Source organism: Nannobrachium achirus (genome assembly GCF_963921795.1).
Source record: "Nannobrachium achirus genome assembly, chromosome: 13".
Taxonomy (NCBI): domain Eukaryota; kingdom Metazoa; phylum Chordata; class Actinopteri; order Myctophiformes; family Myctophidae; genus Nannobrachium; species Nannobrachium achirus.
Window position 1 is genome coordinate 36,931,423 of NC_137833.1, and position 60,084 is coordinate 36,991,506.

A 60,084-nucleotide genomic window follows, 5' to 3' on the forward strand; every position below is an offset into this window, starting at 1 on the left:
CATGGCTCGTAAGCAGACATCAATAATGGATGCCGGGCGTCAGTTTTGTGGTTTCTTTTCATGCAATTATGCCAGTGAAAATCTTACTCTCCACTCTCTGTCGTTCTCTCGGCGGAGGATGGAGTTTGTCCAGCGACTTGTTTGTAGATTAATTATTGAATGGTAACACAGAGGGTGGGCGGGGGGTGGCGGAGTGTTTGTGAGATCAAAAGAAATATTAAGGCCATATACTGATGGCACAGATAACACGAGACGCAACCTGTATGTATCTCTGTGTGTGTTTGTGGTTTGTGAGTGTGTGTGTGTGTGTCAGTGATGTCTTTGCTTGCACAATCAGGACTCAAAAGTGTGTTAATCCTTTCTAAACAATGGTATACAAATGTTTGAAACTAAGCGCATATATAGTACGCAGCCAATAGCCTTCATAAGGTTAATCATAATCTAGTCTTCAAAAGCAACAGCCGTATCATGCTCAGCCAGATTGTCAATTTTTAGAACTTCAGAGGGATTTTAAAGTGGGCCAGTGAGCAGGGGCGTCACAAGGGGGGGGGGGGGGGGGGGGGGGGAACTGAGTTACTAGGGCCCAAGGTGGAGGGGCCCTAATGTGTGCACATTTTTGAACATACCGGTATGTATTTTTTAAGAAACTTTGTAAATGGGGGGTCCCTGGAACTAAATATTTTGAGATGGGGGTCCTTCACATGAAAAGGTTTGGGCACCACTGACATAGAAACATACCGGTAGTTAAAGCACAAAATGTGAGCGAATGCTTACCTTATTGTCCGTACCCAGGGCCCAGAATTTGGTGCGACACCCCTGCCAGTGAGAGAGAGAGAGCTTTGAAAGAGAGTTTACAACCAGCGAAAGGCTCCTAACTTGAAAGAAAGGAACAGATTTGGTCTCAAGTTATACATTTATCAATATCCTAATTACCTTGGACAATATATTAAGTCCCTGAAAGGATTTTACAAGATCTATGTGCATTGGTACCACAGCTACCACAACCAGTTTGGCTCCAAGGTTAGTCAGAGTACCAATTTGTATCAATGCCTTGGAAGAAGTAGCTGAAACATTTACAAAAAGACAAACCTCCTCACTTATAATTGGCTTTATTGAAGTCTAGGCTTCTGATTGAGCTAATTGGCTGGCTTCTGACGGAGTTAATCACCAAAAGTTGTTTCTGAAATTGAATAATGCCTGACTGCATGATAAAAAATCCTGATATACTGGTATGCCAACCAGACTGTGCAGGTCAAATGCGGCAATAGTGTTTCCGCTTCCTTCAGTGTTGGTAATGGAGTATGACAGGGGGCTACTTTCTCCAGGCCTCTTTAACGTATACTGTACATGAATGTTTTTATCAGACCAACGAAGCCTGCAAAAACTGGTTATATGAGCAGTTATCTCTTGGTAAACCATCTTAGGTAATAGGTATACCAACAATCTGGCAAGTTTCTTTCCTAGCAGTGCTGGGTTTCAACAGCTACTGAATGTATGCTCATTTTGCATTGCATTGTAATACAATGCTAGTGTTGTCATGTAGAAGAAAAGGCGATATGGGCCTCAACATTCCAGATTACTCTCAGTCAGGGCGAGTGTTATGTGTTTGTAATAAAACAAATATCTAGGGCACTACATTACACATCAACTGTCTGATGGTGACATGTATCGGCAGCATCTTATATCATTATGCTCAAGCTAATTAAATCTACTAGTCTGTGTCTAATTCTATCTGTCTAATACACATATGTCTGAGTATTTACTCAAGTACACAAAAATGTACAATATGAATCTTGCATATCACCGCATATAGCATATAAACACTAACCTGTTGGAACATTCTTCTTGTGGTCAGACCATGTTCAGATATGTCTCTTTAGAGCACATTGCACTCCTCTTTATACTGTCCCAACATATTCTCAGAATCTCATTATTATGCAACTGTCAGTATCTAGTTTTAGTTTAGTGTGATATAAGTCATCCCTGTGGTAGTTAAATCTTTGTGTACCCGTCTTTGTATTGTATGCTTCAAAGGACCAAGAATATGTAAAGTTCTCTCTCACTATATGCTGATAGAGACGGATGCAGAGACACAAGGAGATAGACACAGGTGAGAGAGAGAGAGGAGTCGGACAGGGAGAGAAATGTACATGTTTTAGTTTTCATTGTTTTGTAAACATGTTTCCCATGCCAATAAAACCCCTTTGAATTGAACTGAAAATTGAGAGACAGAGACAGTGAGGGAGAGAGAGAGAGAGAGAGAGAGAGAGAGAGAGAGAGAGAGAGAGAGAGAGAGAGAGAGAGAGAGAATGTGTGTGTGTGAGAGAGAGAGAGAGAGAGAGAGAAAGAGAGAGAAGAGAGAGAGAGAGAGAAAGAGGGAGGGAGGTAGTCCTCTCAGGTTTTAGCGTACAACCAGACAATATTCCCTCTGGGTGGAGTGGGTCCCATTCAGAGCGACCTCAATAGCCCTAAACTGAAGTACCTGGTGAATAGGTGAGAAAAGGCCCTGGCACAGAATAGAGAGCAGGAGGGGGGCGGGGGTTAGTGCAACAATGAGGGCCGGCCTCTTTTTTATTTGCCTGATGATATTGATTAAAGGACTCAAGGAGAAAGAGCACGGTATGAGGCCTTTCCATTGTGTGGAGATGAGAGAAGGCTTGGGTGGGGTTGGAGAGCTAGGCTAGCCGATATGAATATGCACCCCCAGCACACACACACGCGCACACACGCGCACACACACACACCATCATCCAAGTCCTATGAGAGCTACACTTGACCCAAAGCCCCTCAATGGGGCTGTCCCACATGTGTGAGGCATTCTTCAGTACGCATCCTGTGAGACACTGTGATGAAACTTACTGAAGCCACTCCAAGAATGATTTCTACATCTACTGCACACATTCTATCTTTTCACCATTTTTAACAAGGAGAATTTTACTGTATCTCTTCGTTTTGGTGTCAACATCTCGTCACTGTCGGGCAGAAACCTTGTATCTCCAAATTTCAAACGTACGGTAGGCCTATATGTTTTTTCGTAAAATAAAGCCCTGCTTCATCACACAAGACTGTCGCACAAAACGAGTGAAAATAGCCGATCTGCAAGCACACACCGCCTTGCACGGCGAGGCGTTGTGTGCTTGTAGAGGCGTTGTGTGCTTGTAGATCGGCTATTTTCACTAGTTTAAATCATTTTTAAAAAATGCTAAACACAAAACTAACGGTTTTGGACATACAAGGTTTGTTTTCGTCTTTTGTAAGAAAGCAAAAAGTTAAGAAAGAGTTCTGTAAATCACCACAAACAGCCATGGAACCGCTTTTGGCATTTTGTAGTGATGTTTTATAAGCTCATGGTCAATTGGGAGGCTCTTGCCGGGCACCTGATCAAACAACAGATAACCGGAGCACAAAGACAGCGTAACCTCCAGCCAGCGGGCCACCACCCTCCTCGTAACACGCCTTATCAGCCCAGACAGAGAATGGGACCATGTAGGTGAGCTTTCCATCACTACCCCCCTCCCCTAACAATTTACAACAACACTGCTCACCAGGGGTGTCGCACCAAATTCTGGGCCCCGTGTACAAGGATTGACTGCGGGCCCCCCATGAATGGGGAACGCATTATTAGGCATTATTTTGTGCTTTAACCATTGAAAAATAGCAGATATACAAGCTCACAGCGCGGCACTGCTATTTTTGAAAAATCGTGAAAATTTGTGCAGGTCTTTGAATATTTTTGACACGATTCTATATATATATATATATATATATATATATATATATATATATATATTTTTTTTTAAACTTAAGTTTCTATGTCAGTGGTGCTCAAACTTTTTCATGTGAAGGACCCCCAAAATGATATGTATTTGGCCACGGACCACCATTTCAAAATATTTTGTTCCAGGGACCCCCCCAGAAGCAAAATTGGAGTTACAAATGTTCGCTAAAAAATACATATATTCAAAGATTCTCACACATTTTCATGACTTTTCAAAAACAGCAGATCTACAAGCGCTGTGAGCTTGTATATCTGCTATTTTTCAATGGCTAAAGTATAAAATAAATCCAGGCCCCTCCACCTTGGGCCCTAGTAACTCAGTCCCACTTCCCCCCCCCCCTTGTGACGCCCCTGCTGCTCACAATGACAGTCTCTCACACACACACACACACACACACACACACACACACACACACACACACACACACACACACACACACACACACACACACACACACACACACACACACACACACACACACACACAACCCTTTCTTTCTCCCCTCCCTCTCCCTCTGTCTCTCTCGTCATCACCACCCCCATCCTGCGACCTCACCGTCAGCCCCCTCGCACCCACCCAATCACTCACTCACTCACTCACTCAGTCCCTCACTCACTCTCAGACTGCATGCACACAAACACCCACACTTCTGTGCACACACAGACACAGTCACAGACACAGAACACACTTGGCTCACACTCACACACGTGAGCCCATCATTTGCATTGCAAGTGAGCTGCTCCGCTCGGCACCTGAGGAGGTAAACAGGAAAGAAACAAGTGAAAGAAGAGGAGGAGGAGGGGTGGGAGGATAAAGAGGAAAGCGGAAGAGAGAGAGAGAGAGAGAGGAAAGAGAAGAGGAGAGAAGAGAAAGAAGAGGATTCACCGGCTGACATTCACCCAGCATTTAGCAGGGCAAGGCTCCACGTGTGTGGAGAGAGAGAGAGCGAGAGGGGGAGGACTCAGGCTCACTATCCCCTGCCCTGGGGAACCTCACACACCTGGGAGTTGGCACTGGGACAGCCCTGTAGTGTCACACCCCTCCACGGGACATGGTGAGCAACAGATACAGACGATAACAACCTGCTCCTCTCCAACATCAAATCCCTCTACTCGTCCATCCTTACTCTCCAGCGTTTAATTCAGTCTCTTGGTCCCTTTGCGCCAAAAGAGAGGGAGAGAGAGTGAAGAGAGAGAGAGAAGCTGACGGAGGTAAGGGGACGCGATACGATGTGTGTGTGCATGCATATATTGTTGCCCTTGCAGTTGAGTGCTCTTTACTGCATCTGTGTGTGTGTGTGAGTGTGTGTGTGTGTGTGTGTGTGTGTGTGTGTGTGTGTGTGTGTGTGTGTGTGTGTGTGTGTGTGTGTGTGCGTGCGTTTGTGTGTTTGTGTGTGTGTGTGTGTGTGTGTGTGTGTGTGTGTGTGTGTGTGTGTGTGTGTGTGCGTGTGTGCGTGCGTTTGTGTGTGTGTGTGTGTGTGTGTGTGTGTGTGTGTGTGTGTGTGTGTGTGTGTGTGTGTGTGTGTGTGTGTGTGTGTGTGTGTGTGTGTGTGAGTCTCGTATTTCAAATGAATTAACAAGTCAGCAACTTACTTGTCTACCTCGGTTCCTTTTCCACGGTGTCTGTCTTAAACAGCACAGAGAGAGAGACAGAGAGAGAAGGAGAGAGACAGAGAGAGAGAGAGGGAGAGGGAGACAGACAGACAGACAGACAGACAGACAGACAGACAGAGAGAGAGATTTTGAGCACTTTTTAAACAGAAATAAAGACAGAACAAATGAACAACACCTAAGTCTCTGTTCACTGTGACACTGTGACCCCTATATTTCGTACACGTCGTTCTGGAGCGGTAGTGTACAGTGTCATTGAAGCTTATTTAAAATCTTTTCACATCTGGCAATCGTTGCATCATATTACTACACCGCATTTCCTTCTGGTGACCTTTTTCATTTATTTAATTCTGTCTATCTATCCATCTGTCCCTTTCATCTTTTGAGCAGCAGAGTATCGTTGTGGAGTGCATATGTTTAGAGAGAGAGAGAAAAAGAGAGAGAGAGACAGAGACACAGACACAGAGAGAAAGAATAAGTCTTGAGTGTAATGTCAGACAGGGGACAATGGAGAAAGGTAGAAAGAGAGAGAGAGGAGAGAGGGAGGGAGGGAGGGAGGGAGGGAGATAAAAGTAAGAATGAGAAGGAGAGAGAGAGAGAAAGGGGGTTTCCCCCTTCCCCTTTCAAACAGGGGAGAATGATGGAGAGAGGGAGATGAAGAGAGATGGGATGGAGGTGATGGCAGAGTGAGAAGATGGGTTGATACAGTATGTTCATACATTATATATCTCCAAGCAACAGAACAGGCTCCCCCTCCTCTCGGCCAACACAAACCCCAACCTTATGGCATGGCCCGGGAATGGATGAATGTGGGAAGAAGACAGGGGTATGTTGGTTCCTGCAGGGACCACCCCATGCCATTTAATCTGTCCATGGCCCACAGATCAGAAGGCAGATGGTTCCCGCTGGTGCACAGGGGAGATAGAAGATATCCAGCACAATGCTCATGGACCCAGAGCACACAGCGGCGGGCTGGTCCCTCTGAAACTGAGCTTATAGCAGCTAGCAAATAAAGAGAGGGGCTATAATAATGTATAGGAGCCACATACTGCAGACAGAGATGAAAGAGTATAATTTGTGTAATTTCAGCCTAATTTATATCTTGTCATACGATTGTGTTGCTGGTTGGTGTTGTCAGTTGTTTTAAATAGACGTTTTTCAACTATCTACATTAGTTGTGTGATGAAACACAAATTAGGCGAGAGAGAGATACAAAGAGGTAGGGAATGGGTCTTTGATTAAAATAACTTAAACAGTATGGAGAATAACTCCAGTCAGTTGACAGTCTAGGATAAACACTTGGGAACGGAGAGAAGAGGCGATACATGTGCGGCAGAGTTAAATCAGAACAGGAGAGTAGCGAATGTGTGAGGGGCGACCATCAAAGTCATGAGCTCCTGCGTTTACAGAGGAGTGTGTATTTATTTATAGAGGGTGGTAGTTAAGAAGTTTTCCTTGCTCTCTCTCCTTCTCCCTCTCTCTCTGAGACCAAGCCTTTTTTCGCCATATGAAAATTCAATTGGCCGTAATTTGCTGAGGAGACATACACATATTTAATCAGCATCAGGCGCATTTGGAAGAAACAAGCCCGCCAAGCTTTTTCGTGTCCACGTCTTTGTCAAGAGTGGAATGAATGGAAAAGGGGGTTATAGGGATAGAAAAAGAGAGGAGACTGTGAGAGAGAGAGAGGGGCTGAAAGATTGCCCAGCAGAGCCTGAGCGTGGTGTCACACATTAGAACCCATTGGACACGGGTCTAAAGTAAACAGCAATCAACTTCATTTGACCGCCTGCTGTCGCTTGGCAATAAATCCATCCCCCCATTCTGACATTCTCTTTGCATCATCCCTCCCTCCTCCAATTTCTCTCATTACTCCATCACCCGTCCTCCGCCTCCTCCTCTCCCCTTCTACATCTCTCCATAACCCACACTTCCTCCCTCACTCTCTTCCATTTCAGATTTTCCTCAATTTCTCCCTCCCTCATGCTGCACATCTCCAAGCTAAAGCTTTATATCAGGGGTCTTCAACAGGGGGTCCAAGTATCGACAATTTAAGTGGTTAAATGACTGAAAAAACACATTAACACGAATCCAACATACAGTAGACTGATGACAGTACAGTCAAACAAGTCTATGAATCTATCTATGAAATCTATGAAAATCTGCAACACAATTTTATACACTATGTAGTGCGGTGGGGGTCCCTGCTTCATCTCTCTCTCTCAACTAAGGGGTCCTTGGCCTGAAAACGTTTAAGACCCCTGCTTTATATCAATGCTGTCGGGAAGACCTTGTATCTCCAATTTTCAACTTTTATGGGATGCGGGGGGTAGCGGCACTACTTTGTAGCCATGCGGCAGGTTTGGCTCTCTGCTTCTCCCTTCAGCCCCCAAAAGACTTGGATGTGTACCTTGAGCTGCCCTCCCTCCCACGCTGCACCATGATTGTCATCTGATCTGCAGGTGGCACAGCTCTGAGAAGGGAAAGGAAAAATAGACATTGTTAAAGAGGTTGGGGGCGGGGTTTGTGTGAGGCTGTGTGACTTTGAACCAGTGCGCCTTCTCTCTGGGGACCAGCGCCAGAACTGTGTGAGAGCTGCAATAAACCGCGAATTGATCTGGGAAACGACACATACTGACTGTACTGTACGCACACATGTTATTCAACAGAAGAAAGGAAGGAAATAGGAGACATAGGAGGTTTTTATACTTTACATTAGAAAATAATATGTGTGTGTGTGTGTGTGTGCGTGTGTGCGTGCGTGCGTGTGCGTGCCTGTGCGTGCATGTGAGGTGTAGAGTGGAAGTGGAGGGGCTCTAACACTATAGTCACCCTCTTGCCTGAGACACATTTGTAAACGGCGAGAAAAAGAGACACTGGGAGACAGAGAGATGCAGAAAGTGGGGGAACAGCCTGATTTATACTTTGTCGTGCACCGGGCATAGCAGATCTACAAGCTCAAAAGCATCACAGCACGTCAGGCTTTACTCAGGCTTAATCGGGAGTGAGTTCCTCCTGTGGTAGCTTGTTGTCAAGCGCGGCATCTGTGTACAGTGATTAGATTACAGGCTGCGCTGGGGCACCTCCAGGTGTTGTTTGTGTGCATCTCCACATTAAGCTGGCATCACTTTCCCCTGATAACAAGGCTGCTAACGCCTGTGATAAAGGACCACTCGCTTTGTGGGAAACAACATCCCATTTGAACTTGCATTGCTATAAATAGAAATTTCCGCTGTCTGACAGAAACCCATGTATGCTTGATCCTTTAATCTAATGATTACTTTTCATCGAATGCCCTATTTTGTACTTTGTATGACAGAGTACAAAATAGTAGAAATTGTGACGCATTATGAGTGATTTTTGAAAGATTTTGAAGATTTGTCAAAGTGGTTGAAAGTGGTTAAGTCTATCTGTGAATTGTATGATTATTATCTAACCAATGAAAGGTTTTAAGAAGAGCTTGTGACTAAATAATAACTAAATCCATTTGGAACACCACATTTTCCATTTCCTGAATAGTAACAGTTTAGGACATCTTCAACCCAAAAGCCACGAAATGTACGATCCAGAGACAGCGACTTCTGAGTAATACCAGCAAACCACTTAATGTTTTGAAATGTAGTGCAATGGGCGATTTCTTTTTTTGTCCAGTGAATGTCAAGCTGGCCAATTCGGATCAGAGTAATATAGCATGGCAATCTCTTTCTCCCCGCATGAATAATTCTATCTGAGTAGCGTGTTCCCTCATATCCATGATTCATCACCTCCTAGATATCTTTAGTGTCTCTAAATGGTCCGGTAGAAATTAGTCTGTGATTAGATTTGCGTGTGTGCGTGCGCTTGCGTGCGAGTGTGTGTGAGAGAGAGACAGACAGTGTGTGTTTGTGTCTGTGAAGGCGTGCATGTTGCTGGTGTGGTTTGATGGATGTTCCTGACCTTTTCCTCCCTGCCCTTTCAGTGTCTGGGCGACAACTGAGTGGCAGTGACTGGGAGTGAAAGAGACCAGGAAAGAGAGCAAGAAGGATGACACCCACATCCCTGTCATGGTGTCTCTGCGTGGCCTTTGCACTGTTCTGTGGAACCTCATGGCCCCAGGCACATTCATCCCTGACCCCGGAGAATGAGGTGCCACTTCGACCCACTGCGTGGCTACCAGAGGGGAGGGTCACGACCATACCCCTTCCCGCGGGACGAACCCGCAGGTAGGCTTACACACAAGAGCAGGGTGGGGAGAATTGAAAAACACAGGGAGAGGTATCAGTAAGAGTCAACGTCCTCATTCATTTTTCATTCTAGTTGCACACGGCCGGATCATGACGAAAGGGACGTTGATGAAATGAAATGAGATTTGGAGATGTTTGTCTAATGTAATGATACAGATTGATGGTAAATGGTGAATTCTTATATAGCCTTTCTCCAAAGCACTATACAATACAATGGTGTCAGTGATCTATGAAGTGGTACATATACAGTATAAGACAACTGGCACAATATAAATTAGTAGGCTAATTTAAAAGTTAAGTGCATTGAGATGAATCGTTTCATGTAATATTTTCATTACATCAGAGTAACATACGGTACATTTTGTGTCTACCAAATTCATGCAGTCTATATAATTCAGCATGTGTGATTCACATTTCATCCCTTCGCTCACTTTATCAAAGTCAGTATGTATGGCCCTCAAAAGAATGCTGCCATTTTGTGCATTAGGAGTTTAAGTGTTTTGCACAAGGACACTTCGACATGCACCCAGCAGCCGGGGATTGAACAGGGAACGATTCCAAGATGAAGCGAAAGTGAAAACTTTGGTCTTGCCCCATGATGCTCTTCTCATCACCGTCCTCTGATGATCTTTTCAGAGGCAGTGGTCCTTTCCAGGACCACAGGAGAGACAGTGAGAGAGAGTTGAGCCCACTTGGCTTTAAACAAAGTGAGCAGTGCCAGTGCTATCGCTCGGATACTGGGAGCTGTAAATTGGGAAACTCATCTCCCTGCGTGCAGCGGTCCATCCGCCAGCGCAGTCATGCAGAACCAGACAGCAAATAATACAGAGAAAACCAACCGGAAATGAATAATTTGATTAATTAATCTGCAAAGTGCCCTTGACAATGATAGTGTCACACATCTGTTTGGAAACACGCCATCTGTAGAATATTAAGCGTAACGACGTTCATGAATGGACAAATGGATATTTATTAGGGAATCATATGCGGTTAATTAATTTTTATAAAGAGTGCCCGGCTGAAACAAATTGTTATGTTGGAAATGTGGGCTGAGCATTTCTGTTCTGCTTTGAGTGTGACAGTTATTCTATTCAAAACTATAATCACCTCAGGACATTTACTTAGAGTTTCACCCCGGCGGACTGAAGGTCATCATATGATCAACGTTGGGTGAATGGGGGTTGTTTGAGAGATATAGCCAACAAAAACAGAATGGTAGCACTGCAGCCTTTCAAATGTCCTTTTCTTGCCATTGAACTACTATCTAATATGCAAATCTAAAATCCAGCATCAACAAACAGCGTATGGTCCCGGAATCATCAAATCACAGTGAGGGTCCTATACGTCATCATTGTCTTTTTATGCAAAGCACGAATTCAGACAGTTGCAGCAAATGGACTACCATCTGAAAGACTTAGCACAGTCTTATCATCTGACATTCAGGTCACCTCTCCTGGCCTGCTATCAAATGACTGATCAGCACACTCTAGGTGAGCAGAATAGACAAAGATTTGACAAACGCCCCAAAAATGTGAAATGACAGAATCTTCCAAGTAACTTGGGAACGAACACACACACACACACACACACACACACACACACACACACACACACACACACACACACACACACACACACACACACACACACACACACACACACACACACACACACACACACACACACACACACACACAAACAAAGGCATACGGTATCTGAAAAGCATCAAAAACAAAAGAATGTCAAGTGGCTTTCAATGGCAGCGATGTGCTTTCATCTGTCACCTCTGCGACTGAATGGAAATCAGACATTATCTTTTTGACAATGCCAGTAGCAAAACACTAAAGAACTTATTGCGACCGTCAGGTCGCAGTTACTACCAAAACCTCCACCGGCTGTCTGTCAATCAGTCAGTCCGTCAGTCTGTCCGTCACGTCACACTCTTCCCCAACTCATATCTCCGCCACCGTTGCCCCAATCCATGCCAAACCTTGCACACACACTCCTTGCCTGCCAATCCACAACCTCCACAACCTCCAGGGACCCCCGGAGCTCCAGGGACCCCCAGGGACCCCCTTCCGCCGCCACCAAATAGTGCAAAAATTACCAAATGACCACCCTAACGGGGCTGTTCACGGGGAATTCCCGGGGACCACGACTCCTGGTGCTCCAGAATGGATGCAAAAGTGGTCGCACTCCTAGTGGAGGACCCCCGCCACTGCCCTAAAATCACGCAAATCGGTACACAGTATGCCTACATTCATGTCGGCCGATTTTGTCAAACACATTTTTGTACACTGCTCCTACACATTTTGCCCTAAAATCACGCTGCGACCTGACGGTCGCTTATCTCCCGATTAGGGAGTCTTACTGGTTAATGCTATCTGTCTTTCTCCAAAGGCTTTACTTCACACTGAAGAAGAAGGCAGCCATGATGTCTGTGACTGTCAGCCCGTGTGATCTTCCCATTGAATGGAGCCTGGCTTCCCGCACCCTCAAGGACAAACCTCACAAGACTCTGCAGTGTGAGTTGGCACACCATTGACACCAACTAAAGGGTCACAGAACGTGTAGCCTGGCATGGCCAGACTGATCACGTGGGAGCCTGGCATGCTAAAAACCTTCACACATTTTTGAGCAGTGCTAACCGCCTCCTACATCTGGCTTTATTGGTTTGTCCCGCGTCTGTTTGTACGTATACGTATATCCCGCACCATCCCATAGTGGCCACGCATAATTAAATTAATTCATAAATATCACAGTTCACTTCACACTCTGTGATTTTTTTCATTTGTATCTTACCTTATTTTTCATTCTTTATTCAGAATAGATGCTCAGTGCCTTTTCACGCTGCAGGTGTTGCTAGCATAGCAGAAATATGCAGCAACGGTGCGCCCGTTGGCCTAGTGGTCAAGGCGCATACCACATACAAGGCTATGAAGCCTGCTGGCGTCACCGGTTCAATTCCCGATCCGGACGACCTTTGCCACATGTCATTCCCCATCTCTCTCCCCATTTCCTGTCAGCCTACTATCCTATCAAATAAAGGCATAAAAAGCCCAAAAACAAATCTTTAAAAAAAAAAAGAAATATGCAGGAACTCAAGTAAACGCATACCGGAAACACAGTAGTCATCATCTCCTTGTCTGTCAAACGGATTGCAGACGACATTTGGGAGAAACCTATCTGCCTTGCTTTGAAGGAATTCCTTGTTTTATCACTGATACCATGCTCAAAATGAGAGATTAAACGATTTGGCGTGAATGGCTTTTCAAACACCTGGCTCTGCGGTAGAAATGCACACTGTGAATCGTATTATTTTCACTGATGCACAGTGAATCTATTCGTTTAACTGATGTTTGTGACAAAATAGTCATAAGTGACTTGCTAATTGACAACTTTGGAATTGCGCTAATCATGACCCATGACCCTAAGTTACCCAGCAAGCACGGTCAGGACCTGGGCCAATCAGTGACGTCGCGATTGAGGCCAGAACAAGTAAAACCATGACTAGTCTGACCTGGCCTAGAATATCACCTGATTTCAACAAACATAAATCCTGCCCACGAAAACGGACGTCCTGGATTAATCAGAGAGGGTCCGATCGAGGCCAGATAATATCTTAACTAGTCAGATATGTCCCAGAATATAACCTTACATGATAATATTTCAACTAACATTACAAACAAACAATAACAATAATACTAGTCCATTTGACGTCCTGGTAATGACGTCAAGATCATTTTCATATGGGCGATCTGGCCTAGTTCTGAACATCACCGGAGTCACCGGAAGACGTTATCATAACGTCATCATGGCATCATTTGGCTTGCATGCAGGGTACTGCCATTTGCATCAGACTAGAACTGAGTCATACTGAGCACAACCACAGTCTTTAGATTTGAATAGTAGTCAAGTCAAGCACCTAGAGTCCTAGACAATGGCAGTGGCATACATGATATGATCTAGACAAAATGGCTACTTATTTTAGATGTGGATGTTGAAATAAATAAACCGTGGAATTTACTATGCCAAAACAAAGAGTGCATGATAGTCTCTAATTAGTTGTACAGGCAAAATAGTACATAACATTTTGTACAAGTACATTTTGAGCAAAGTTCAGTATTGCCACATATCTGAAGCCTATTTAATGCCTGCTCGATCTACAAGCTCACAATAGCCCCGTTTACATGGACACTTCCAATCGTATTAAAAACAAGATTTTAGATAAACCCGATCTAAATGTGTCATATATAGGCTATTTCGGCTATTTTTAAAAAAATACAAAAAAATGAAAATATATTGATATCATCTTCACAGTACAATATTATCTGTCAAAAATATCATGAATATGATGCATATCCTGATGCCTGGACCGCTACGCCAGTGGTCCAGGCACCTAGACCACAATGTACCCTGACATTGTTTCGAGTCCCGATCCCGGTGGCCTTTGCTGCATGTCACTCCCCATCTCTCTCTCTCTCCATTTCCTGTCAGCCTACTGTCCTATCCATATTAAAGGCATAAAAATAATTTGTTCATATCGCCCAGCCCTACTACAGCACTATGCAAAAACATGGTTATGAAGTTATAAAGTGAAACATAAATCATTCAGACCCTCGGCTCAAGGTTCCCCATTGCCAGCCTGAATTATTCACTTTGATTGTGTAACATTTGGTCTCATTTGAGGAAGGATTTCTGGGCTTGAAGGGAAATGGAATTGGAAATTAATTTTAAAAACTTTTCTCTTTTTTTTTCAAGTAAACTCAACAACCAGCACTGACAAATGTACTTGTGTACTTAACCAGACATTCGGCAGAAAGGAAGAAGACATGATTAAAATGTAAATTCTGGTGTTTTGTGTTTTGTTATGTATTAATGACATTTTGCATAAATGATGATACTATTCACATATTTTTCTTTCGACAGGGAACACAAAAAAGAGCATGCCAGAGGTTTGGTGGCGAGGACCTGGGAATGAACAAAAGCTACACACCTACACGGGCAACGCTGTGAACACCTACATGGGTCCTTCCTACACCTCCGCTTCCATCTACATCCTGAGGTTACGCTCAAAGGAGCAGGACACCAAAGCTTCAGTGTACCTTCATGAAGGCCCAGGGCCCTCTGGGGCCTTCCCAATGCTCCCAGCGGACCCTAGAGTTCACACCCTGGGTGTGGGCATGACCAGTGTCACCCTCAGTTGGGCGCCTAGTCCCTCCCTAAGCCAGCTCCCACACACCCAGAAAGGTTATGAGTACTGTGTCCTTGTCAACGCCAAGCACAACTACCCGAGTCTCTGCGCGGCCCGAGAGGGCATCACTAAAAAGAAGCAGAAAGATCTCAAACGGGAAAAGAAGGAGAAGCAGAGAAAAGTGACAGCGTGGCCCATTCTTAAAGACTGGTGGTGGAAGCAGTGGGATGCGTACCCGGAGCCTCAGGACCCATCGACCTCTGACCCTGTCGATGAGTATACCGACCTGCAATGTGTTTGTCGAGGGACGGAGAGCGTGTGCACCGTCTCTGAGCTGCTCCCAGACACCCAGTACTACTTCGACGTCTTTGTGATTGACAGGCCGAACGGAACCAGCGTGGCGTACACAGGGACGTTCGCTCACACCCACGAGGAGGCCCGGCCGGCTGTCACCCCGCTCAGGGAAGGCGAGCTGAGGTGGGTGAACTTCCGCGAGCGTGGCTCTCACTCGGAGGAGTTCTTCAGCTTCCGACCCCGGGGCTGGCAGCAGAGCGGCCTGCTCACCCTGCAGAGCTGCGGCGGGGCTCGGAAGGTCAAAGTCACCGTGTCCAACAAAGGCCAGGTCGTGACCTCTCAGGCGGTCGGCGAAGACCTGGCCCAGATCTGGCTCCAGGGCAGCCCTTCCTACCTCATCCACCTCGAGAGAGAGGGACCCGCCGCGGCCGGGGAGTCAGCCTCGCAGGGGTCCCTGAGGGCTTCGGTCAAGATGCAGACCTCCTCGGCCTACCACCGCAGAGGAGTGCCCTCGCTGCCGTCCACCCTGCAGATAAAGTCCTTCAACCGGCTGCGGAGCTGCAACAGCGTCACCCTGGCCTGGATGGGCACAGAGGAGCGGAGCCTGTACTGCGTGTACCGCCGCAAAGTAGGGAGGGGCGAGGGAGGCACAGAGGGAGCCGCCACCGCTCCCTGCCTGGGGCCTGAGTCACGCTCCGACACCGAGAGGGTTCTCTGTAAATATTTCCAGGAGCTGAACCCTCGACGGGCCGTCACCACGGCTGTGATCGGGGGCCTGGAGCCTGGCATGGCCTATGTGTTTGATGTCTATCTAATGAGACGCTGGGGGATCCCCATCAAGTATGTCAGCAAGATGGTCAGGACCAGGAAGGATTGCTGAGCTGCTGCCCCCTGCAGGAAGCTTTTAGACTGTCCCCAGTCTGGGGTGGACACTGGACAGGGGGAGTGGGACGCCTGTCTCAGCCAAGGACATCATATAAAGACTGTTGATTCACTGAGATGACAAAGCCATTCGAATGATGTTGAGAGAGACTGTTAAAATAACGAGGTTGGTTATATTCAAACTCTTAGAACGTTACCCACAGAGTGGGCAGGCTGTGGATGGAAAGCTTAAAGGGACTCGCACACCAGCAAAGTTCATAACATTTACAAATACAACCCGTGCTCTTGTCGTTTTATTTTTATTATTCATTGTTTATCATTATAATGATGTGCCAGTTGTCCAAGTGCTTATATTTTGTGTCCGAGTACAAAGTACAGAAGAGGATTTTAAATAACAACAAAAAAACAAAGACTGTGCCAAATATGCAACAGAAGCAGATGGGGCTGTAATTGGATAAACAGGAGAGATAGGGAGTCTACAGTGTATCTTTAGCGATGCATATTGTACAAGCTTTTAAACACAGATGGGTGCAATCTACAGACGCTTAGCTCAAAGTCAGTGTGTGTATCCTTGTGTTCTGCTTTCGCATGAAGCAGTGAAAATGAGTTTGTGACTTGCCTCATTGTCTTTGATGTATTCTTGTTCTGCTTCCAATGCACCAATAAACGCTAGGGTATCTGTCTATCAAAGTCTATTATCAATGATTGATGCACATATTCTAAATGCCTGCTGGGGGAATGGGATGGGATCATTATTTTTGATCACAAGGGGGGAAAGTGGGACTGGGTTCAAAGGGCCCAAGGTGGAGGGGCCTTAATTATTTCATACTTTTTAGCTATTGAAAAATAGCAGATATACAAGCTCACAGCGTGGCACTGCTAGCTTGTAGATCTGCTATTTTTTAAAAGTCGTGAAAATGTGAGCAAATTTTGGAATAGGCTATGTGTATTTTTTAAAGCAACTAAAATGATGCTTCTGGGGGGTCCATGGAACTACATTTTGAGAAGGGGGTCCATGGCCAAATAAATACATAAATGTTCACGATTTAAAAAAAATAGCAGATCTACAGGCTCGCTTGCTATTTTTCAAAAATAATGTGTTCCCAGTCTAAATGGGTTAGGTTAAACCCCTCCCCCTATGAAGAACATTCATGGGGGGCCTGCAGTGAATCTTGTACCCAGGGCCCAGAATTTGGTGCAACGCCCCTGTTGACAGGTATAGTTAACAATAAAGCAGTAACAAAACAGCCTTACCTGAACGTTGAGCATGGTAAAGTCGAAAGAGTATTGCAGTCAGAGTACTAGCCTACTAATTTACCTAACTGCCTTGGCCTGATAGTTTCCGAGGAGTAAACAGTAGGCCTATTAAAGAAAACATATTATTATGTAGTGACTTCAGAATCGTTTCTCATGGGATGAGTGGCCCATAGACCTGCATGTGCAAGGCTATAACATGTATTCTCAACAAGAAACTTGATATTTATTTTTAGCAGTTTATTGACACTAAATAGTCAAGCTCAATCTATGGCTTCACGTCAAAATATTTATTTTAAAGTAGGGCCTACTTTTGCATTCTTTCTCCGCCTTTATCCATTATCAGCCAGCAGGGGGCGGGCGACGGGCGTATATGCGACGTAACCTGACGTAAGCACGTTTGTTTAGGTCCTAGTCACACGTGACTGACAAGCCAGCGCGCCAAATATTGACAGTCAAGGAAGGAAACTAGGAGGAGAGGACACAACTGGTCCACATTTGTTTCTCACGGTGCTTAGAAATGGGTCTTGTTGACCGCTGCCAGGAGCTGTTCAGCACCTCCAACCTGTACGAGGTGCTCGGCGTCGCCAGGGAAGCCACGGACGCAGAGCTCCGGCGGAGCTACTACAAGGTGTCTCTGAAGGTCCACCCTGACAGAGCCCCAGAAGACCCGCGGGCCACAGAGAAGTTTCAGGTAGACTGTGACTGTGTACTGTGTACTTTATGTCACAACACAAAGCGTTATAATGTGTGTGTGTGTGTGTGTGTGTGTGTGTGTGTGTGTGTGTGTGTGTGTGTGTGTGTGTGTGTGTGTGTGTGTGTGTGTGTGTGTGTGTGTGTGTGTGTGTGTGTGTGTGTGTGTGTGCGCGCGCGCGCGTGCGTGTGTGTGTCTACTGCATGCAGGTATAGGTAGGTACTTGTATGGTTCATTGCGGGCAGCACCGATTTATTTTAAATTGTTTCAATTGCTTTTCTTATTTGCCTTGCTGCTGCCAGAATTTCCCCATGGGGATTCATACAGTTCTATGTTATGTGTTCAGGTTTTGGGGAAGTTGTACTCTGTTCTGAGTGACAAGGAGCAGAGGAAGGTGTACGATGAACAGGGCGTGGTGGATGAAGATGGTGACATGCCCAGATGCTGGGAGGACGACTGGAGGCGGCTATTCCCTAAGGTGATAATAATTATAATAGTTACGTACTTCCTCCTGTGAGGGAAATTCAGTATTTTCAGCCCAACCCAGCTGATTCGCTGCCCACAAGGAGCACGTGAGCAACACATCGACATTGCTACCCTGGCCTGGAATCGAACCTGGGACAAATAGAGGCTCTGGTTCCCCAGGCGGGCTCCCTAACCATTCAGCTATGCCGCCCCTAATTATGAACCACAATCCATCACTGAGTCACACATGAGTCAGATGATGTATGTTTGATCTTTGTTAATGTTCACACATCATCACCCTTGTCTCAGTGAACAGTGAACATGGTCATTGTTTTCTTTCCAGGAATGAAACTGTATGACATCAGGGTTGAGAGAGACACAAGGGTTTTGTGCATGTGTACAATTCCAGGCCGGATTACATTCTCTCACTCCGGTTTTACTGTCTATGGTGCCTGGCAGCAAATACATTTAAAGAAACGGCCTGGCTCCAATGTGATCTAGGCCAGGGGTGTTCAACGTTTTCAGGCCAAGGACCCCTTAGTTGAGAGAGAGAGATGAAGCAGGGACCCCCACAACCTTTCCATATAATCCATACATTTCATCGTTTGACAGCACAATCATTGTGTATTTTGGATTCATGTCAATTTGTGTTTTCATACATTTAACCACTTGAATCGTCAATTCTTAATAAACCTGACCTTTCACTCTGTACTTAGTCTGCTCTTTTTCCCCTCTACACCAAACCTTTTTGCCAAAAATAGCAGATCTACAAGTTCACAACGCCTTGTAGATCTGCTATTTTTGGCTAAAGTTCTCAGAATATGGATGCTAGGGTTAATATAAAAAAGGAGAAAAAAGGTTTCTATCATGCAAAGATTTGGAGGACCCCCTGTAGTAACTCTGAGGATCCCTTAGGGGTCCCGGACCCCCTGTTGAAGACCCCTGATCTAGGCCTTGGCTACAACGTGGATCTCGGACTTCATGTGACCAGCCTGTGTAGATAAAGATAAAGCAAATAAGCAATACCTTCTTCTAACAGTATTCATTTATGTGTTGTCTTTCTCAGATCACAGTGCAGGACATCCTGGAGTTTGAACAGAAGTACAAGGGCTCGGACGAGGAGCGCCAGGACGTCATCCAGCTATACGTCCAGCACCAGGGGAACATGGACGTCATCATGGACTCTGCGCTGTGCTGCTCCCAAGACGACGAGCCCAGGTTCCGTAGCATCATCTCTGATGCCATCCAGACGGGAGAGGTCACTCCCTTCCCCGCCTTCACCCAGGAGAGCGAAAGAAAGAAAAAAGCACGGCAGAAGAGGGTGAGGGATGTCTGTGATGTCAGAACACCCCAGGGGACTGTTATTCACACTTTTATATTATAGATGAATGTGAACACGTATTATATTTGCCACAGGCAATGGATAGGACCAATATGTTTGTGGGACCCTTATTACAGCTGTATAATTTGATGCTCAATGAAAAACCAATAATGTGGTTGTGTTTCTCCTCCCAGTTTGAAAAAGAGAGGCAGGAAGCTGAGGAGATGCAGAGAGAGATGGGACTCGGAGAACAGGACGACAGTCTTGCAATGATACTAAAGGTAAAACATGCATAGCAGCATGTGATTGTAATCAAAAGAAAATGTATGTATATATAATGTTTTTGTTTACTAAATGGATATTTATAAACTGTGTGTGTGTGTGTGTGTGTGTGTGTGTGTGTGTGTGTGTGTGTGTGTGTGTGTGTGTGTGTGTGTGTGTGTGTGTGTGTGTCTTTTTAATCATTTCGCAGCAGAGGCAGAAATCAAGGGAGCAGAACTTTAACAGTTTCCTGTCTGACCTGGAAGCAAAATACTCCAAAAAAGGAGGAACCTCACACAAAGTAAAAAAGGGAAAAAAGTGAAGACTTTGATTTTTATTATATTATTAGTAAACTTGCATGGAGTTGTCTGACAAGCTTTTCTTGGTTCAGAATAGTCCTTAGAGCAATAGGAGCACTTAAAATAGATTGCGATGTATTATTAATGTGCTATATGCTTACTTCCAAAGCTGTTCACAGCTTGGCCTATACCCAACCTCTAATATGTGAATATGTAATAGCATTTGTATTGAATTGTATGTCATACTTATTATTTCCAATGTTGCCTATATTTCTCATATTCTCTTTGAATATCAGCATTACATCCCACAACTTCAGAGAAGACAAACTCATTTATATGTATATTTTTGTACGCATCTCTTTATTCTTTTTGTATAAAATACAGTCTTAAACTTCAAAGGAAATACATTAAAGAACAACTTTGCATTTCAAGCTTTGTTTTTCATGTTGTACTAAGGCGTCTGATGTAATAACTGAATGAAGGGAGAAACACCTTTTCTGCAGGTAGGTTGATGTTACTGTTCCAGCATAGAATCTTCTGCCTGAAGGGACTGAGTGTCGCATGCTTCATAAAACCAAAGTCAACATGAGTTCTCCAAGTTTGCAGATTAGAATAGTTTAAAATGTACAACAGTACATACAGTGCAGCACACACTTGACTCTGTTCACAGAGTGGAACTCTGAAATTCCAATCCCTTAAGTACAAGGAACATAAAACATTAAATAAACAGTGTAATAACTGTCTATATTGAATCTAAACTTTGTTTGACTAAAGAGGTGCTGCAATGAATACAGCATCATGGCTTGTGCTACAGTGCAGTGTCCTGTCAGTCTGTCACTGGGTAATGCAGCGTCAATATTCCTTCTCATGCCTCCAAGGGCTTAAACTAAGCCATGATCACTGTGAGGGACAGGGAGTGCATGTGGGAAAGGCAACTGGAAGCTTTCCATTTAGATGCTGTCTAATCCCGCTTGTGCAACGGTACGGGATGAGAGGTTCTGTCTATGCGTCCGTGCTTGTCTTTGATACACAGGCATTGAAAGTTATCCTTTAATGAAAAAGACAGTTCCAAACAGCCTGATGAAGCATTGTCAGTATTAAAAAAACATAACAGCTTTTGTTGTCCGTTTGTTGAGGTGTTCCATGCCCTGCATAGTCCTTTACTGCTATGAAGACTAACCACAGAGGACAGTGTGCAACATACAGTACCTTCGAATATAAATATGCAAATATACATCTAAGCCATACACACATCCAAATTCACACATCCAGCACATACTTAAAAAGTGAGAAGTTAACCGGACAGTTACCGTCTTTGGCAGCTGCGTAAGCTGAATTTCCAACATAAAAAAATAGGCTTTTAGAAAACAAAATGGTTATCGATGAATTAATAAAATCACTAACCATACAGTATAATACAAAAAAAGTATTCTGCTACTGCTGAAAAAAATGACAAATCTGAGGGCACAGGCGGGGTGTAGCAGAGTTGTGCTTAAATTGTGCTGCATTAAATTGGGACATGGAGGTGGAGAGGTGAAGCTACAAACCAGGTCTGCTGCCTCTCGACGAAATACCCCCTCGCGTGAACGCCCGTGGTGGGACTGACACAGGCACCAGTCGAGCTAAAGAGGATCAGAGGTGTAGAAAGACACGTTGCGAGTTAATGGACTCGTCACTCTGCACATGGCACCCTGCCTCGTTGAGTTGTGTGTATTCGGAGTTATAGTAATTATAGATCATGTATTCAGACCTCAAAATAAAAGCAATACATTCAGAGGGAAACCATCAGATCGGCTCCTCTCCAATAACGTCTACTCCACACACAGCCAGGATTAGGGGTGGGCGATATGGAAAAATACAATATCACAATATTTTCCCAAGCTGTATCACGATACACGATTTTATCACGATTCTTTTTTCACGTTGGTTTTATGGTTATTTTTCAAGTTACTTGACAAAAACTACACTCTCTGGGTTCCTTTTGGGAGGTCAAATTGAACTTTACAAGTATGTAACTCTGACAGTATACAAATGAAACCAAATGGACCCTTACGGGTCCCTTTGGTTTCATTTGTATACTGTCAGAGTTAAGTGGAGACCTTGACATTTTAAAGTTTGAGAACTACTGATTTAGATCAAAATGCAGGTTTAAATTGAATTCTGCAATGAATCTCTGTATTAAAGTTGTATCCATGTAACTTTTTTTATAAAACAAATCTTAAAATTGTCCTAACTGTTAAATCGCTAAAGTTTTAGAACACCCACTCCGTTATTTTCAGCTTCTGAAGCCTTCTCTTTATATGTTTTCTTCTTAGCAGTGACAGGGGCGGGATTTCGCGCCAAAATGACGTAATCTGCATCATCTGTATACGTTGTGTATACGTTGCCCAATCACATCGCCGATCATGCACACATGGTACACTACCGGCCAATCACAGCTTATCTGCTCTGGTCTCCAGGAAGCGCCTCAGCTTGGCTACAGTGTTTACCATGGTGAAGGATTTTAACCTCTTAATCCACAAATCCTGGCCAGAAAATTACGTTCTACCATGCGTTCTACCCCTCCACGGATTACTATCGGTCGCGGTGGTTTGCGGCGCCGCTCCGGTGGTCCGCGGCGGTGGTCCGCGACGACTCCGGCCGAAAAACGGCCGAAAAAAGCAATACCGCTACTGACCACTAGTTGAGCAACTTACACAGTATAGCTTTAACGATTAAACAGGATTTTTTACAAGGCTCCCTTAATTGTATCACGATATATACGATACCTCCAAAAAGGCATATCGTGGAGACATTGTATCGTCTCAACGATAATTATCACCATATCGCCCACCCCTAGCCAGGATATGCTATTGTGGTGTAAACCTCAACTCTACTTACCTGGGAGGGGAGCTTGTGGGTCCGGCTCCTCTTCATCCTCAATGGGTGAGTGGCCGAGGGGGTGATGGGAGAATGAATCCAGGAAAGAAGAGCTACTGATTCCCAGACTGATACCTGTCACACCAATGCCAAGAGAGTCTGAAGGAATAAACACAATGAAACATTTATTGCTGCACTGAGAAATGTCACCTGTACAGAAATATTTTCACCAGCTTGTGGAATCTATATTCAGTCGCTGCACTAGTAGAGATTTCTTTCTGACTTTCTTCTCATTGGCTGTCCTTTAAGCCCTTTAAGTTCTCAACCTGTGGGTCGGGACCCCCAGGGGGGTCCTCAAATAATTTTGGGGGGTCCCCAGATGATTAACTTAATGTGCAACATTGTTTTCTCTCTCAACACTAAACAAACCAACGTACAGTATCTGCACATTTCTAAAGTGACAATGTAAGAACTTTTTAATACCTCTAAATTGACAAATTAAACATTGGCCAAATTGTCAAATATTAGAGGCAGAAATTGTGAAAATAGCCGATCTACATGCTCACAACGCCTCGCAACGTTGTGAGCATGTAGATCTGCCATTTTCACAATAGAAGTGTGTAATACAAAATGTTATGCCTCAACTCTTAGTGCTCATCGGGGTGGGGGGGTCCCCAGTTCAAATATGATTATTTTTGTGGTCGCGGCCTGAAAAGGTTGAGAACCATTGCTTTAAGCCAAAGGGGAGCAATGCCTTCCCAAACTCTGGACGGGCGTAAGAGCTCTGGTCAATAAACTCAGTGCAACACTTGCTTAATTACCGTCATGACAAGACCACAAATTGAATCAAGTGAAACTTACAACTACGCTACTAGGCTTCTAATAAAAACTACTGAATAAAATATAATCCTGTGCGCCTTCTCACTAGTGGATGTATTAACAGGCACAAACAATTCAACATCTGGGCTTGTAGGTCTGTTGCAATTTGCGTTATATTCTCTCCACGTGGCAGACTTTCTATAAGTGATATCTAGATGGAGTAAATGAAGGGTAGATACATCTGAGCCGAAATGCTGACCTGTGGCCACAGAAGCCCTGCCTGGCCGCCCCTGGCCGATGTTGTCCAGCACAGTGAAGGAGCGACGGTATGGGGTGTCTGACTGGAAAGAGGTTTACAGTTCAAACTCATTGCCTTTTACAAGGCAAGACAAGTGGATGCGTGTATATATAGTACATTTCCTACACAAAGAACAATAAAAAATGCTGTATGGGAGAAATAAAAATAAATGAAGATATGGGACTCAAACCACTACCACCAGGGAATTGAACCCTGCACAACTGAAGTTGGCTGTTCAACAAATGGGACTAACCATTAAAAGAATTTGCACTTTCATCACAAAATGCATTACGTAAATTAGAAATGTATCAAAACTATTAATTAAGCCTACTAGGCAGAAAAGGATACTCTGCATAACAATGATATCAATATCTATCTACAGTGCATTTATGTAAAATGAACTTGTTTAGGTCAAAATGTTGCCTCGAAGCTGTTTTGGTTTGTTTAACTGAAGATTTTCAGCTATATACAATACGTACTGTGGAAGGGTACATTACCATGACCTTTGCTCTGTGCAGTAAGCAGTGCCATTAAACAGCATCCTACCCTGTATGTATGTGTGGTGTTGGGACGGGAGAAGACGTCGAACACATGGTGACGATCCCTTGGGAGAGTATTGCCCGCTTCATCTGTTACGGCACTGTGAGCACGGCTGGATGAGCCTCTCTGGCGCTGCACAGAAACACACAGACACAAAGCATCTCATGCTTCTGATAGCTGTGTACAAAGGCTGGTTAAATAAAGACTCCAAAGAATCTGTTTTTAGCATAGACAAGATTTGATGGAATGCCAACTGCAGATAGTTTCACACCTTGGCTCAGTCTAAAATCCTGTGAACAGATTTCGTAAAGCCTTGGTTAGCTAATGACACATCTCATGCCACAAAACAGCAATGTCTTAGGTTCAATTCCCAGTTTAGGATAAGTATTTCATGTCATTCATCCTCTCTATCTGCACTTCCCAGTCACTCCACACGTCAAACATAAAACAACAATGCCATTAATGACAGCCATTAGGGCTGTCACAATTATTACATACTCGTCTAATCGCAATTATTTGACATAATCGCAATTATTTTGTGATAATCGTCATAATCGTTAACACGTTGAAAAATGTTTATATATGTTCAAACATTTAAAAACTAGTGGAAATAGCAGATCTACAAGCTCACAACGTGTCGCATCGCGACGCTTTGTGAGCTTGTACTGTATATCGATCGGCTATTTCCACTATCAATGTTCTTTTTTAAGTATAAAGTTGTCAAATATGTCAGTAATCTTTTTGTATATTTAGGTTATGTGTTGTATCTGCCATGTGCAACTTCAAAGCCTAAAAGCCAAACAGAAATGTAATTGTCAATGACAAAAACACAATTAAATCGTTAATCGCAATTATAATTTTTTTAAATGTATTTTTGTTGATAGCACAGTAGACTGACAGGAAATGGGGAGAGAGAGAGAGATGGGCAATGACAAAGGTCGTCGGGATCGGGAATCGAACCGGCGACGCCACGGCAACCATGCCTATGTGGTGGTGCCTATGTGGTATGCGCCTTGACCAGTAGGCCACGGAACACCCTGTTAATCGCAATTATTTGAGAGAAAATAAATCGTCATGTAGAATGTCATAATCGTGACAGCCCTAACAGCCATTCCTTTGCTTTTCCTGTGCTTTAATGGTGCTCAACACTGTGTTTGACTAAACGTAAATATAGTTTTGCTGAGTAGTGCTGTACCTGCATGGGTCTCAAATGCTGGCCTGAGTGGGAGGACTCTGTCTCTATTGTACTAATGGGAGGTAGGAGAATGTTCCTGCTAAGAGGCATCAACGGAGAGGTCAGGCGGTCATTGGCCGTGGGTCTGTGGAAATGGACACACAGATACACACATCTCACATCATGTTCACCCCACTGAAGAGCAAAAACATTGATCGTTTCCAGTGGTGTAAAGTAATTAAGTAAACATACTTAAGTAATGTACTTAAAGGGGCACTCCACCACTTTTCAACCTATGTTCATATAATTGGTCCTCACTCAAAAATAGTTTTTTTTTCCTCAGTGGAAGGCTGTGGGCAGGTCTGAAACCCATCGTCTTGTGACATTGCCAATCCAGCTTATAGAAACGGCAGGGTTTCTATTCCTGAAAAGTTGCAATTTTAAAGTGGAAGCCATTGTTCTCGCGATAATAAAAATCTAAATATCTTTTTCAAAAATATTGATTAAAATTTTTTTTGGGAAAATTATGATGTCACAAGACGATGGATTCTGAACTTCCCACAGCTCTCCTAGGAGACTTGGACTGAGTGGAAAAAAATTGTGATATTTTATCATGAACATTAGTGAGGACCTATTATATGAAGACAGGTTGAAAAGTGGTGAACTACTCCTTTAAGTACAATTTTGAGGTATTTGTACTTTACTTGAGTATTTCCAATTTCCAATACTTTTACTTCTACATCTCTCATATCTCAGATCAAAATATTGTACTTTTACTCCACTACATGTATTTGAAAACTTTAGTTACGGTACTAGTTACTTTGCAGATATAAATTATAATATTATAAAACATACATTTAGCCCTATTCTATACCGTGGCCGATCTACAAGCTCACAATTTGTCGCATCGCGACGTGTTGTGAGCTTGTAGATCTGCTATTTTCAAACATTTTGTACTTTTACTTTTGGTACTTTAAGTATTATTACATTTTGATGCCAATACTTTCATACTTTTACTCAAGTACATTTTGAATTCTGGACGTTTACTTGCAACGGAGTACATCTACAGTGCAGTATTGATACTTTTACTCAAGTACAAAATGTGAGTACTTTTTACCCCACTGATCGTTTCTCATCTCGCAAAATATGCGATTGTACATTCAATACATCTAACATTCATAATTTCCACAACCACCGGATTTTGTGGCACAATTCCCATGGTAATCACATGAAAACTGGCCTACTTTTTTTCCTGTTACTACTTCCTGTTACACGCACGCACACACGCACACACACACACAGTCTCCTGCAGAGTGCCACCAGGCACAAGTTGAAAGGCAAACTGCTGTCAAAGTAATCTCTCTCTGGCACTTCAGAGACCACAGGAGAAGGAGAGCTACAGTAGCATGAGAAGAAGGGGGTGGGAGGGGAGTGGTAGTTAAAACCGAGGAGAACACAGCACTCACAGACGCGTCCCGCGGATGACCTCATCCATGGATCCCGCTGCACTGGACTGAATCAGGCTAGGGGCCAGCGGCAGCAGCGTGCGGGGGGGAGGGTTTCGACGGCGCGCCGATTGGGCCGGACGGGACAGCGATGAGGAGCTCTGCTCCAGTGCCCGGCGGGGGCGTGGTTTGCTAGAAGAAGGGACCACGCTGGAGCCCGGCCTATGGGACACCCTCTCCTCTGTCTCTCTGCCGCGTGGGAAGGTCACACACAATGGACAACATTGGCTAAAAATGGACAACTTCACTGGTCCACTCACTCCTGCTGCCAGCTGGCAGCTGGTAGCTAGTGCCCCTATGAATGACAAGGTATTTTGACGTGTGTCATTGGGAGAAGCAATGTCACTTTTTTCCACTTTTGTTTTCATATTATTAATGTGTTATTGCCTTGGTTTCAGACAATAAACTGTGTTAAGACATTTCTTGACTACTACCAGTACAATTTATAAGGTCATTCTTATCCAGAGCAACTCACAATGTGCAAGATGCCGAAGTGAACCCCTAGCCTAGTCAACCAACAACCCGGTCAAGTTTATTAAGTATTGACGGTTCAAGTGGTTAAATATCTGAAAACAAAATTGACATTAATCCAAAATACACTGATGATTGTGCTGTCAAATGAAAAGGTTGTGGGGGGGGGGTCACTGCTTCATCTCTCTCTCAACTAAGGGGTCCTTGGCCTGAAAAACGTTGAAGGACCCCTGGGTTAAGTACAGTACTACGTGGCGTGTTGGTGTGGTGAGTTCCGTACTGGGCTCTGTCCAGCACCCCCAGGTTCCTCTGCTGCAGCGGGATGCCGTGGATCATGATGAGGTCGTTGAAGTTGTGGTGGGTCGCCGATGCTCCTCCAGTGCCCGGTGGCCTGCTGCCCTGCTGGGGGACGAAGGGTGATAAAGAAAGAGCGTGTGAGTAGGGGTGGGCGATATGGAAAAATACAATATCACAATATTTTTTCAAGCTGTATCAAGATGCACAATCTTATCACGATTCTTTTTCATGTTGGTTTTTATGGTTATTTTTCAAGCTACTTAACAGTACAACCACTTCAGGTACAGCACAGGTAACAAAAACTAAAAGAAAAAGGAGAAACAGACCATTTAGACCAGTGGTCCTCAAAGTGGGGTCCAGGGACTCTCTGGGAGGTCAACATTTTATCCTTACAAGTATGTAACTCTGACTGTACAAATGAAACCAAATGGAGCCTTACGGGTCCATTTGGTTTCATTTGTATACTGTCAGAGTTAAGGGGAGACCTTGACATTTTAATGTTTTAGAACCACTGATTTAGACCAAAATGTAGGTTTAAATGCATTTTCGATGAATCTCTGTATTAACAATTCAACAAGATTTTTTTATAAGGCTTCCTCATTGTATCACGATAGATACGATATCTCTGAAAAGGCATATTGTGACGTGGAGACATTGTATCGTCTAAACGATATTTATCACCATATCGCCCACCCCTAGGTGTGAGGGGGAGGTACAACGAAGGGCCAATGACCAACATTTTGTCTCGCATAGCCATAAGATCGGAGAGCTCTGCCTACCGATATGTCTTGTGACATCTACATTCAATGTAGTTGCTAAAACTACAGAAGTACATTACAGAACCAATACAAAGACTTTAGGACGATCCTTCATCATATTTGGAGTATCAGGATTGGTTTTCAAAGCAGCAGGTGCTGGCCATTCTTGCAGTTTTTCTGGCACCTGCACTGAATTTTAGATGTCATAAGATCATGATCGTCTCATCTGGCTACGAAAGACTAACCTCATTTAACTGTACTTTCACGTGTGAAGTCGGGAGTGCTAACACACACCACCAACTAACACTGACATTGACATTAAGAAGACCAAGATCAAGCAAATACATTCCAACATTGTTGTTGAGAGATGTAAGGAAAGCCCTGCCCAAATTAAGACAGAGTACTTCAAACCAGAAAAGAACATGTAGAGAAAACTGATTAATACCTTAATGACACATTTATTATACTTTAAAGGCACATTATACTATTTAAAAACTGCACTACCATTTTGGCTCTAAGTGAGGGAGTTACAGTACATACAGTGGGTGGCTGTTTCTGCTTTTTCGATTTCCGCCTGGACTTGTGCTTTGAGCCCCTTGACTTTGTGCTCTTTGAGAGGGAAGAAAGTATGACCACAGGAGAACGACGATATGAAAGGAAGAAAGACAAATGAGAAAGAGAGAGAATAAAACTTGAGAGGGTCAGAGAAAGTGACAGAAAACGACCAGATAAGGGAGGGAAAGACAACAGGGATACAGGTTAATGAATTGGCAGCACTGAAAAAGAAAGAAAAGGACTATAGACAAGAGTGAAAAAATGTTAGCCATGTTGGAAGCGTGGAATGTGGAAGAGCGATTTGTGAGCAGGTGCTAAGAGACCGCATCACCAATGACACTATGACACTAGGTGTTTTATATAGTATAAACCATCAATACGAAAAAGAGAACTTGCATTTACATAATACAGTATCAGTGACTCAGGTATGATACCTTTTCCAGGTGTTTGATTAATAATAGATGGGATGCAGGAACAACTTTCATTGATTTAGTCTAGTGCTTGCCAAAAGAGAGACTGCAAGAGCAATGTGTGTTTATGTCCCCCCCCCCCCCCCCCCCCCCCCCCCCCCCCCCACACAAGATTTGTGTTAATTCACTTTAGTCTAATTCAGGAACCACTGTTAATAAATGTCTAAATCACTCCTGACTCCAGTCACTCCACTGAACCCGACTGTCACGCTCACAAACTTGACCGGGCCACTGGCCCGTCCACTGACCTGGGACTGCAGGCCGGCTGTAAGCTGAGGCACCCTGCTCTGGCCCAGCTTGGGCAGCAGTGTGGGCAGGGTGGACAGAAACATGAAGGGGTTCTGTGCATCCGGCTGGGCGAGGCTGAAGGTCACTGAGTTCTTCTCATCATCTGTAGATCACACTACAGTTAGAATGACTACTATGCATCAATAAAGAGTTCACCAGAAATGTGTGTAGGTAATAAAGGGAATTTGACATGAATGAAAAATAACTACTGTAGAAAGATGTGCTCCGAGGCCAGGTACTAGTAGAAGTCAATCAGGATGAAATATGAAAAATCAAGACAGGTCCGTCTATAGACTATAAAGATAAATGTATACCAATTTGCGTGATTTATGTACAAAATCTGTAGGAGTGATATAAAAAAATGTGTTTTGAAAGAAATCGTCCACCTGGTGGGTCTAAGTACAAGCTGGTTCAACACATCCCTGTACCTGAGACGCAGCCTTCCCAGTAGCGTTGCACCAGCTCTTCCATCCAACCAACCAGTTGTCTCCACACATCATCAAACAGCAGGTCCAGGACGGCCTGGCGCCGGCAGCGGTACGGTGAGACAGGAGGCAGACAGTGGCGTCTTGGGCCCGACTCCGAACGTTCCCTCTCAGACTCATCATCTCTGCACACAGCATGAGGGAGAGTCAGTAATCACTAGAAAGACATTTACAAGTGATCGATCTATCTATCTATCTAGTCCTATGCCCAGGGGGTGTGCACGTGTGCACAGTATCTAAGGGATTGAATGTAGGAGTCTCAGAAGTAATGTTGGAGTGCCCGTTGGGCAGATCTTTTTTTTCCCATATATGGTGTTCCATGTTGGAGTGTCCGTTGGGCAGATCTTTATGCCCATACATGGTGTTCCGTGTCCAGGCCAGTCTGTGATATCAGAGTAGAATGTAGACAGACGGTTACCATGGTGGCGAAACTGTGTCGTTTCAGTTGATGTTAGCATGCAGATGGTCAGACAGACGAACAGACCATAACTATGAAAATCGGCAGATCTTGTCCACGTATCTCTGTCACGCTTGACACTGTGGTTCTATGGGTTTGTCGCTCTGACATCATGCTCTGATGTCACTGTGATGTCAGTGGAACCACTCTTAACAGAATGGGTTTGCCGCTCTGACATCACGCTCTGGCTTGATGTCCCTTTTATGCTCATATATGGAGATCGCTGATGTCATCACTTGCAAATGAACTCATAGGAGGTCCACGACGTGTCAACACGCCAAACAATGTCTCCCTGTGCCCATTGACGCGTTAGATGTGTTGTACAGTAAACTATATTAATCTGTAGCTACTGTACAAAGCTGTGGTGATGAAAAACACTTAATTTTTATGCCCATATATGGAGATCCCTGTCCCGATGTCATCAATATTAAGCGCATATCTGGGAATGCCCATATTTGGTAATGCCCATATATGCGCATGTTCTGAGGCGTTTTACTAATAGTTATACTGTATATTTATGCATATACAGTAATCTCTGTGTATCTGTCTGTGTGTGTGTCCACATATCACGAGAACCACCTGACCGATCCGACTTCAATCTTGGCGTGTGAATCGCCTAGGACCGAGGAAGTGCAGTGCTGAGGGGAATGTCTGTCAGAAGAGCGGTTTTCCAGAAATATCTATAAATCCACAAATATCTGTATCTGGGGATATGGAGATCCCTGGTGTCATCTATATGTCATCTATATGACATCACATTCACAATACTGGCCTCACAATACTGTCCACACATAAAAAACATACAAGATTTTTACAGTTACAAATGCAATATTATTAAAAGTCAGTACTCAACACAATACACTATGATAATGCATTTGCGTGCGCGCACGCGCACGTGTGTGTGTGTGTGTGTGTGTGTGTGTGTGTGTGTGTGTGTGTGTGTGTGTGTGTGTGTGTGTGTGTGTGTGTGTGTGTGTGTGTGTGTGTGCGCGCGCGTGCGTGCGTGTGACGTGTGTGTGAGACAATATGAAAATGCGCTGGCAGTATGGTGTTTTACCCAGTTCCTATTTTGAGGAAGCCATTGGATTACATTCATTCAAATAAGGTATGAAAATCAACTTGCAGAGACTTGCTGGAGATAGGTAATTTGAGACAAAATTTGAATGTGCACTTACTTAACTCACTGAACGCCATAAACGTCTTATACGTCTTTGGACCTCGGTGCCATAAACGTCTTTTACGTCTTTTTAATTAATCAAAAGTTTTATCATTTTTTCATAATTGTAATTTCAAAAAAATCGCTCTAGAAGTTGGCCATATGCCTCCGTGACCTGAGCGATACGGCCGATTTGACTGTAGCACCAGTGTAACACAGTCCGGCGGAAAATCGGTATAGCCGAAGATTGGTTCCGGCCGTTTAAATGTTATCTAAAACGTTCGTTTATACACTTTCCCGTGCATCCCTGACGAACTATAAGTACTCAAAAAACGCAGAAAATTCTCAGGATTCCAGCGGTGCCATCCATTCTTCTCTACCTATCCTTGATCGCGATCGCCAGGGTTCCGAAGTGTTATAGCATGCTAGCTAAAAGGCCTGGCCAAAATGTAAACAACAGGCCCAAACCAAAAAAAAGATGGACGTCTTCTTCCTTCTTCTGTTAGTTGATCAGATAGTAGGAGACCACCCTCTGGTGGTTTTCAAATGGTATTGCACTCCAGATTGCATACAGGGCCCATCACAGCACACACATATGATGATGATCAAGACATCTTACACATGTTCTATTGAAGCCCAAATCTAATGATAGGATATATATATATAAATATACATGTTTTCCTTTGTAAGAGGGGTAGTGTGGCTTTCGATAGAAGCATAGATTTATATATGTAATTTAAGTACAAAATATGATTTTGGCCCCCATAAAAAGGCAAAATTAAGCAAAATGGCTGGCACCAGTTTTGTAGATTTTGAATAAAGGGTGGCATTCACTGAGTTAAAGGACAACTTTGTTTTTTTTTACAACAAGGGTTCATATTTTAAATTGTAATTAGAGAAAAGAAAAAGTGAGTGTTAAAATGTTTTCATTTACTTCGTTCTATCGTTTTAGCACGTTTAGGGTGCTAAAACGTGGGAGCATGTGTACAAGTGGCTAAATGTGTCTTTTTAGACACAATAAGCCTGCAATTTCTTTATTTCTATTAACAGTAACCCCAGAAGTCACATCTGCCCATGAAAGATTGAGGTGCATCTTGGGAATGGGCTTATGAATCTAAATAATTAAAATCTCTAAAACGATTGAAAGGAGTAAATGAAAATATTTTAACTCTCATCTTTTATATTATTTAATATCTAAAATATGAACCCTTGTTGTAAAAAAACAAAGTTGTTCTTTAAGCAGAGTCTGATTTGAAAAGTCTTGACTAAATTATTCATGTATGTTCAGTAACATTCAGTACGTTTGCATGACTTCAAGACTGAAAATAAACAAATTGTAATTAAACTACTAATACTAATTCTAGTATTGTGATGATATTAAGTGACTCACAGGTCCCTGAAGTCAAAGGCCAGGTATTCCTCCATCAAGCCCTCTGCTTCAATCATGTTGGGCCTGTCGTTACTCTTAATGCCACCAGGGGCACCAGGTGTAGCATCTGACTCCACTGATAAAGACTGGACCAATACAGCTCTCCTTCCCTGCACATTCAACCTAACCCAAGACAAGGACACGCACAGATAAGTAAGCACTGTTGTTCACTGGTACACTTAAGTTATTTAAACCTCGAAAAGAGTATTGAGGTTTACCCTCATTTGCTATGCTGTCGAGATAACACAAACAAGAATCACATCACAAATCTTCAAGGCATACAGATAATGATATAAAACACAGAAACAACAAAATAAGACCAAAGCAGTAGGGAGATTTATGAGCAAATCTTCAAGGCATACAGATAATGATATAAAACACAGAAACAACAAAATAAGACCAAAGCAGTAGGGAGATTTAAGAGCAAGTTATTAAATTGTCCATAGGATATTGGGGCAATTTGTCGATTGTTCAATGAAATTTGAGCATCAAAGAAAAAACAGATGTTCCCACTTGAAGGGATATGGTCATAAAACAAAACATGAAAATCAGTTTTACATTAGTATAAATTCTACTATACAAATTGCATAAATGTGAGTATCCACTGGCCTCTCTCTCACCATCTGTCTAATAAAATACATCATCTGATTAGAGGTTTTTAGTAGGTGGCACTGACTGCTGTGCTTCAAGCAAACGAGGCAGTCACAGAAACCATTTATCACAGCCAACCCACAGGAGGGACTTTGGCTAACTGACTTGATCCTTTGACAAGCCACGGTATCTAGGTCACAAAGCCACAGAGCCAACCAGCGGACATCCATAATTGATGTGCTAACAGCAGTCAGCTGTCACAGCAGCCAGGAAGAGAGTCGGGGTAGAAAGATGTTACAAGATTTGTTGTGACTTTCATTAACTAATTAAATTCCCTAGCTGTCACACCCACCAGCCATTTTAATATGCCCTGAGTATACGAAATCAACATGAATAAAGTTTTGCACTTTATATATTTGTTCTTTGTACTGTAAAATCAATGTTTCCCTATCTAGCCCCTATTAAACAGTCCAGAATATTTGATAAGATCAAAGACTATGTACAATGTGAGCAAATACATCAACATTGAAGTTGAACTTGAAAGTCTTTCCAATTTCAGTCAGTCAGTCAGTCAGTCAGTCAGTCAGTCAGTCGGTGAGTGGTAGTGCTGCTTACTCTGTGCCACCCTCATCTTTCTCCTGGGCTTTGAAACTGCTGTCCTTGGGCGTTGATGGTTGACTAGCAGGGGTGTCCATCCCTGAGGTGGCATACCACTGGAAGCCTTCGTCACTGGAACACACCAGCTGAGTCCCCAGGATCCTGGAGAACAAACAGACATACACATACATGCACATAAAACACAGTATTAACCAAGCATTCATTAGTTTTTTGAGCGGTGCTAACGGCTCCTACATCTGACTGTGTCTGTTTGTATGTATGTACTGTATGTATGTCCCACATTTGGAACATTGTTCAAGCTTCGCGAGGCTGCTTAATGAAATTAACTCCTGAAAAGCAACGCTCACATCACATTTTTATACATCTGAACAGAAAACAGAAATTAAACCTATTTAACCTAGAACCAATGTTGTAACATCATGTACAAAGTACTTTGTGCTGAATAAATTGTGAACATGCAGACTGCTCTGTCATCTTTGTCAAGTGCCTAGCTCGTCAAGGGATTCCACCACAGCAGTAGGTAATCACAGGGCTTTGCATATCTGAAAACAGATGTATTTACACTTCTAAAAAATTGTCTAGATACTCGATAGGGAGGGAGAAGTGGATTCTTAGTGACCTACCGGAGGTGTGGGAACCTGGAGGCCCATTGCTGACACTCATCCTGCAGGCCACGAAGCTGCCCTCCTCCTCCATCACTACACGTCCCCTCGTACAGCTCTCTGTCGATCTCCTCAAACATCTGCTGCACCTGCTGTGATGCTGCCTTGTCAAACTCCTGTGGGACACAAGAAAGGATTGGTGGAATAGGGGAATAAGAGAGACAGAGATAGACTAGTCATTACTGTACTCAGTATCATTCTGGTGAGCCTTTTATTGTTTGAGCTGTCCCACTGCCGAGCTGTGTTTATCTTACTGCAGGCTACAACATGCATAGTGATGAGCTCTGGTGGCACCGACTACGACAGATAGAAATAAAAAGTGTAAGAAGACAACAAACGAGAGAGACAGAAACAAAGAGAGGGGTAAATTGGGAGAGTGTGTGTGTGTGTGTGTGTGTGTGTGTGTGTGTGTGTGTGTGTGTGTGTGTGTGTGTGTGTGTGTGTGTGCGCGCGCGTGCGTGGCCTGAACAAAGAGGAAACCCAAAGGAAACGACTGTCCATCGCATCCTACAACAATATTTGTTTTTTGGGGTGAACTAGTACAGTACAATACATTTGATATATTGTGTACGCGTGATTCCTAAACCCACCAGGATTGAGTTAAGACCCGCCTCCTCTCGATAATCTCAAGTATGAAAGTGCCCATGAACGTTAGTGCTGCTCGCTCAAGTGCAAAGTACCTACTACCTACGGCCCAAAGCCATATCCAAACCATAACAATTTAACTGATAATCAGTAAGAGTTTTTATTTTGAGCACAGTAGTGACAAATTAATAGCTTTCTCAGTACGTTTTTCTCTTTAGCAAAGTTACAAAGTTTTCCCTTTATTAAGCACAGTACAATTAAGTAAGTTTCAAGATTTTTTAGCACAGTTTATTTTGAGCACTGTAGTGAGAAATTAATAGTTGTGCATTGTGCAAATGCTGGCTTCTCTCAAGTACAAGTCTTCATGCCTCTGACTTTATCCACCCTCCATAAGCCTGGCTACACGAGGCTACCCTCCATGTGTCAGGCAGGGATTTCAGCCACTCCTGGAAGTCCTCGCGTTTCTACGAGGCGGGTCTTAACTCAACCCTGGTGGGTTTAGGAATCACGCATTGTGTACAGTATGTCAGAAGACCACTTCCTTTTTCCATTTATTTTTACTCATCAAAAGGACTACAGGAGGTGCATACATACTGTATGTGTTCTAGTTCTGCAATGCTGTAAACACTTTGTGTTTCGTTTCCATTTTTATACTCTCAAAGTTAAATTAACACTTGTGATTTGACTTTGTATGTGTTTAATCCTGTGTATGGGGAAGTCCAGGTTTGAATCATTCAGTGAGGTAATGAGCTGAGGGACACTCACATCATATCCCCAGGAGAACTCAGAGCTTCTCTCCGTGGAGATCCCGGTGCCGGTATAGCTGTGGATGCCCGACCAAGACTGGGTGGTGTCTCCTGTGATGACAGTGGGACAGTCAGACCGGCCTGAGGCAGCTGAGGTCTCCGAACTGAAGGAGAAGGGGACAGGAAAAGTCATACAAGGCATTTAGAAGTTAGACCATGGGATACCATCTCATCCCACTTCAAATCACCCCACACTGTATGTTTCGATGACAATAACAGATGGTATCATGAAGGAAAGGCAGTTATATTAAGAACATTTGCCATGTGGCTTCATCTCTGTTTATCTAAAAAACGAGAGCATGTTATTTTCACACTCAATTTGATGGGTGACAGCCAGGGCATTTGGGTAGCGAGGAGTAAAACTCATTTTCTTCTGTAAATATACTTTAACTGTTCCTAGCATTGATGACTTCTTGTCTTGATGAATTGAATACATAGGATCACAATGGAAAAAAGCCCTCAGGGCTTTTTGTGTTATCCATAACTGTACCTCTGTACTTTTTGCAACCTGTTAATAAAGTATTCAATCAATCAATCAATCAAAAGACCACCGTATACACTCTGAAAGTGCTTCTTGTCCAACGAATACAGTCGACAGTGTTTGCTGGTGGGACTTCATTTCACTTCAAAGCCAGTTTGGAAGCATTGACGCTGCACTAGGGACTCCTGCTGGTTGTTAGAAGTTCAAGGAGAAGATGGTGTGAACCTCTGTGCGTGTTACACCCTCCCTTGTGAAACTCCATGCTCTCTGGTGAAAAGAAGCAGCTGTCGACTCCATGTTTATCAGAAGAGGCATGTGGTTGTATACACGCTCCCCAGATCAACAGTGGGATTTGACAGTGACAAGTAGGGCTGTCACGATTATGATATTTTACACGACGATTAATTGTCACTCAAATAATTGAGATTAACGATTTAATTGTGTTTATGTCTTTGACAATTACATTTCTGTTAGGCTTCTAGGCTTTGAAGTTGCCTATGGCAGATATGACACATAACCTAAATATACAAAGACATTACTGACATATTTGACAACTTTATACTTAAAAAAGAACATTGATAGTGGAAATAGCCGATCTACAAGCTCGCAACGCGTTGTGAGCTTGTATATCTGCTATTTCCACTATTTTTTACTTACATTTTTAAACATGGAAACGTGGATTATGACGATTATGAAAAATAATCGTGATGATGTCAAATAATTGTGACAGCCCTAATCACTGTCAAATAGATGGGGAAACTGTGTGTAAAATTTAAAAATAGATAGTTGCTCAACAACAAAAAAACAACATTGAAGGCATACATTTTCCAAGTGGAAATCAAAAAGCAAAGGTAAAAGTAATTGAATATTCTAACAGGTTGGCTCATTACTTATTCTTTTAACTACACATACGAGCGTCTGAAGAAGGCAATGTGATATCAATTAATGTCCTGCTCGTAGGCATCTGGTTTCACATGTTCAGAGCCTTGAGAATCATTGGCCTCTTCCAGGAGGTGTATTGTTACCGAACACCCAGATAAGAGCCGGCTGCACAGAGAGAATGCATCTATTGTGTATCCTTGGTTGTGAGTAATTTCAGCTCTTAGGTTTAAAAAATCAAGCAAGGATACAATTGTGTTTAGAACAATTGTGAATGTTTTACTCAGCTATGGACTATTATCTCTAGTCTAGTGCTTGCTTGAACAATGCAGCCACTCTGCAGGTAGACAGTTCTGTGCCTTTATTGTCCCAAGGAGGGAACATAGATATATAAAAGTATATAAAACAACAACAAATAATTCACACTATACCACTTGCATAGCATCCATATTCTGGGGGAGAGATTAGGCAAAGAAATATGGTGTAGATGAAATTGGCCAAAGTACAGTTGTAAATCAAGTCCGATTCTCTAAGACAAGAAGACTCAAGTGGTTAATACCCACACTACACACTTATAATTTACACTCAAGGATATCATCATGTCTCCGACCGTTTGTCGCCACAGCAGTCCAGGCGTGGTGGTCTCTCCATCTGTCTCTTTATATGATCCGCGTCTTCAATCTGCCAAGCTCTGCTGGCTAGTATATAAGTTACCTGTTTGTTTGGTCTATGTAGTGGACTGCCTGTACAAAGAGCTCTTGTCCCAGTTACCTGGGAGCGGAGACAGCTTCTTGGAGATCATGGAGGAAATGCTGAGGGACCTGGTTATCATCTGCTTCCTCTGGGAGAGGGTGGTGGTCAAGACTGCTTCGGGACAAACCACGGCTACCCAAATAAAGAGATTGGGGACATTGATAAAACAATGAGAAGCAGGTATGTAATTGCATTATTGCAAACCTTTAGTTAAGGATCACTGTGAGTGTGAATTGTTTGATATAAAAGAAAATAAACTTCAAACTGAAAAAGCCAACACTGCACAGCAAACAAGAAAAATAAATTATTAATTATTTATTTTCAGTGCTGAAAATATATTGCCATCACATTATATGGTGTGCTTGAGTGTAAAGCCCATAGACTGACCTTGGTATAACAGATGGACTATACTGTCACTAATGGAATCAATACAATTCTCATTTTACACCGACACATGATAGTGGTCGCCAGTGTTGTCACTCATCATCTCACTTTCTCCCACCAGTGAGCGACAACAATCAGTCAGACTATGCAGCATCCACTTGTTTTTACAGAACATGTCCCATGTGCTATAAAAGGTCACAGGATAGTTGGGCACCAAGGAAGAGTGGTCACCTCGATGAAATCTTTGGAAAATGTTTTTAAGTAAAAGTTAAGTATACATGATAAGAACATGCTTCAACATTCGACAACTAAGGACGGTCTAATATCAGAATCCGCCATATAGGAATCTGTGGTCTGCATTCAGACCCCTCTCAATATTTATACAATTGCTACAAAACCTGCATATTATCCAGTCATTGGGGAATAAACAAGATTTGAAGGATACAATTAAGAATGATAATAATAATAATGCATGTTCACTTCATATAATGTATACTTTACTATGCAAAACCTGCATATCATCCAGTCATTTTGGGGAGTAAACAAGATATTGAAGGTTGAAATTAAGAATGATAATAATAATGCATGTTCACTTCATATAATGTATACTTTACTAAATGTACAGAATGTATTGTAGGCTAGCCTACTTTACTATGTAAAGTATACATGTGAAAATGCACGGTGCCCAGATGTATCCTGTATCCCTCCCTACAAAACACTGTTCTAAAACAGCTCTCTACTCACATCTCGAGTTTGTGCGACACGGGCCGTCTGTTGTATCTAGAAATCATCCTCTTTCTCGGGGTTTAAAGGCACATTAAGCCCTCCGCTCTCATCCCACTCGCCTCCTCCACTTCCACGACCACGACTCGCTGTGAACTCTCTGGCCGGAGGATGGACATTGTTTCCTCTCCTACACACCAACACCATTAATCAAAGAGAGCCTGTAGCTACGATGCTGTTAATAATGGCAGGCAGTGTTATGAAGCGTAGTATGGTGTTATTCTACCATTAGCTAGCTAGCTGACCCGTAAGATTATATAGAGATTGGTAGCCACATAGGGGACGTAAAAGCGAGACATTTCTCCTCATCAATTCGCCCTATAAAGTATCTTTAAATACTGCTGTTGTCCACTGGTCCAATTCATTGAGTACATGAGAATATCTATCACTGCTTCAGAGGAGAAAAGGCACCACAACAACACCAATCAAAACGGCTGTCATGGATACCTAACTTAGTGTTCGCAGTGCTTCATGGGAAATAGATTTCTACTTACATAGAGCATAGATAGAGGGCCCTTTGTTTTGGTTGCAATTTTGACTACAACTCCCTTTTTCCATCACGACGGATTGCGCTTCTGAAAGCTACCCGTCCATTACCGGGAAACGTCCAGTACTGATAAACGTTCCTCTCCTGCCACACAAACACATTGAATTAGTTATTAAGATGACATTAAAATAGTGAAAATATGCGGCGTATTCTAAACACACATTTTCAGACTGTGTCGTTTGTTTTACAACCAAGCAAATGTACACATATAGAGTAAACATAAAAGCTAGGAACTAATATTTCTCATATTGGTTGCTAGTCGAAAGGACTTTATGATCGAACGAAAACAATTCCGCGGCGTGCTGAAGACGTTTTACTTTTGATCTTATACTTCTATTCTTGCTTTATGAATCCTCGTTCTGTTTACATTACTAAATTCACGAATTGAACAACACGTCCAGGTATGGAAGAATATTACGTATACGAGCATTCCCTGTAGACATATCGAGATGTACCCGATAACCATTATCTTGCTTAAATTGCCTTGATTAAATTACTTACTATTAAACCGATTCCTTACTTAAATGACATAGCTGCAGCCCTATCTGCAATATGGCTATATGTATTATTTATTGCTATGTATTGTGGGCAATCACATAGATTTTTGGACATAGAATAGACCTATATTACATCAACACTGAAAGTATTTCCTTAATTACTGTACACTGTTCTGTTGTGTTCATATAACTCATATGATAGTTAAAAGCTGATAAATGAACACAGGAATATTCTGTGATCCGTGTTCACCAATCTTTTTCTTATTTTGGACTATATGACAGATCTTTTGAATGAGTGCCGCCCGCCATGGATCTATTATCAAGGAGAGTGGTGCAGGAGGATGTGGTCCAGTACAAACTCTTTTTGATCCAACCCGATGGTTCAGATTCTAAAACCATCAAACAACATCTAACACATTTAGTAGAGGAGATTCTTGCCAAGGTTGCCCCGCTCCTGGTGAATTACATCTGGCAGCATCAATCATTCAACCTTAAATACAAGCCAGAGAAAGGTGAAAAGTTAAACTATGAAATTATTACTTTGCTCCTTTGGCTTGCAATTCTTGAATTGTGCTGGCAACTTTGCTAGGGAACCAAACAGATTGTATAGCACAATTACATGTTGGTAGAGGTTTGTGTTGAAGAAATATTCCGATTGGTGAGATATCTTGCTCTATCAATTTCGAATCCACTTATTAGAAATTGATATTCCAAAAATAGTCCCCTCCGTGACTTACATAGCACAGTGAAACAGCTCTCAAAGTCACTCCTTTAGCCAATAAACAAACACAAACAAAGCAGATTATGCCAATATATAACATTACAAATCTTTTGATTTTAATATTTGAAGATCTGTATCTGTGGATCCAGTCACAGTCTTCTACCTAATATAAATAGCTAAACCAACATCAAGTTTAAAATTGTATTTGTTATATATTGAAATAAAAGGCTTTGTTTGCGTTTGTTTATGAGCTAAAAGAGTGACTTTGAGACCTGTTTCACCATGCAATTTAAGTCAACGAGAAGACTATTTTAGAATACATTTCGAATCAAAGGACTAGTTAAATCAGTACAAGGTAACTACACTCTACCAAAGTGTCACTGTGCTTTAAGTCAATTTAACAATTTTCCAAATGTGGCTAATGCATGGAGACAGCTTCCTCTGGATTTGATTGTACTGATGATGACGTGTTCTTTATTGACAGGAGACATTCCCGCTCACATTGAAGGCAACACTCAATTTGGGGACAACGTTGAGGATGAGTGGTTTATCGTTTATCTCCTCCAACAGATCACAGAGGCTTTCCCTGAATTAGCAGCCAGGTGAAACAGAATTCACTGGGGGGGACCTGCAGGTCATACTATGGGGACTTTTTTATCTGTTTAGTTTTCCTTCCTGTTTTTAGCTCGTAATTTTTGTGCACAGGGTTGAGGACACTGATGGAGAGTTCCTTTTGATTGAGGCAGCAGACTATCTTCCCAAGTGGCTGAATCCAGAGACCAGTATGAACAGGGTGAGATTTCTATATTAGGTATTAGAGACAATTGTGATGATCAGTGTTCCCAGATGTTGTTTGTCAATCTTTCCATTTGTCTGTCAAATTAGCGATTGTTATGCCCTCTTGTCAACAGCTGCTTGTTAGTCTAAGTATATTTTCCCCTTTGGATGTCTCTTGTCAATTTCCCTTTCAGGTGTTCATTCATAAAGGAGACCTGCACATCCTGCCGTGCCCATCTGGGTCCAGTACTGTGGGCCTTCCTAGGGGCGTGGTCCCCAGCATGACTCAGGCTTTAACCATGCTGTCTTCTTACACTGAGGCCTGCCGTGCAAGCCCCAAAATTGCCTTGGCCCTGAAGAAACGGCTTGAGGGGTGAGTGGAATACTCACTGTCATGGGCCTCAAATCACTGGAGGACCAAATGGATAATAAAGCCTACTCAGAATTAATCGAGTGGCTTATTTTTTATTGACAATGCTTTTTTCTTACACTTTGTCTTTAAAAGACAAAGTGTAAGAGTATCATCTTATGTATATGTTATTTATTTCTTCCTCTCAGGTACCCAGAGAAGATTACTGTTAGCCTTCACCGTGCCCGCTGCTTCTTACCGGCAGGCATTGTCACGGTGTTGGCACAGCGACCAGACCTGGTGGCACCGGCGGTGTCAGCCTTCTACCTTCGGGATCCAGTGGATCTCCAAGCCTGTAGGAGCTTCAAGACCTTCCCCCCTGATACGCGAGTCCTCACCACGGTAGGGCTGTCACAATTATTACATAATCGTGATTATTTGACATTATCACAATTATTTTGTCATAATCGTCATAATCGTGAATGTTGAAAAATGTCAGAAATAGTGGAAATAGCAGATCTACAAGCTCACAATGCGACGCGTTGTGAGCTTGTAGATCGGCTATTTCCACTATCAATGTTATTTTTTAAGTAGTAAGTTGTCGAATATGTCAGTCATTTCTTCGTGTATTTAGGTTTTGTGTCATATCTGCCATGTGCAACTTCAAAGCCTACAAGCCAAACAGAAATGTAAAAAACACACTTAAATCGTTAATCGCCAATTATTTGAGTGACAATTAATCGTCATGTAAAATGTCATATCATGACAGCCCTCCACCACGGTACTCCCACACAGATCATTATGTCCCCTTTACAACATAGTAATCTCATTCATTGTAGGTTTGGGCTGATAATCAACATTATTCGATTTGTTTATATAATATTGATCATTTCGTACTATATCAGGATAATCAAAATTGTCAGTGACCAACCTGTTTAAAAAGGAAAATCCACTCAATGATCGTAACCCCTAAATGCTACATCAATTTGCAGGTGAAGTTCACCCGTTGTCTGTACGCCCAGCTACAGCAGCAACCGTTCACCCCGGACCGGAGGAGTGGCTTCACCCTGCCTGCTCGCTCTCACCCCCAGTACAAAGCCCATGAGCTGGGTATGAAACTGGTGAGTCAAGCTATGCTATTCACTTCTCGTATTGAATTACAGTAAAAGTGATTAGAGAATTCCTGTACTACTGTAAATTCACTGTATATTTCAGTACTAATCAATATATTAATATCATATAAGCTATTGGTGTGAAGGGGAGCGAGGGGTGGGTCGTCACTCAGTAGAAGGCTAGGCAAAAACATAGCCTGCTTTATCATTAATTTAAACATTTATAGGACCGTCATTTCTACACATGAAACTAACTATTGAATACTACCAATCCAGGGCACCATGAGCATTAGTTGGCAGTATCAACTTTCAAGGGAGAGCAACAGATAGATATTTATTATTTTGGCAAAAGTTCATTGAAATTGCTGAATTATAAATTACAATATCTTCATCGTATTTGTTTTCTTGTTATTGTTTATTAAAATACATTGGTAATATGTGTTGTCAATGTGTTGTCCTTCAATAATATATAACCCCACCCGAACAATGCTTTGATTCCAACGCTCTTTTAGATTATGAAATGAATGCAACTAACCAGTGCATGCATCTATTTATGTCTCTCTTCTTGTTGTGCACAACACCCACAGGCCCATGGCTTTGAGATCCTGTGCTCTAAGTGCAGAATGCCATCTTCAGAGCCTGATGCCCCAGTCACCTGTAACCCTGAGTGGAAAGGCTTCCTGGAGAGCCTGAAGAGAAATGAATACTTCCGGGTGAGTCTAATTAGCACATCTGATACGTTGATACACTGGATTAACCCTACAAGGGCAGGTCAGCATAAATGTAAAATGTCTGGAACTTGACTAAATGATTTGAACTTCTTGTGGTTAATGAAGGGATTAGATTGTGTTTGTGTTAATCATTGCTGAGCTTGATGAGCCGGATGTTGTGGTTGTTGTGGAACCCAGGGGGAGCTTGAAGGCTCAGTGAGCTATAGAGAGCTGATGACAGCAGCAGAACACTTCTTCAAACTGTCAGTCTCCCCATCACACAGGTGAGAGCGGGTGTGTGTGTGTGCGTGCGTGCGTGCGTGCTGTGTGTGTACATTGTATGATTGATGTGTCCATTTGTATTGTTTGCATGTACACTACCAGTCAAAGGTTTGGACACACATGTGAGGAGCTGTGTCCAAACCTTTGACTGATAGTCACCTATGTACTGTATGTGTGACTGTGTTTGTCTGTAGTTCCAGCAGCAGGTCAACAGGTGAGGATATTCTTCAGCTACTGCAGAGATCTCCTCCATTCAACCTGGATGAACTGAGGAAGCAAGAGTCACAGCTCCCCCCAGAGGATAGTAAGTGAAAGTGCTTATGCCTTGCATAACTTGATACATTGAATTAGAAAAATACACCTGGGCTTCCACAACCTAAGGCTGGAGACTGTGTGTGTGTGTGTGTGTGTGTGTGTGTGTGTGTGTGTGTGTGTGTGTGTGTGTGTGTGTGTGTGTGTGTGTGTGTGTGTGTGTGTGTGTGTGTGTGTGTGTGTGTGTGTGTGTGTGTGTGTGTGTGTGTGTGTGTGTTTATTTATTCATATGTGACAATAGAATACATACTCTTACTGCTTTTTTTTACTGCTTTACAGAAAGGTGTACTCTAAAAATATATGAGTGCTATGAATACAAATAAATGTACCTTTCTCTCTGCTGCCTGCAATTCTCTCTACCCTCTGATTTCCGTCCTCTTGCTGTCTGCCCCTTTTCTTCTTTTGTTCACATTACTCCTTCTCTCTTCTTTATGCTTCTGTCTTTCTGTCTCTTGTCTGTTTCCAGGCGACAACTGGTTGGATATTACAGCTCAGGAGTTGGACCACATGTTAGAGCAGAGAATTGGGGGAGGCGCAAGTGGCGACAGCCAAAAGTCAACGTCCACCAAGCACGAGTTGCAGGCCAGGGGTGGAGATGAGAGGCGGAAGGAGACGGCGGAAGATAAAGAAGAGGAGGCTGGCTACAGCCTGGTAGCTGTGAGCCAGAGCATGAAGAAGTTTCTCAATGCCATGTCTTCACATGAGGGGGCCGAGTTACCCTGGTGAGTCAGACTCAGTGGCCACTGGCCAGTTCAGTCAATAAATTCACATGTGATGGGTGCAAGGTGTTTTATCAAAGGATAAAACTGGATGATCTTGTGCATGGTACTACATACATGGTTATGAAAAGAACTCGCTCTATCACTCTCAATCATCTATCTATTTTACAGACCTGGGCATTAGTGAATTCTCTCAATTTGCCCTGCCAGGGACAAGGCATTTCTCCATTAACACTTTTAACTCTGACCACTCTTTAGTCTCTATAAATAATGACCAGTCTTTAGTCTCTATAAATAATATATGCTTCTGTTATTCAAATAAACAAAGATGGTTTTCAAGTGATGAAAGCCTTGGTAGTTTGACTTAACAAACCCCAACTTTTGTCTTTTTTGCACATTAATTAAATAGCACATATCCGCACAAACCGAGATACTTTTTCTTCTTCTTAATATTTGCCCAGCGACACTCTGTTTACTCAGTCACTACTGCCACCTACATAGGAGGAATGCACTACAGCTGCTGGTGTATTTATTTTAGCGGAGCTTCATAAGTACACATGGTTATACAGTATACTGTATGTATTAATTATGGCAAATTATCTCTTTAGAAAAAGATTTAGAGAGAGTTGACACTAACGCCCTGGACCAGAGCTAGATAATTGACATACTAACTGGTAATGTGTACTGGCAAATGTGTCAATGAAGAAATCTATATTCCCTTATAAATCTGCAACCGGTTTCCACCTTGTTTTCCCCCTGTATTCCAGGATCCACTCAAATGAGCCTTTCAGACTAGATCCAGACTCCATGGCCAGTGCCTTGGACAGACTACTAGGTATGTAGACTAATGGGATTGTGATATTAACGTTACTATCACAATACCAAAGTTGCCAAAACATACAGTCCATGCTTCTATGCACTGAACGTTCCCTTCACTTGTTTCAGGAAGTAACGAAGGCGAGCTTGATTCAGATGACCTTGATGATGATGATGATGATGATGATGATGATAGTAGTGACGAGGACGAGGAAGAAGGCGGGTCCTCTGGTTCAGGAGGACAGAAGGGGGCAGAAACTCTGGACAGTCTCAAAAGTTACATGGACCAAATGGACCAAGAACTGATGGGCACTAACATAGGACAAAGCTTTACTCAAAAGGTAAGATTAGAATTGCTAATATGTCCCTTCCTTCAAAATCTGTCTGTCTGTCTATCCTGCTTTCCATTTTTTTTTTTTTACAGTGAGGCACTACGGGAGTAAGCCATCTATCTACAGTAGATGTTGATTGTGTGGGTCTGTGGGTCGTCCAATGGCTAATCTCGCAAATAGTTCAACCAATCAGTGGCAATATTTAATAACAATTAAACCTATTATAAGATAAGAGTTCGTTTCATTTTTATTTTTGGATAAAAAAATTAAAAATAAATCAACTACCATGTCCATTTGGAGATTCACATCTGCTACTGTAGACCAATATTGTTCAAATACCTGAAAAAGTCATTGAGCTTGTCGGGCCCTGGAAGATAAGATAAGATGAGACCTGATCCTGCAAGGCGACTGAATCATTCAGTAGTAAACTTATTGTTAAAACGTTCTCTTCCTTCCAGGACAAGAGTGACGGGGCAGGCTTAGTCAATGGTTCCCCCCTGAACAGTGAGGGAGTCCCAATGGTGGGAGAGGCAGAGGACACAGAAGCAGAGATCCAGCCTTTGGACTTGGACCTCAACCTACTCTCCAACCTGCTGGAGTCGCTCAGCTCTCAGGATGGACTGGCTGGCCCGGCCTCCAGCCTGCTGCACAGCTTGGGCCTCCACCTGCCCCCCAACGCTGACCACTCTTAAGGGAAGAGGCTAAGGAGATGACTGATGGATATTTACAAGGCACCTTTTCTTCACCGGAGTGGATGAAGAATAGTTGGTCAAAGTAAATAAGTTCACGAAACATGTTGTCATCAGACTTAATTAGCTAAGTGTGCTGATCTACAATGTTTCAAGTCAGCTGTGTTCTTCTTGACCTGAAAGAGACTGCTGAGAGGCTAAAACTATCTTGGTTTTGGAGATGGCACAGATTTGTGACGTTTTAATGCTGAAGGAGAATGAACTTTGACTGGATGAGGTCTAGATTTAGCAGGTATTGCTGGCCATAGCAAATTACTGGAGCCTTTGAACCATAACCATGTATGAATCGCTAATGTCAGTTGTGTGTATTTCTATGTGTTTATTGTGCACAGCAGTTAAAGACCCACTCCACCAAAGATCATGTTTCTTTATTTTTTTACTTGTTCCATCTCATAAGCCCCTTTTCCACAGGCCCAACACCACACCACACCACACCGCCCACTTGTGCCAGGTTTTCCACTACAAGCACCTGGGTAGAGTGGTGTGAAATTGGTACTAAACGTGGTACTAAGAAGTATCCAATCTAGAGTAGGTCTGAGCTTGGCCAAACAGTGCCAAACACTTCATAATGACTGATCACTCACTGACTTTTCATCTTCTTTTTGTGTAATGGAAAATGTTTATGTGGTACCGTGTGCCGTGTGGTGTGGTGCTAAAGCTGCAGTCGAAAAGGGGCTTTACTGAGCAGGCAGCTCCACATGACACACTCTGTCCTACCATCTTCTCACCCTCCCTGGTTCTCTCACAGAGGATGTTTGCATGGTGTGATGTGATTTCACACAATAGAATGCATACATATTACTAGGCCTCTGATTGGACAACAGACCTATGTGGGACAGCCACATACCAGGTGTGTTTGCTTGTCTTTCATGAGGCTTTGATTGTGTCATGTCACACGCAAACACCCTCTGTTAGTGTTCAAACTTGTTTTCAGTGAGTGGATTTGGTTGTAAACAACAACACATTAATGCTTTAGGCGCGCTACACACAGTTGCGACAGCTATCGTGCCTGTGTAGTCTGAGAATGAGTGGGGGAGGGCCAATGCATTGTCAACGAAGGTCACATGGTTTTTTGTCGTTGCCGTGTCTCTTGGCCAAAAGACAGCCTTCGGTTGAGCAAGAGACACGGCAACGACAAAAAACCAAACAACCTTCCATTGACAATGCATTGGACCTCCCCCTCATTCTTAGGCGCCGTACAGACATCTGCGTCACGCATCATCATCTTATCGTCTGAGAATGGCCACTGGGGGCGCCGTACTAATGCATTCTCAATGCAAGGTTGTTTGGTGTTTTGTCGTTGCCGTGTCTCTTCAAGAGCGTACAGGCTGCGGTTGAGCTAGAGACACGGCAACGACAAAAAACCAAACAACCTTCCATTGACAATGCATTAGTACGGCGCCCCCAGTGGCCATTCTCAGACGATAAGATGATGATGCGTGACGCACATGTGTGAGCGCGGCCTCAGACAATACGGAGAAGATGTTTCACGCATCTGTGTGAGTGCGGCCTTAGAGATATGCAGAGTGCAAGAAACCATCAGAGTTTTCATGGTTAAACTTCAAAAACACATTAACCACACAAAAACATGTTTTTTGGTGGAGTGGGTCTTTAAATATTGTTGAAAATGAATTAATATCTGAAATAAAGTGATATATCATGTATTAATGTGGATGTTATTTGAATTTCTGGTTCCTGAAGTCAGCAGTTTGAATCTTGGGGTTTCTCACAGCTGGGCAAAGAAATATGCCAAGAGTGAATCCACATTTTTAACATAAACTCTTTTCAACCTACAATCTATGTGACTACAGCTAAGTACTGTCAATTAGTTTCACAGGCTGTACACAGGTTGTATTGAATTCAAGGGAACTCATTTGCAACATGCAAATGTGTGCATGGCAATGCCAACACTTGGTTAATGATCATAGCGTCATGGGACCTTGACTAACCTTAGCAGTCAGTCATCCAGGGGCATTCTCAAAACGCTGGCTATGAATTCATTGTCTAGATTAGAACAGTGATTCTCAACCTGTGGGTCGGAGCATTTGGGGACCCCAAATGATTTATTTTCTTTTGGGGGGGAGGGGGTCACTCAACAGTAAACAAACCAACATAGGTATCTGCACATTTCTAAAATGACAATTTAAGGACTTTCAAGACATTTTTAATACAGCTAAAACAAGACAATTTTCAACTGTGAATGCATCAACTCTTAAATAAATGATCTACTGTATATAAATAAAGTTTGATTTGATTCATGTCAACTATGGACAAAACTTGACGCTGACGCTGGAGGCACGTCGGACCTGAAACAGTGGAAAACATTTCGCAACAGCCATATAACCAAGAATGGCTGCGTAACTAGGGTGAGTTCCGTTCCGTTGTCAACAATATTCCGTAAGCAGATTTGGAGAAGCTAGTACTGTTTCCTCTGTGTTGATAGGCTTTGTTATTGACACAAATGGAAAAGCTGTTTGACTCTGGTGGGTAATGTAAAGCTAATAACAGTGACTTCATGTTAGGTTCTAGCTTCGGGCCCTCCGACCCCTTGGGCCCCGGTAGGCCCTTTCGGTAATCGAGCTATGCTTTTAGAGGTCATTTCTCCGGTGCTGCCATTGACAACAGGTGTCTGTAAAAAATCTCTCTGTCCTTTAAAAATAATACAGCAGCTCGAGAAGTGGTTGTGTCAGCTCCCGTGCCGAGTGGAGGAGTGCAGCAGCGACTGGTGAGAAACATAATGCGCTGATGCCAACCAGGAAATTCAGCAGCATCCCCAGCAAGAGAATAGCCAACAGGTAGCCATGGAACAGCAGTGTATGCCAGCTGCCCTGATTCAGAGCCCGCCGCAGGCCGTCTGGGTGCAGCAGGCAGAGGAGGCCCAGCACCCAGCTCTGGTTGACCAGCTGGGTATAGTAGATGTCAAAAATAGACATCCGGGAATCAGGGGATTGGCTGCGCTCTGCCTCGGAGACTTTGGCCAGCCAGGTCAGGGAGAAAGCATGGAGAATAAGGCTCAGGAGTGCATACAGGCACTCCAAAGGTTCTACACCAGGCATTTTCTGGGAGGCTGAGGAGAGAGTGGAGTTCATTCAGTGTTTTTTTTTCTCCCACCCCCATGTTACTTAGAAAAGCGCTATATGAAGTTGACATAATAAATCGGGAGATAAGCGACCGTCAGGTCGCATACACAAACTTTGGAAGGCAATGGTAGCCAATCAGGAGGGAATATGGGAAATGGGACAGATCCATGTTGATGACATGACTGTAGAGATACTGTGTACCGGTTTGCGTGATTTTAGGGCAAAATCTGTAGGAGCAGTGTCTAAAATGTGTCTTGCAAGAATCGGCCTCATGGTGGTGCTAGAAGAGGGCTATGTGGGTTGTGGTTTGGCAGCCAAGGAGTGTGTGTGCAAAGTTTGGCATGGATTGGGGAAATGGTCACGGAGATATGAGTAGGGGAAAAGTGTGACGTGACGGACAGACTGACTGACTGACTGACAGACAGACAGCCGGTGAAGGTTTTGATAGTAACTGCGACCAGACGGTCGCAATTATTTGTATTATAATAATAATAATAATTATTATTATTATTGTTCAGTGACAAATGGGGGTGGCCGGTTGACCTTGATGTAGGGAGGCTGACCTGTGACTAAAGTGTGTTGGTTTGATCCCTGGCACTGACAGTGGGGTGTAAATGTAAAGTACTGAGTGGACTGGAGGGTGGGTGGTATTACACAGAATACACACGGTGCCCACCAACTCTGCCAAAGTGCTATAGAGCAAGACACTGAACTCCAAAATATGCTCCAGGGCTGCAGCTAAAATGCCCTTTCTCACCTCTGATATGATGCATATGTTTAGGCAACTGTGTATGTGTATCTAGGAGGGAAATGTACAAATAAATTACAAATTATTTTTCTTAACAGGTTGAATTGCCAGATGTTGCGGAGAATATCAGCCTAATTCATCAGCACCATATTTTCTGAACAGATCAGCATATCATCATAACACTGTGGGTCTACCTGTGATTATGACTGATGTTCCACTCAGGATGGAAATCAGAACGCTGATGTGGATGGAAGGGGGCACTGCCAGCTTCAGGCAGTAACTCCAGCCCACAGTTAGCAGTGGCAGCAGGCGAATGGTAAGGGGGTACAGGCCGGAGTATGAACAGCTGGCCATGGCCCACATGCCCAGCACAGCATGGGCGCTCTCACAGATGGCAGGGGGCAGTAACCTCTCACCTAGGGACTTGGAGTAAGACTTCAGAGGCACCAGATCTAGGGCATGGAGTAGATTCAAGGCTAGCAGAGAGATGAGCACCTGGAGAAGACAAGATATTGACTTTAGAGATTTGGTCAAATTGATTTAATCTGTCATGTAAAGCAGCTTCATCTAAGGCCTGTATAGTTCAAACTAAATGAATACAAAATTACCTAAATATATCCTATATTCAGTATGTTGAGTAGGAAATAACATGATTCAGTGCAGTCTTGTCACTGAAAGCAATATACAATGTTCATGAAGCTTTTAACAAGAAGAAATTAACATCAACCTCTTTTCAGCCCAACACATTTTCAATTCAGATGAAAATGAGGAAGTACAAATGTTGGGTGTTTATTGCACTGTGAATTTAGTCTAGAACTACTGCACTCTGTCGAGGTGTCAACTTGTGGCTTGTGCACAAGTCTACTTGTGTGCCACCAGCGCGCGCCATGAGGTGCACTCACCACTGGCATCACCAGGAATGCTGGTCCCTCATTGGATGTTAATGATGACGTTGCCAGAAATTCTGGTCCTTGATTGGGCTACGGGCTTAAACACACATGCAGCTACCTACCTACCTACCTATACGCAGCCAAACGCGGTACTTGCCCGCTCTGCTGCCGCAAGTAATGAGGAAACAACATACCTTTCTCTGAACACTGAGGTTCATGCAAAACAGAAGTCCTAATCAAATATTAACCCATCAACACAGGTTACCCCATTACTACTCGTTTTAACCGTGGGACAAGGAAAACCACAGTTAGTTTTCCAGCAAAGCCCCACCCATGGCCACTAAGATGTAGGCTATACTGCTGATGTGCTGAACATTTGCATATACTGTTTAAAGATTGTTGGCTATTTGTATATTTTTTGACTGTAGATTTTGTATTTATTCAGTTACAAGCATATGCCTTGCATACTAAATCTGATTCACACATTGGTGATAGACTGTTACTTCCTTCATATACGCAGACTGTGTAGTATGTTCATTAATACATTCATCATCTACATAATATGTATAATATATATATTATATGGGCATGTGATTTCATTCCCTGTAGAAACAATTGCCTACGAAAAACAAGAGCACTAAGCAGCTGTTACCAACCTGTGCAAAGCAGAGAGCCACTGCATATGGGTAATGGTATTGAGGGATGAAGATGACGGCCACAAAGTTGCGGAGCTTGTCAAAAAGGCCATAGATCACCAGCACCGCTATACAGAGGGTGGGCACTACTAGGGGCTTCCATGCACCATGAGTGGAGATGCTCTTGAGAACTGTGGAACCCCACCTCCTCCATCTGGCACTGCACAGGATAAAGGTGGAGGCCAAAATGGAGTCATCATAGAAATGAGGGAGGAGGGGAAAAATGCCAGTTGTACACCTTGAATGATGTTCATAAGATATATTAAAGTCTACTAATTATCAGGGAAAGTAATATATATAATGTTTGTGAAATAGGGTTTAGGGATTGTATTTTATTTTGGCATTCAATTGATAACAATACACATTAAGTCATTAAGGAATTAAAATAAATGCCTGGATAACATATTTATATTTCCCATGGGTCCATAGAAAGAGTATAATATTTGACAATGCCGGAAAGAACATTTTGACAAATTGTCTCCATTTTCACAACGTCCACCTACATTCCATTAGTTAATAGGTAACTAATGGAAAGGAACAATAACAATGGACAATTGGTATAGATCTAGAACTGTATCCAAATGTGATAGATTAAGTTGTTAAGATCTTGCATACTACACATACTATTACTTTCTCATCATATTAGTTGGCAGTAAAAATGTAAACATATGAAATCCACTCCAGTATAACTTAAAATAACATCAAATAATACAAACATTCTGATTTTAAGCTGGGGTGGCTGAAGTTTCTATCCCAGGGAATACATTTCCAATTATCATTGATTGAATAAGCATTAGTGCCTATTTTCAGTGCTAGTAAAGCATAAACAATTGTAAATTGCTATACCTGTACCGTAAGGAAAGAAAATAAGAGAGTGCTGTAGATTTAAATATACATAAAATCATGAACTTGATGTCGGAAGAAGAAAAAATTAAAAGCAAATAAAGAAATGTTAAGTTACTCACCATCTAGTCATTTTATCCCCAGCACTTCATGCCACAATCTCTGGTCACCTTCAACATTCCAACTTCTACCATTGCAACTCTTACTACAGCACTACTACTACAAATAATAGGCCTATTAATACTTCTACTACTACAGATAATAAATGAAATGAAAGATCCCTTTTTTTCTAAATAAGAATCTATCTCTCTCGTAGGTTTGTTACCTAAGCTAACCCTCTGAGCCAGACACACTGAGCTCACTTGCCTCCCACTCTGATGCAAAGTTGGACTTTGCCCTCAGTGAGTATGAATAAACATAATTAGAAAAGGAAATTAGAAAAGGGTCAATACACATCTGGACATGTACACTTTAGGGGTGTATATAATAATAATAATAATAATAATATCTGGGATTTACGTATATAACACTAATATAACTCGGGATTCCTTTATGACATGCTGTAATCACAGAACGGCACATTTTTATTGCACAGTAAAGTGTGTTAGGGACATAATAGTCGTTTTTACAATAGGTTACAAGCAGATAATGAGCTATCAAGCTGTAAAAGCTGTAAAAGCTTATAAAGCGTATCTCTGTCTCACAGTAATAGGTTGATAAGGCTCAAGTACAGTAGCTTTCTTGAGTGGGTACTGGAAGGTAATAGGGCCACGATCCCTCTGGTTCTAACATCTGCTTGTGACATTCCTGACGGTTGCTCCCCTAGTTTTCTTAACATCTAACCACCCTCATGGTCTCTCTCACAGTCTGCTTTCATAGCGACTACAGTTGTTGGTAGCCACATGCTCTTATGGGCGAGTTTTGTCCGTTGAAGCTCAAACACATTTGCGGGGGCAGGGCCTCATTCATTGATCCAGCTCTCAGGACTCTGACCTGAATACTGACGACCACTGATTAAAGGTGGTGTCACCCAGTCAGGCTAATAAGTACCCAATACAGGGGTGCCTGGTGGCACAGCCAGTTAGTTGCTGCATAGATCACAGAGAATATACAAATGTAACCAAATGGGTTACATTTGTACACACTCGGAGTTAAATTAACAATCAGGATTATGAGTATGTGAGTTGGAATCTGACTTCTGTCGTGTTCCGCATGTCAACGTTCGGCACGGCTACACGCTTGCTCACTCAGAGCAAGGACTTGAGCCTCTCATGGCTCAAGTCCGCTTATAGCCCTGAAACATGACGGTCGTATGACACAACCGTCATGCATCCACCTCAACCTTGTTTGGAGCGGGGTAGCCAATTTGCCACAGCAGGCTAAACAAACGTTCAGAACTCAAAAATAAAGTGCTTCCCCAAGGTGTCCCCCCCATGTGTGTCAGAATATGTGCCGCTCTACCAGAAATATGTGCCGCTCCCGTATTGTTTAATAAAAAGCATTTTAATCCTATCATTTTCTGTTTTTGAGCGGTGGTCACACCGTCTCCATAGCGTGGCCGTGTGTGTATGTATGTATGTGTGTGTGTGTGTCTGTCTGTATGTAGCCTGTGGTGTAGCCTGCTATACCTTTTCTGACCACACATGTTAAGGGAGGGGCGCTGTTCAGGCCAGGCACACTCACACTCACATTCACACACACAAATATACACACACACACACGCGCACGCACGCGCACGCACGCACACACACACACACACACACACACACACACACACACGCACACACACACACGCAGCCTCCACCGCTCAGTTCACACAAGTGTGATTTTTCCTTGTATGGGCTGGTGTTCCCCATGCGCATCAACCCCACCTATCGGTTGTAATGTGCTTTTACCTGATTTTCTGAGGACTTTTAGTGCAGCTAAGCACGTTACAACCGATAGATGGGGTTGTTCTGCCGACTTGGGGCGAGTGTTCCGCAGAAAAAATGGGAGCGAGTAGGTTTTGGGGCGCTCCAGTTAAAACACTCCTATCTACAGTAAATAAATGCAAAATCTAAAAAAATAGTAGGACAACATAGTGGTATGCTGGTGAGCTGTGATAGTAAAATATGTTATTGTTGTTTAACATGGTATAGATACCATTTTCAGTGTAAATGTCATGATGTTTTGAACAACTAACTAACGCAGGAGAATGACCACTGAGAGATGCCAATCAGGTCATTATGTACAGGACACAGGATAACAAAATGCCAAACATACTATCTGCCCTTACGACTGGTGCCTGTAACAAGAAAACATCTGATATCCATTGCTCTACTGTACTTGTCATGTTTAACTTTGTCCAATCAGAATGTGACTAATGTATTCTGTAAATCCATATATCTGTGAAATCATTATGCTTGTCACTCAGAGAGAAGCAACGATGGGTGATTTTGCTCTACTGTACTGCTGTACAGTAATTTGAACTCTGACTAAACTTCAACACAAAACGCATATTCCCTGGTGTGGTCTCATTCATTGTGTGGAGTACTTTATTATGGTTGGAAAACTGTTTATCCATATGGAATATGATCTAAATTCCATCAAATGGCCCATTCGATTGCCGGATTAGCTCCGAGGAGATATTGGGGACTCAACTTTGTTGGACTCATTTTCTTCTCCGCTGCTAGAACCAGTTACGGATTTCTACTGAGTTGACGTTTATGGATTCGATACAGCTGGACAGTTTGTTGTGGAATCCCACTTCGTTCATCTCTGCTAGTAACAACCAGCCGAGGATATTATCAGACGTTTCCCCTGACTCCCACGGAGTAACACTGAAAGCGGAGAAATTACCATGGGACGTCTATTCCGCCAGCTGAGGTGGCAAGCAAACTAGCTTTTATTTCATCCTCCACCTACCCGACCAGCTGCAAAATGGGAAATGCGCAGGGAGGCAGAAAACACCTGCCGAAATCTAAACAACCTTTTTACAAACGGAACAACACCTTTGAGTTTGAAGCGTCTCTTCAAAGCTTGGGGAATGAACTGATAACAGCTTTAATGGCTAAGATAGACAATGAGGAAATGAAACAGGTTGTTTCTAGGTGCCCCACAATTGCACCATTTTTGCCCATATGGAGAAAGGAATTCGGATATGATGACTCTCTCCCACATCAACATATCGATAAAATCTCACAACGGTCTGAAGAAAGCCGAAATGGAGGCGGCCAGGTTTGGCTCTGGCACAGCGTTCCACACCAGGAGCCTTTCACGGACGGTCTCTCTCCCCTCATCTCTCCGCACAGAGACTTTGAGAGGGCGACATGCTTCATTCTCACACACTACGTCCTCATTCAACAGAACCCAGGTCATACGTTTATACCTGCTGTCTTAAGAGTCTAGCTAGCTCTTAACACAGCTGCGTTTTTAATGTTTAATGTTTTAGTCTATTGTTTTGTCGCTTTTTGTTGCACAAAGGAGTAACAGAATAGAGACTGAGGTTTCCTATTCTGAAGACATAGCAGCCGTTTGGCCGCGGAGATTGCATGTCAATAGTTGGTATATTTATTAGCACGAGACTTAATTTAGATTTCATGTATACTCCAGAACGGCTGCAGTTTCAAGTTCTGAGAAAAAAATCTTTATGTTGAGTATACTCCAGAACGGCTGCGGTTTTAAGTTCTGAGAAGAAATCTTTTGTGTTGAGCCAGAACATATTCTTGTTCTGAAGAAGTCTTATCGGCCAGTGCGGTATACCCAATACGGCTGATTAGAGCCACTTAATCACATAAGAAATAGCGTGGTTATTTTAATTAGTAGATTTCCTTTATGTTCCAGAACAGAACGTTCTGACGGAAATCTTCATGCTTTACGCTTACACGTCTTCGTTTTCGTCTCAGTCTTATCTTATTTTATTTATTTTTTATTTTCCGTCTCAGGCGACTCTGAGATGTTGAATACAGGAGCTTTTTCTCTCAGCGCTCCCAAGAACATTTTTAAGAAACATGACCATTCAAGCTAAAAAAAGCCCCCTGCTCCGAGAAGCAGTGTTTTTATCGTGTAAAACCTGGACCCACACAGATGAGATGTTAATACCCTGACCCAATCATTTCCTGGAACATTTCAATGGATATGTGCGGAGCTGCGGAGAAATCTGACATTATTTGCCACTGGATGCCTTTCACTCACAACGCGATGGGACGCGTTGTGAGCTTGTAGATCTGCAAACCTCATTAGGAAGGAACAGACAACGCAAACAATGCACTGCCTTTCACAACGCGATGGGACGCGTTGTGAGCTTGTAGATCTGCTACGTGACTTTCATGGATTACAATGTCCCGAAAAGAACAAACACTCTTTTGACCCTGGGGACGCCCCGAGACAATGGTACTATATTTTGTTTACTTTTGATTAAGTACGACTTCTGAAAAAAAAAAAGAAATCAAGTTCTGACTGACAAACCCTTTTATTAGTGTTAAATGTATGATATATATTGTCTGTCTAATCCTCTCTAATCCCATTTTCCTCCCGTGGTTACATTTTTGGTCTGTCTATTATGAAAGAAGAGAAAAAAAAATCAGGCCAAGGTGAAGTGAGCAGTGCTACGGAATTCATGTGTTCTGTGCTTATCTTGCTTATGCTGCTGGCTCGCTTGCGCTTCTGCTTGCCCGCGCTCGCTTGACCGATGCTTACATTTTGGTTTATGGTTTATTATTGTTTTATTTTGAAAAAACTTGAGGGGATTGCTGGAATGGCTCGATAATCTGTTTTTATCTCATTTTCCTGATTTTATTTTGAGAGGCCACAAGCATTTGTTTGACCTCGCTCTCTCTCGAAAAAGGGGTCTCACTTTCTTTTTCTCCCTCTGTTCTACCCACTTGCCCGGTTTACCTCCCTGTCTGAATTATGTGTACATATGACCTTCTTTGGATAACAATGCACTGGGGTTATATTTGAATCTGTCTTTGGTTTTTCTCCCTCTGCCTTAATTATTTTTTTTTCAATGACAGGTGACAGGGATTATTCTTACTTAATTTATTTCATTATTATGACAGGATGGAATCGACCTGGATAGACAGGTATAGTGGAAACTCCACTACACTCGCTAACCAACTTGACTGACTGACTGACTGACTGTTTTATTTCAATTTTATTTTTAACGGGTTTTCTTCTGTCCTTCTGTTTTGTCGTGAAAGACACTATTTCCTGTAACAACTGAACGCTGGCTGACTTGTTGAGATTGTTTTCATTCCTTTCAAAACACAACAAAAAACAACTGATAGCCTGTCTGCTGAAGACAGGCCTTCAAGGTCAAATGGTCTGTGTGTGTGAGATTTGTTATGGTCTCTCCTTCTCTCCCCAGCCAACTCAACATTTTAACTCAGATCCTCAATTATTTCGTAATCCTGTTCTTTTAAACCACATCTTATAGGGACATGAACCAAAAACGTTTACTTTCACCAATATTTGCCAAAATCCATTTTTGACACATAACTGCAGTATGTGTTAAAAGGGAAGAGAGGCTTATCAGTAATCATGTCC

General features: G+C 42.9%; 5 protein-coding genes across 5 annotated transcripts; 3 read left to right on the forward strand and 2 right to left on the reverse strand.

The window, feature by feature from the left end:
* Nucleotides 1-9,412: 9,412 nt before the first annotated feature.
* ndnfl (neuron-derived neurotrophic factor, like) lies at nucleotides 9,413-15,980 on the forward strand (the record flags this gene model as incomplete). Its single annotated transcript, XM_080740414.1, has 3 exons — nucleotides 9,413-9,591; nucleotides 12,013-12,137; nucleotides 14,542-15,980. 3 exons carry the CDS (start codon nucleotides 9,413-9,415, stop codon nucleotides 15,978-15,980), a joined length of 1,743 nt encoding a protein of 580 aa, XP_080596540.1.
* Nucleotides 15,981-17,756: 1,776 nt separating this feature from the next.
* On the forward strand, nucleotides 17,757-20,299 carry LOC308296501 (dnaJ homolog subfamily C member 9-like; the record flags this gene model as incomplete). The annotated part of the gene is made up of 5 exons (XM_080739788.1): nucleotides 17,757-17,930; nucleotides 18,277-18,408; nucleotides 19,462-19,716; nucleotides 19,911-19,997; nucleotides 20,189-20,299. The coding sequence occupies 5 exons, from the start codon at nucleotides 17,757-17,759 to the stop codon at nucleotides 20,297-20,299; spliced, it is 759 nt and encodes a 252-aa protein (XP_080595914.1).
* Nucleotides 20,300-21,803: 1,504 nt separating this feature from the next.
* fam149b1 (family with sequence similarity 149 member B1) lies at nucleotides 21,804-40,387 on the reverse strand (the record flags this gene model as incomplete). The annotated part of the gene is made up of 16 exons (XM_080740407.1): nucleotides 21,804-21,898; nucleotides 23,157-23,294; nucleotides 24,214-24,295; nucleotides 24,799-24,924; nucleotides 25,988-26,111; nucleotides 27,433-27,660; nucleotides 28,223-28,341; nucleotides 29,538-29,606; nucleotides 30,271-30,413; nucleotides 30,739-30,920; nucleotides 33,799-33,960; nucleotides 35,044-35,187; nucleotides 35,670-35,824; nucleotides 37,059-37,203; nucleotides 39,231-39,344; nucleotides 40,341-40,387. The coding sequence occupies 16 exons, from the start codon at nucleotides 40,385-40,387 to the stop codon at nucleotides 21,816-21,818; spliced, it is 2,061 nt and encodes a 686-aa protein (XP_080596533.1). The 3' UTR covers nucleotides 21,804-21,815.
* An 842-nt stretch (nucleotides 40,388-41,229) lies between these two features.
* ecd (ecdysoneless homolog) lies at nucleotides 41,230-49,295 on the forward strand. Its single transcript, XM_080740124.1, has 14 exons — nucleotides 41,230-41,327; nucleotides 41,706-41,935; nucleotides 42,629-42,746; nucleotides 42,850-42,937; nucleotides 43,116-43,294; nucleotides 43,480-43,672; nucleotides 44,263-44,391; nucleotides 44,970-45,095; nucleotides 45,291-45,376; nucleotides 45,569-45,678; nucleotides 46,153-46,408; nucleotides 47,173-47,240; nucleotides 47,351-47,562; nucleotides 48,012-49,295. The coding sequence occupies exons 2-14, from the start codon at nucleotides 41,731-41,733 to the stop codon at nucleotides 48,243-48,245; spliced, it is 2,004 nt and encodes a 667-aa protein (XP_080596250.1). The 5' UTR covers nucleotides 41,230-41,327; nucleotides 41,706-41,730; the 3' UTR covers nucleotides 48,246-49,295.
* Nucleotides 49,296-50,390: 1,095 nt separating this feature from the next.
* On the reverse strand, nucleotides 50,391-54,889 carry LOC308296548 (uncharacterized protein). Its single transcript, XM_080739843.1, has 4 exons — nucleotides 54,681-54,889; nucleotides 53,677-53,875; nucleotides 52,325-52,625; nucleotides 50,391-51,369 (listed from the first exon to the last, which is right to left on the reverse strand). Exons 1-4 carry the CDS (start codon nucleotides 54,689-54,691, stop codon nucleotides 50,954-50,956), a joined length of 927 nt encoding a protein of 308 aa, XP_080595969.1. The 5' UTR covers nucleotides 54,692-54,889; the 3' UTR covers nucleotides 50,391-50,953.
* Between the last annotated feature and the right edge of the window lie 5,195 nt (nucleotides 54,890-60,084).

Bases quoted from the DNA above. Each gene is read 5' to 3' on its own strand.
- ecd (XM_080740124.1), top strand. From the start codon at position 41,731: ATGGATCTATTATCAAGGAGAGTGGTGCAGGAGGATGTGGTCCAGTAC. The intron at 41,936-42,628 runs GTGAAAAGTTAA...CTTTATTGACAG, and splicing joins TAAATACAAGCCAGAGAAAG to GAGACATTCCCGCTCACATT. The intron at 47,563-48,011 runs GTAAGATTAGAA...TCTTCCTTCCAG, and splicing joins GACAAAGCTTTACTCAAAAG to GACAAGAGTGACGGGGCAGG.
- LOC308296548 (XM_080739843.1), bottom strand. The intron at 52,626-53,676 runs GTTGGTAACAGC...TGTCTTCTCCAG, and splicing joins TGGCTCTCTGCTTTGCACAG to GTGCTCATCTCTCTGCTAGC. The intron at 51,370-52,324 runs GTAGACCCACAG...CTCTCTCCTCAG, and splicing joins AACATCAGTCATAATCACAG to CCTCCCAGAAAATGCCTGGT.